The sequence below is a fragment of the Coturnix japonica genome, unplaced genomic scaffold, assembly GCF_054131305.1.
Source record: "Coturnix japonica strain WE unplaced genomic scaffold, WE-NBRP24 Scf039, whole genome shotgun sequence".
Lineage (NCBI taxonomy): Eukaryota > Metazoa > Chordata > Aves > Galliformes > Phasianidae > Coturnix > Coturnix japonica.
The window spans coordinates 1711959-1781697 of NW_028188942.1; the positions used below are offsets into that span (position 1 = coordinate 1711959).

Genomic DNA, 69739 nt, shown 5'->3' on the forward strand with positions numbered 1-69739 from the left:
GCAATACTGCGCGCACATCCCCTATTGGCAAGGGAGAAACTGCACACCAGTCAGTGACATTAATTCTGTTCTATGCCCTAAACCCAATGCAGGTGATGCTCTCATGGCTCTCATTGGTTGAGCATCTCAGGCTCACAGACTCCTCGAGACTGTGGCTAGGATTCATTTCCATAGAAGGTCAATTACCAACCTCTTGTTTTTAGGTCTGCCTTGTACTTTTCTGCGGACAGAGAAGGGCAATGTTTCCAACAGTCAGTACATTCATTCTGTCCTGTGCTGGGCTCTACCCACCCTGTATTTATCTTGTGCTTGTCTCAATTCTCCCCATGTCAGAATGCCCCCAGTCTGAACTTAACTCTGTTCAGCAACTTTCTTGGTGGAAAAACTACTTATACAGCTGTTTTACAAGAGGGTTATACATTCAGTTAGGGCCTACACTATGTACTGAAAATACTGGAAACTTCCACTGCAAAAACACAATCTACCTCTCCCATCTGTGCAGCCTTGCAGACCCAGAGCATGCCAGGTTATTTCTGCTTTCATAGCATTTGCATGCTGTAGGGTGAGCAAAAGGTTCTGCTGCTTGATTCTTCTGCAAGAGCTGCCTACCGGCAAATGGTTGCAGGGATGGAGGATGTGACAGAAAGCATTTGTCTCCCCAAGAGCAGAGTTACATTCAGTGCAGAGTGTGAGAGTCAGGTTGGTGTGGAAAAGCACTGACACGCTGGGGATGATGCAGTGCTCACATGTCTAACACTCACAGACATTACTGTCAGAAGGATGGTGCTGTGTTGTGCTTCTACCTTTGGCAGCCCCTGGAGAAATGCTGTGGCACACAGAACACCTTTGTATTGCACTGACTGCTGCCATGCAGCATGGATTTAACACACCAAATCCAGAGGAGCATGACTGCATCTAACTGCCCTGAGAAAAACTACTGTAGCTGAAGAGATGAGGAGGCAGCTGCTCATCTGCAGAACAAGCAGCACTGCCAGACACTGGGCCAGGTGAGCACCTCCTGCTGCAGCGTGATGATGACAGGGCTGGAGATGATCTGCAAAGCCAGCTTCAAAGTGGGAGACATGAGTCAACATGGCAGGAGGACAGAGGTGTTAGGGAGCAGCCAAGGCATCAAAGAGTATCAGAAGGCTTTGAAAGGTATCACAAAGCAACAGCCAGGAAGACTGGGATTATCATGAGCAGCAACCTGGATGCTAGAGATTATTTGCTCCCATACAAAATGGTAGAGATCTTGCTGCAGACATCCCAAAGCCAGGCAAAATGGGAACCCAGAGCTCTGCCTGCACGAACCCCACAGCCATAGCATTGCAAGCTGAGCTGCCTTGCTGTTTGTTGCATTCATCCCAATCCCTGTGAATGAAGACTCAGAATGCAGTCAAGGCGATGACTGAGCATGAGAGTGACTTTATTCAATAAAAGACAGGAGGGCTTGAGAGGTCAAGGGTGAAGATAGGACTCCTCTTGTGAAGATGAGAGTGGCTCAGAGCTTGTGCTGCTGCCTGGTGCCTGGGACTGGCAGCCTGACTCTAAGTCCCCATCTAAGATGCTCAGCTTCACCTCACTGATGCTGACCTGCTCCTGCATGGTGGTGCTGCTGTTGGGGCACTCGGGCTGTGCTTGGGATGGGCAGCACTGCAAAGGCGCTGGGTCACAATCCTGGCAGGTGACTGCTGTGTCTGGCAGGCTCAGGTCAGGAGCTTCAGCAGAGCCAGGAGATATGAGAGCATGAACGTGGATGAGCCCCTTGTGTCCATCACTGTTACCATGTGGAAGGCTGTCATCCAAATTGCAGCGATTCGTGCTTAATAAGAACTCTCCATTGATGGAAACACACTGCACATCACTACTTGGTTTGGATCTTTGGGGTTGACAAGGGCTCGAATCACCTAGGAAGGCATAGAAACACAAGGGTTAGTGTCAAAAGTTTGCAAGTTGAATCATGAAAGAGGTTGTTGATACTTGGTAATAGAGTGGCAGCAGGAAGAAGCAAATAAGCTTCAAGCAACAGAGCCACTGTCTTGAAAGTGATCCTCATTCAGGTCCAGCTCGTGTGTTGTTTCACTGTAATCTGCTTCTTTGGGTCTACCTAGTGGGCAGCAACACTCGAGCTGTTACTGATATCACTGAAAAGAACTGGAGACAATTGTTCTATTCCTAAGAGCTTCAAGGTGCCTAGAAGCACAAATAGAAACCAGCAGTATTTCATCACTTCACCAAAAAGAAGGTCAAACACCTGAGCTGTGAAGAGCAGTTACAGAACCTATGCATAAGATCACACCAGGCATAGTTTGTTCTAACAACAGTTATGGCACATAGTCCATTTCCTTCAATATTCCCAAAATGAAATGATGTGGAGCATTACAGGGAAAGAAACACTGCACACACACTATGACCCTGATTATACTCAAGCAGCAGACTTAAAACAAGTCAGAGTTTTTGATTCCAGGATATTTCAGGACCTATCATGTGTGAAATTCAGTTACACAACAGTGCCGAGGTGCCTGCGTTTCAAGCAACTTTCAGATCACAGCCATGTAAAATAAAAACAAATTCAGTGCAGAAATAGCAATCCTGTACCTTAATACTCATGAGATTATCCATTTTTTACAGCACTCTGACTAAGTTCTAAAACTTGCTCATCCCAGTTCACTTCAACAAGTTCCACCAGTTCAAGCAATGCAGTTCTGAGATCCTGTGTATGTTAGGCAGATAGAATTGAACAGTGCAGAAATAATCTCTGACAGCTTTAAGAGCTCCGTTCTGCTTACAAACTCTCAGTCCAAAACTATTCTCAGTTTTAAGGAAATGAACACCTGAAGCAGTTGGATCATCTGCCATTTGCCGCATTATGCTTCTTGGCATCATGATTAGTACAAAGGGTTTTCTGCTGTCCTGCAGAGATGGACAAAGTCCTGCTTACAAATGGACCAGGTTTCAGTGTACAGCAGAGTTTGTACCAGACTAACAAGCCACGTCATTCAATTCATGTGCTCAGGTTGTTATGCACTCCGAAAGGAAACAGAACTAACTGTTGGATTCTGAAGGCAATCTGTGGGGTCCTACATTACCTCCTGATTCTGGAAGAGGAAATTCTAATAGCAAATGCAGAACTTTGATCTTTGTAGACATGAGAAGAGCTGGCATTTAGGAACATTCATTTCTGGGAAATCAAATGATGTGTCTGTATTTTTACTACAGATAGTATAGGGAGCAGCCAGTTGAAGAACCAGATACAAAAAATCCAGCCCATTGGCAAGAAAATACTTCTCCTTAAATTCTGTATGCTACCATGGTACAGAATTAGGCTACAGTGCCACATAGGCCAACCAAGTGTAGAACCAAATCCACAAAATACTGGTAGACAAAGCAGCAAAAACAGGGACAATATTCAGCAGACAGGCCTTTCTACCCACAGCTCAGCATGTTCTGCCATCCGAAAAGCAAGGCCTCTTGTCAAGCTCAGCTATTTCCCTTCTCAGTGTATTCTAGCACCACTGATACCCACTGGTATCCTCCTGTAGAGTGCCATCATATTGTCATCATCCAAAGGGAAAACCCACACAGCAGAGCATACAGCAGTACACCCACGCTCCAAATATCCGCCTGAAAAAAAAAAAGACAAGCTTACAAACCTGAAGCACCTCAAATGGCTTCCTGACAGACTGGATTGTCTGCCCTTGCCAAAGCCCACATATAGCCCATGAAAAGCTGGCTCTTTATCTCAAGAAAAAAAAACCTTATCGTCCCAGAGAAAGCATATAACCCTAATTCAATTGTTCTTCCACTCAGCTTAGAGCACTACTAAAACCAGCATCTTCACCTTAGCTCATCACACTGCTGCAGTTCCTTTTACAAGGATTTCACTGGCAAAAATGAAATCAAAGCCGTCGCAAGGGATTTAGCACAGTTACGTGTTACTGGCTATGAGAGCTGTCAGCACAGTCACCTGTCTGGCTTTGCTGCTGTTCTATTTATGTAGAGGCACAACAAGGTTCAGACACCTCACGGTGTAATTCTCACTTTGACTGTAAAGAAAAAGGAGGCTTGAAAAGCAGCGTGTGGAAAACAAAGAAACAAGAATTAGAACAACAGTGGGGCCATAGAACTTGTAGGAATTGCTCCGCCTTTAACAGCGATTCAAGAAGGATGAGGGCATTCCAAACCAAACCAGTTTGGACAGATTAACAACTGCAAGTAGTGGGTTCCAAAATTGCAGACATGAAATCAAAGCTGGAAAAACTCTTTGCATTTACATCTCTCAATTTTTAGTACATTGTGCATTACAGTGCAAACAAGTCTTCACATACAACTTGGAAGCTAAAGACAAGTCTGACAAAACAGACTGCACAGAAATGATGGATAATTAACAGAGCAAATTGCTCTTTCAAAAACTTAGTAATAGAAAGAGATCTCTGAAGTTGCTGTTTTGTAGAGCCCCAAAGCAGTCACTTGAGGCAGTTCAGGATTAGCCAGAGACAAACCAGCCAGCTGTGTGAGCCGAGACCAATTGCACTTTTCTAGTCTGTGGCCACTGACAGCTTCTGAGAGCTACCAAGCGATGCAACCTAGCAGAATTCAGAAGGGAAACCAAGAGAGCCTACCTGAGCTCCACTGCCTTTAAATGCTCTGTGGAGAGGGAAGGGAAAGAGGGGAAAACAAACACCGCTCTACATCCCTCTGAGCCAATAGACGCTTTGCCCTGGATTAGCTCTGGTGCTGCATAAGCTGGGCTTCCACAGCATGTGTTCAGGCGGTAATCAAGGCCTGCCTGGAATAACACAAAAAATAGAGAGAAATGTTTGCTTTAACAGAGTTTATGTCTTCTGGTCATAACACTTGAGAAGCCTCAGAGGCTTCTTCTCCTGTGCATATTTTCATTCATCTTCTATTTTGCTTTCATTCAATGTGACCTTTCTAGGCAAATATTGTCTAACACCATGAGTATCACATAAATGTGCAGATCTCAAGCTGCTCACTTATCTAGTACCCTTGGCATGATGCTTTATTTTCCTCAGCTGATCATCTAGATTGTGCCTGTTGATTGTGCAACAACAGCCTGTTGGTCTCGATTACCTGTGAGAGGGTCTAAATTTGGCCAGGAAAAATCATTTGAGGATAAGTAATTCTCTTGGAATCAGTAAGTCTTCCCATGCTTTCATAACAGCAGATATACACACACACACAAACTCGTGGAACCCCACTGCTTTGCACAATCCTGTGCACACTCACGTGTGTCATGCACTGATTTCCCAGCCAGTCCTCATAGGGTCTCTTACTTAGGACAGGAGTGCAGGGGAGCAGTCAGAAGCTGTTTGCATTCCCTGCTGTCTGCTGGGCAGCTTTGCTGGAGATGCTTGGGTTGCTTTGTTTTTCCTTGGGAGGTGGGAAGGAGCTTTGGGTTGGAGGCACATCCCGTGCCAGAGCATCCCAATGGCACGTGTGGGGCACTGATCTGCAGCAGAGGAAGGGGAGGAGGTCCCAGCACAGCTCTGCACCATGCTCTGCCACACTGGGCAGCTTGCTCCTGGCTCAGCAGCACCATCAGACAAGAAGCAGGGAATGAAATCAAGGATGGGGGGTACTATCAAACGCAGTTAGTGCATGCCTGTGCAGGACAAACAGACCCAGATCTTGTGGGTTGTTCCTGCTTTTGTAGCATTCGTGTGCTGTAGCTTAGCAAAAGGTTCTGCTCCTTGAATCTTCTTCTGCAAGAGCCACCTACCGGTAAATGTCTGCGGGGATGGAGGATGTGACAGAAAGCATTTGTCTCCACGACAGCGTAGTTACACTTGGTCTAGAGAGTGAGAGAGGCAGGCAGCACTGCCTGATGTTGGTCAGGGCGAGCTCCTCCTGCCGCAGCGCGATGATGGCAGGGCTGGAGATGATCTGCAGGGACAGCTCACAGGTGGGAGCCAGGAATGGACACGGCGGGAGGACAGAGGTGTTAGGGAGCAGCTACGGCATCGAAGAGCATCAAAAGGCCCTGAAAAGCATCACAGCCACAGCCAGGAAGCTTGGGGTTTTCATGAGCAGCATCCAGGATGCTAGAGACTATTTGCTGCCATACACAACGGCAGCAGAGCTCTCGCTGCAGGCATCCCAAAGTCAGGCAAAATGGGAACACACCCAGAGCTCGGCCGCGCAAACCCCACAGCCAGAGTGTTGTAAGCTGAGCTGCCTTGATGTTTCTTGCACTCATCCCAATCTCTGCGAATGAAAACTCGGAATTCAGTCAAGGCGTTGATTGAGCACGAGCGTGCCTTTATTCAATAGGAGAAAGGAGGGGGTGTGAGGTCTGGAGGAAAGATGGGACTCATCCTCTCTTGTAATCATGAGAGCTGCTCAGAGACCGTGCTGTTGCCCAGAGCCTGGGACTCGTGTCCTGATTCTGTGCCCCCCTGCGAGATGCTCGGCTTCTCCTCGGTGATGCTGACCTGAGCCTGCATGGTGGTGCTGCTGTCGGGGCACTCGGGCTGTGCTTGGGCTGGGCTGCACTGCAGAGACATTGAGTCCAGGCTGGTGCCTGAGGTGTCTGGTGGGCTCAGGTCAGCAGCTTCAGTAGGGATGGGATGAATGAAGGCTTCAACGATGATGACATTCTTCTCTTGATAGCTGATGTTATATGGAAGGCTTTCATCTGAACTGCAGCATTCTGTGCTTAGTAACAACTCTTCATTGATGGAAGATGCGTCATCGTAACATGCCCTGCGTCTTGGGGATATACAAGGGCTCGGGTCACCTAGGAAGGAGCAGATGTACAGCAGTTAGTGTCGAACGTTCGCAAGATGAACCATGGAGATTCTTGACATTTGGCTATGTAGTGGTGGTGGGCAGAAGCAAATAGGCTTCTAGCAACAGTGTCACTGTCTTGAAAGTGATCCACGTGCAGGTCCAGCTCTTGTGTTGACAAGAGACTCATTTGGGAAAGACAGGGATCAACTGAAGATGTCAGGCACGGGCTTGAACGCCAGAAGGATGTACAAGCCCACTGAAAGCATGAATTCTACCTGTGTTGCTGACAAGCAGTGTTTTGTAAGCTGGATTTGCACCCTTACCTGCCAGGACCAAGACTTCTGCTTCAGAGGGCTCCCTGGCACTGCTCTGCAGTCGGCGTTTGGCCACAGGGGATGGTTTGCCCAGGCAGAAGCAGGAACACCAACTGCCAGCTGCTGACTCTGCCCTCTTACTGGGAGTACTCATTCTGCAGAGAAAACAGAGCATGCTGTCAGACGTGGTGCAGGGTGAGGGAAGAGCTGCACCGAGCCCTGGCCAAAAGTTGCCTGTTCCGGGCATTGCCTGCTTTCTGCTGAAACACAGCTTAGAAACGCCCTCTGTTTCAATCAGCAGAGGATGCTTCCATTCCTACAGCTCAGCCCTCAAGTCCTGAAGGCTAAATACCTCTCAACGATGTCAGGCAGGGACATGGATCCCGAGAATGTCGGAGGCTCAGGCTGCTTCGCTCTCCCGGGGCTGGCCTTCACCAGGGAACAAAGGCTGTTGATGAGCTTGCCCCATTTCTTTGGCTCTGTGCAACAAAACAAAGAAACCAGTTCATTTCAGGCCTGGCTCGGTTGGACGAAGCTGAGCGCAACGCATTCGACAGAGCATGTAACAACGGGAAGAACATTCCCAACAAGGACACGCAAGAATGGATTTTCCCCATCCCTGGAGGTGCCCAAGGAGATTACTGTAGTTCTCTTTCTAAGCTTGCTGAACTTGGGCATAAACAAACCCCCTGAAAGTAACGTTCTGACCCTATTTGACTAACTCGCGTTGTCAAATGTAAATTACGCACCTGGCTTTGGCAATGAATTGAGGAGGGAATAGGGAACTTTTCCGCTGATGAGTTCCATGCACTCACCAGGGAAAAGCCCAACCTGTAACTAGAACAAAAAGACAGGTGAGCAATAGCCTGAGCCCAGAGCCAAAGGGAAGGTCCACTGACAGTGACACAGGGCAACTGTTTGCATCCAGCAGCCATCCTGTGCAGGCAGAGCAGCTCCAAGCTGAGATTCCCAACTCTACTGAAGTTGTGCTCTCTAGTCAAAAACGTGTGCCTACCTCAAAGCCACGCTTGCCTCTCCACCAGGGGCTCAGCCTGTTGATATGTCCTCATATCAACAATGCTCACCAGATCTCCGACCTGCAAGAGATTGAAACATCAATCCCAGATTCAGCAAATCTGGTAGGAAAACAAAGCAGAAAGGACTGCCCTCTTATATGCACAACAACAAGGAACGCCTGGAACTGCTTACCTCCAGAGAGAGCTCATCTGGCCCCTGGGCAACGTGGCTCTTAATAACATGGGCTGCCGCAATCGCTGGTACGTTTAAAGATGACAAAGCACGCACCAGCTGCGGCTTCTGCATGTTATCAGCCTGCAAAACAGAGCACAGGCCGTGGTCAGGAGCTGAGGACAAACCAGGAGGATTTCAAGGTGAGGAGCACATCTGCAGAGAAAGCTGCAGCAAATGCGCTCCGTCCTTCTCAGGAGCACTTCAGAAGGAGCTGCACGTCTCATAGCTCTGGAGCAGCACTTCTTCCCCACCCTTCACTACTCCAAGCAGCTCCAACAAACTTCTCAGAAGAAATCCAGGCCAGCACAGACCTGGCAGACCAGAACCAAGTGCAGCTTGTGTGACGGCAGTGCCCACTCCTTGCTTCCACCCTGCTCCAGCAGGTTAAGGAGTCTGAGCCTCACTGGCCTTTGACAGCTCAAGACTTTCATCATCTCATGCCAACATTTCTCACTAAGATACACCTCAGGCATTGAATTCTCTTCTCACTACCTCCTCCCAGTCCTCCCCTAGGAACAGAAACCATTCAGATTCTACAGCACACTACAGCATCTACCCTGCAAAAGCACACTGAACCACCTGCAACAATGAAACATGGTTTTGGAGAGTGGGTCTGAAAACACACCTTTAGACAGCTGTCTCCCTGTAGCCAAAAGGAAACCAAGCAGCAAAAGAAGAGTCCAGCCTGAAACATGCCCATGCTACTAGCCCAGGTTTTTCACAGTCAATGCAGAATCCATCCTGCTCTTGAGTTAACAAATGACCAGTGGGTCTCCCCTTGCTCCACCCCTTCTCCTTCAAAGCCAGAAAAAGAAAGAAAAAACAAGCAGAAGAAACCCAGACGTACCTTTCCACACACAGAGCAGAAAGTGGAACAGCAGTTGGTCTCCTTCCTGAGACATGGTGGGGAGCATCCCAGAGGAAGCCCAAGTTCTTTGCTTCTCTCCACAGGGACTTCAAGCACTCTTGGCAAGAGCTGCTTTGGTTCTTTCTTCAACTGCTTCCATCACCAGAATCTCCTTTGGAAAAGGAACACTAAAGAAAGAATCAGCAAATGGAAAATTGTGAGGAATAACCACTTTCCCAGCATTCTTCTGACATGCAATTAAGACTATTGACTCGGGCAAGGTCTTAAAATCAGCTGGTTACAAGAACTGTCCGAAAATATATCCAGCTTCTGTACAGCTGCCGTTATTTCTGACAGCATGTGTAATCACAGAATCATAGAATGGCCCGGGTTGGAAGGGACCTCAAGGATCATGAAGATCAATCGCCTCCCTGTCCCTGCTGGCCATCCCCTCTTCTGATGGAGCCCAGGGGACCATTTGCTCTCTGAGCTGCAAGAGCACGCTGATGGCTCACGTTCTGTTTTTCATCCACCAGGACCCCCAGGTCCTTCTCTGCGGGGCTTCTCTTAAGGACTGCTCCTCCCAGGCTGTAGAAATGCCTGGGATTCTTCCAGCCCAAGTGCAAAACCTTGCACTTTGCTGTCTTGAACCTCATTAGATTTACCTAGGCCAACCTCTCGGTTGAGCTCCCTCTGAATGGCATCCCTTCCTTCCACTGCATCAGCCGCACCACTCAGCAAACAGCAGAGGGTGCACTCCATTGCATCATTGGTGTCACTGATAATCATGTAAAAAAGCACTGGTCCCAAGACAGATTCCTGGATGACACCACTTGTTCTCGGCCTCCACCTGGACATCGAACCACGAATCACCACCCTCTGTCTGTGGCCTTTCAACCAATCCCTTATCCACCAGGTGGTCCACCTGTCAAATCCACATCCCTCCAGTTTAGAGATAAGGATGTGGTGGAGGGCCATGTCAAAGATCTTGCTCAAGTCCAGGTCAATGACATCTGTTACCTTCCTTTTGTCCACAAATGCCATCACTCCATCATAGAAGGCCACCAGACTGGTTCGGCATGGCCTTCCCCTGCTAAAGCCACGCTGACTGTCTTGGATCACATGCTCATTCCTTATGTGATCAAGCATGTCTTTGAGGCGGATCTGTTCTTCACCATCTTCATCACAGTTACACATTTGAATCAAATAATTGGTGTTCCTGTCACGAAGAAAACCTCTTTGTCTTCTACTCCTGCTGCACTTCTGTGCTTTCACCAGAAGCAAAGGGAGAGGCCACCTCCTAGATCCAAATTTTAAGAAACCAACACCCAATAGGTGTCATCTGAAGTAAAATAGCAGAGAAATTAAGATGACTCTTCTGCATCCAGCTTGGATCACTCCCTCACTCAGGCACACCACCATCAGATCAAGGAGATGCTGCCTTCAGCTTAGAGACTGTATGGGAAATCACAGCTTGAACCTCTGATTAATCAGCTGAGGCAAGTGTTGGGTCAGCTGCGGGAGCACAGGTGAGAGTAATCTAGCTGTGCTCCCAGAAGGGGTGGACCTTGACTCCACCTCCTCTGAGACCTCATTTAAAGGCTGACCACCACTGAGGCAGCATCTCTTGGAGATTGCTCCCCAGTTGAGACTGCCTCAGCTTTCTGGTCAAAACATCGACATTGGTGAGTTTTCCTTTGCTAACAACCTTTGACTATTTACCACCATCTTGGTTAACATCTTTTTATTAGCCACCATTACAGAGACCATAAGGGTTTGGGCTTCCAAACTCTCAGCAAGCATTTGGATCAGCCAGCTTCCTGCTGGGGAGCCCCCTGCATCACTGCTGCCTCCTTTGGTACCGTACCTGCAGATGCTTCAGAGCTCATTAGCATGGACTTCCTTCCTCCCCTCAGCAGCTGCTCCTGCACTCACCTTCATTCCTACTCAGATACCGGCTGCTTCCAGCACCAGCTGACCTGCAAGACACAGAAAGGAAAGGTGGGAGTCATGCAAACGCACAAGCCCAAGGCTGCGTCACCACCACGTATGGCAGCCTCGGGAAGTCAGCTGCAACTACATCCTTTGTCAGAATGGAAACAGGAATCGTCAGTTAAGTGTGACCTCTGAACTCATTGCCACCATCAGAAACAGGCACTGAAATCGCTCACTTCACTGCAGCTGGTTACCTCCAAATTCTTTTACTTTTGGGAAAATGCGGACACGGAATTGAAGGACACTAGAAAAGTGACATCTACTTCCCCATAGGTGGTTAAACTTGGAAGCAGGACTTGAGCAAGAAAAGCTTCTCAGCTCAGAATCACAGAATTATCAAGGTTGGAAAAGACCTAGAAGATCATCTGGTCCAACCATTGCCAATACTTCCCGGATAAATCATATTCCATACATCACATCCAAACGTTTCTTGAACACTCCCATTGTCGGTGACTCCACCACCTCCCTGGGCAGTTCATTCCAGTGCCTGACTACCCTTTCTGAGAAGTAATATTTCCTAATGTCCAGCCTGAATCTTCCCTGGCGCAGCTTAAAACCATTCCCTCTAGTTCTATCACTGATTACTCGAGAGAAGAGGCCAACCCCCAGCTCACTACAACCTCCCTTCAGGAAGTTATAGAGAGTTATAAGGTTTCACCTGAGCCTTTTCTTCTCCATGCTGAACAATCCTAGTTCCCTCAGCTGCTCCTCGTAAGTTTTGTGCTCCAGACCACTCACTACCTTCGTAGCTGAAGACGTTCCAGAACCGCAAGGTTTTCTTGCATGGAGGGGCTCAAAACTGAATAGGTCAGACCTCCTTCTCTCCATCATTGCTGTCACGTGGAAGGCTGTCCTTGAAACTGCAGTGACTCATGCATCCTAACTGCACTCCATTGATGGAAGCACACCAGGCATCATCGCTACTTGCCGGTGGGTTCCTGTGCTGGCAAGGGATAGATTCACCTGAAAGAGTAGATACACAGCAGTTAGTGTAAACTTTCACTATCCAAGGAGGCAAAGGCTTGGTGCTGCCTGTCAAGCAGGCTTCAAGCAGCTTGCGAGACTCATTTGGGAAAGACAGGAGTCAACCAAAGATTTCAGGCACGGGCTCGAATGCAAGAATACAGAAAGAGGTACAAGCCCACTGAAAGCATGAATTCTACCTGTGTTGCTGACAAGCAGCTTTTTGAAAGCTGGATTTTCACCCTTACCTGTCAGGACCACGACTTCTGCTTCCCTGGCACTGCTCTGCAGTTGGCATTTGGCCACAGGGGATGGTTTGCCCAGGAATAAGCAGGAACGCCAACTGCCAGCTGGTGATTCCTTCCTCTTTCTGGGAGAACATGGTCTGGAGAGAGAAAACAGCATGTTGTCAGTCGTGGTGCAGGGTGAGTGACAAGCTGCACCGAGCCCTTGATGACAGTTGCCTGCTCCTGGCAATGCCTGGTTTCTGCTGAAACACAGCTTAGAAAAGCCCTCTGTTTCAAAGATTCATTCAGAGATGCTTCCATTCCTACAGCTTAGCCCCCAAAAGTCCTGCTGGCTACATTCCTCTCAACCATTTTGAGCAAGATGCAGAGCATGTGAGCAAAGGCTCAGCAGCAGGAAAGGACAGGAGCTGGCAGGCGTAACTGCTTTCTGAGGAACTGGGCAGCCATAAGGGAAGCTCAAAAGCATCTCTGACTCTTACATTAACACCTCCTCGGCCTCAGCTCACTGCCATCTTTAATTTCTAGTGCCAGCAAGTCTGACCAACAGCTCTTCTTACAGGAGAAGTGCAATTGGTTTCAGTTGCGTGGCCCTGAAATCTGGAAAACCCCAGCGTTTCCAGGTACAGGCAGCACAGACCAAGATAGACACTAGCGTGGCTTTCTGCATCTTGTGACTGCCTGCCCAACCAGGAAGGAAATGCACCCTTGTGTGGCTCCTCTGAGCCAGTAGGGCAACTGTTTTTTAGTTGAGTGCTTGGAGATACAATGGTCAAAAAATAAACCAATAGAAATCACCTGAACAATGATGATAGGGGCTGGAAAGGGAATTCCTCTTTCTTTACCTTTCAGATGGAAAATCAATGATTGCGTCGAAGTTCCTCAGTACAGCTGCAGGCCCTTCCTCCACTTGTATCTTGCTGCTCCGTGTTGCAACAGGAGAGCTGCTCTGACCTCTCCTCTCAGCCTGTGCCTCCTGCAGTGTGAGCAGCTTTGTGGATGGAGAGACCCACACAGACTTGGGCCCAAGCAGAGAACTGTGCCCTGCAAGGGAAAAACACAGGTGAGACGGCGGAGGAAGCAACAGCACAGCCATCCCAGTACTGCATATCTCTCAGAATTGCTCATCCGAGCCACTGGAAGTAGAGGAGCTCAAAATAACCGTGTGCTCAGTGGTATGCTCGTGGCAAAGGACACAGCCACAATTAAGAGCAGCTCACTGTATCAAAAACAGGCAAACAAAAATCCTAGAAAAACTAGGGGGCTGGGATTTCAGAAAGCTTTGCTGCCACATTTCAATCAAGCTTCACCTGCTGGCAAAAAATCTTAACAGCAGTGATGGTTTTCTCCAAGTAAGGCTTGTGTTTGGACACACTAAGGATCCAGGAATGGGGCACCATATTCTAACCTAAGCCCAGAAGCCTGCTGTCTCCTCGACAGTAATAGAATTTTCAAAGGTCTTGGAGAAGACCTGGATTGGATCAAGGTGCCAGATCAACATCAAGCTAATGGAGGAAGACACTCACCTGCTCACTCTCCCACGACTGGTGTGGATTCGGAGCAGAAGATGACATCTGTGTGGCTGATGAGGAATTCCACCACAGCTGACTGAGTCTGCAGCTCCATGCAGGCAGCTTCAATGGCGCAGGAAGATTGGCTCTGCTGGGATCTGAAGAAAAGGCAGATCTTACAAGTCATTTCCCCAAGGTCATTTCCCCAAGTATGAATTTCTGTAGCCAAAAACTGTCAGGTTGGGCTCTGGAGACTTCCGCAGTGGGCAAACAGCGATGCCACTGACGAAATTATCCTGGATCATCAGGGACACAGCTGTCCCAGCTAAACAAGTGAGTAGAAACTGTCATCTAGAAATTGTGCCCCTTTGGGTTGGGGGAGAGCAGAACTAAGCATCGTGTTGAAATGGAAAAAGAAGTTTACCTTAAGAGGTTTGGAGCCCACTCTATCGCTAAGTTCTTCACGTGCATGTTTATCACCGAGCAGATCCCAGCCAGAGACACCAAGTGCCTTATTAAGTCCCATGGGGACAATGCACTGGTGGTCAGCACTGAGGCAGACTTGATGACTTCCAAGAGGCATCTGGGGAACACAGAAACACAGAATGACCCGGGTTGGAAGGGACCTCAAGGATCATGAAGCTCCACTCCCTGCCTGGCAGGGCCACCTATCTTCCACATTTACTAGGCTGCCCAGGGCCACATCTAACCTGGCCTTGAACACCTCTACAGATGGGGGATCCACAACGTACCTGGGCAGCCTGTTCCAGGACCTCAGCACTCTCCTAGTAAAGAATCTCCCCCTACCACCCAACGTAAATCTTCCGTCTTTCAAATTAAAACCATTTCCCCTTGTCTTGCTATTATCAGCCCTTTCAAAGAGTTAACACCCCTCCTGATTATACACACAGCCTGTGCCATCAAGGCCAAGCAGTGCAAGCTCTGGGGGGCTTTACAGCCTGATTGCGCAGTGCAGCTCCTCGCAGCAGGCATTTGACTCCAAGTCCCCTTTGCTATTAACCCCATACTATCAATAGCAGGGGAACAGCAAAGGAAAGGGAATTCTCACAACCATTGTGAATAGCTTAAATAAGCACCTCCTGGCACCACCACAAGTGCCATCAAGTGAGAGGCAGGATGTGGCAAAGACATGCCTCATGGGGCTAACAGAAAGAAGACCTCAGAGCTGGGGCAATGCTGCAACCACTAGCCAGGACGCCCAGGGAACAGGTACGTGTCATTTCCAAGACACTGCCCTGAGCTTACCGAGAATTTGGCATAGAGATGCTTAGTCAGCAGAGGGCTCGGGAGCTCCCTGAAATACATCTTGCACAGGGAGCTCACGCTGTGAATGTCTCAGACACTGAGCTCGGGAACCTGCTCTGAATCGAATTCAAGGCTGCAGAGAAGGACACAGAATTGGGCAGAGGGCTTTGGGAAAGATGAAAACAAGTCCAAAGCCACACAAAATACAGTCAAGAAAAGGAAGGACCTCTGCAGAGCCTTCCATATGGTCTCACATCACAGCGAGAAGCAGGAGAGCTCTTGTGGCACAAAGCTTGGGGCAGGAGAAATCAAGGCTGCCTCTAAGATAGTGCTTGCAAAGAGACTTGTGCTCTAGATACCTCATACCTTCAGTGTTCTTCTTTGGACACATCTCAGGATTTCAGTGTCCTTCTTGCAGTGAGGGGCCAAGAACTGAACACAAAACTCAAGGTGAGGACTCACCAGTGCCAAGCATAGGGAGATGATTGATTCCCTGCTCCTGCGGGCTCCAACCTTCTGCATTCCAATTCCAATCTAAACCATTCCTGCTATGGTATTACTTGAATCCTCATTTAAGGCTGGACCTCAACAGGTCAACACATCAGAAATAACACAGTGTGCATCTGGAAGACGTGTCTCAAAGCCCAGAAAATCCAACTCAAAATCAAACTCTACCCTTGGTAGATTTACATCACGCTCTTTTCCTTGTGTGTGAGCAATACTTGCTCTTTTCAGATGGTACTATGAGCATGTGGCATCCCAAACACATAGTTAGCATCCGTCCATATCATTAAGGCTCTTGTCAAGGCAGTTATTTCAGCCTTCTGAGGTGAAGTCCCCACGGCTGATGGTTGTGCTTCCATTCCCTGCTCAGTAGCAGTTACTGCATGTCCTGCCTTACAGCCTCCTTGTCTCACAAAACTGCAGCTGCTGGTAAATCAGGCGTCTTCTGCATCTTCTAAGGGTTCGTTCTTCAGCTCCGACCGACCGGCTGCAATGTGCAGCTTCAGTTGTTTCAAAGCAGTGATGTCATCCTGGTTCTCCACCAGGGGAGTTCTGCTAAGGAAAGATACTGGGCTGGCAATAGTAGTTACAATTATTTCTATATCACCCTGCTCTACCAGGATGGCCTGGTATTTCGGGAATCTTTGGGGTGAGAGCCAATGTCCACCTTTTGCCTCCAATACAGTAAACACTACATGAGATATTAAAACTGGTATTCTTTGGCCCACTGTAGATTTATAGGCTTCCTGAATATTGAGCACCAGTGCACCCTGGCTATCCCTTACTCACTTCAAGCTGTTTGAAGTTTACCATCAGTCCGTAGCTGTGTATCCATGGTCGGCACCCTCCTGTCATTCCTGGCAACGTATGGAGTTCCTTGGCAGTTTGCAGCTCAGGGGTTGAGCAGATGGCTTCTTTCTTGGCAGTCCTTAAGGTTCAAAGTCCAGCTGTCATCTCCTATCCCAAATATGTCACTTGCTGCTGAGTTAGTTGTGCTTTCTGTCAACCAAGAAACTCAGCAAACTCTCAGTCTATTGTACACAGTCCTTTTGTTGCTGTGGCACCCACGTGCTCCAGTAAAGTTCCACCCTAGGATGGAGGATTCCAGGTCTCAGGCTCACGAGTTGACCAGTTCTCAACAATCATTCAGCTGTTCTCACAACCCTGGGTAACACTGTCCAGGTTCACTGAGTCTCTTCTTACTCTGTTAGGGAGAACAGATACACACAAGTACTGGTATGCTATCATGAGGAATTCAGTAGGTTACATTTAATATAGAAGCATGTTGCAATCAAAAGCACGCTTAAATAAAAGCATACCCTTTTCTTTCACTCAAAATAATAGACCAGAAAAAAATAAAAACAGAACCCTCATCATGAATGTTAAAGAAATTATCTACTAGATCTCAATGGGAAGTAGAAGCACATGCTAGATTTAGGAGCACAGCACTTGTCTCATTATCTGAATGCATCTCAAGGCATGATCCTTGTGAAACTGTGAGAACTTCTATCATTAATAGACGAGTACCGTGCCCTGATAGATGGTTAAACTGCTTGCAGTGCACTGTTAGATGTACAGGCTGGTGGCAGCTGTATGTGCTGTGACCAAATAAACCCCACACAGAAATCTTTCAGAATATCAGGACCTACAAGGATTGCATTCATATTTAAAGTAAAAAATTCCTAAGCTACACATGTTCTAGGTTTCCATTTGTTAGATACAACATACCTTTGGAAGTAGGCGCCTGAAAGGGTATGCCTTCTACTTGCTTCTCTGTCTGACTCTTTGAAAAGAGCAGGAGCAGGAAATGCAAAGGGCAGCTCATTTCTTAACGCTGACTCTGCATCAACATTCTCTGTGTTTGCACGCTTCTTAGATGCCACTTTTCTTGTCACTGGAGTTGACAGTGTGAATTCCATATCACCCAGTTGAGTATCACGCCTCGAATGGTGCCAGAGACGGAACAAAAGGTTTTCTGATCACAGCCGGAGAAGTTACTGTCAAAGAAATTCTAACAGCTGAGAAGGTCAGACACAATGCTTATAAAAACATCATACACTACTTGTCTATTGAACAAAAGAGTTAAAACCTCTGATTCTTTCCTAGAATAAGTGCGTTTCTTATAGACTCTCAAATGCCATTTTTTATTTGTTCATGTCAATTCCCCATTTACGATTAACCCTCAGCAGCTTATCTAAACATAACTATGAATTATCACTTGGTTTGGCTGCAAAATTTCAATCACTTCACTGTGGATTTTCTTGTCCAACACAGTAAGACTGAACTTCTTTCGGTACCTTTAAAGGTCTGTGTACCTTTAGCCTAACTCCAGAATCTTATGAACTGTGCCTCATCGCTTCCCATTGTGTTTTAAAATCCTCACTGACTCCTTTACTTGTTCCCTTGCTTGCTGTTTCTGTGCAAACCAAACACTGGAGTTAGGGATCACGTCAAACCAACCATGGCCTACAGCTAGAAGGCAACAAAATTTATGCTTAACATACTTCTTTGCTCTATCTGTATCTCCCTTTGGTCAAGGTCCACTAGATACTTAAATATGGAGTAAGCACTAGATACAATGAGAAGCAGATTTCTAGATTAAGAGCTGTATTTTTTCTGTAAGAAACTAGCACTACATCTTCACACACCTGCTTTGTTTTCTGAGTATTTAGATCGAGCGGAGATTCTTCAAACACTGAAGCTACATCAGAAAATTCCATGGATCCAAACACATCTGGCACATGGCTGCAGTCTGGCACATCTTCATATGTCAGAGCCTTTTCAGACTGAAATGTTCCATTGAGATTCTTTTGCAGAATTAAAAGGAAGATTTCATCAGAAGATTTCATCACTAACATCTAAATAAGATTGCTTTGCAAGTTCCAAACTATGGCTAACAGCTAATGGAAGCCAATAGGCCAGCAGCACCAACTTTTATATTATGTTCTTAATACTGTAATTGTGGGTTTGACATTCATATCAAGAGCAGAAGGGAAATTACTCTTAGAGCTCAAGTCATCTTTCACAGCCTGTGTCAACAAGAGCAGCACCTCATAGCCTTTGGTTTGATGACCCAGACCACAAGGCAGCTAATGATTTTACACAGAAATCCAGAGTTCAAGTCATTGTTTACTTTAGGGCTGCAATTCTACTGAAAGCCTTCAATTTCATCACACTGAATTATCACTGGCACAACACATAACTCCACGTTACATATGTGATCACAAGCAACCTGGCAACTTCAGACAATTCCAAAGCACTCCACGTGTACTTGGCTACTAAAGTACAGAGAAAGGAATTAACATCAGAAATAGCTGCAGTCAAAACCATCTAAGAATCCAAGTCTCCAGGAAACAAGGAAAGCAAATCCTCTCCAGGACTGTGTTCTAAAAGGAAACAGATCAGAAAGGTGAGTTCTTCCCCCCTTTGACCACCCACTCATGTAACGTCCATGTCATTTCTAAGTATGCTGCCCAGACCAAGACTGAGGATGCTTGAGAAGAAGACCTTCCCTGCTAAGCCAAACAGAACAAGTAAGGTACCAAAATATGTAGAGCCAAACGAGGAAAGGTGCTCTAGGAAGGTAAGCATCACAAGAGACCAACAGGAATACTTACACAATCCAAACAATGCACAGTTTCTGTTCCACAAGCTGCCAAGAGGAATGTGTGCAGTACTCACAGCGCACCATGTACACTGCTTACTGCAGTCAAACTACTTCGTAGGACCAGCCCAACTTACTAACACATTTTAATGAGCAGTCCGAACTGTCTGGATCAGCACGGTTCACTTGGAAGGGACCTTCATAGATAAACCTGAAGAGGTGTGGCGACTGCACTATCTAAACCTTAAAGCATATAGGACCTTAAAGCATATGCTTAAAGCATAGAAGCATGACCAGCAGGTCGAGGGAGGTGGTGCTGCCCCTCCACACTCCTCTCATTGAAACCCCATCTGGAGCACTGCATGCAGTTCTGGAGCCCTCAACACAAGAAGGACTTGGAGATGTTCAGGCAGGTCCAGAGGAGGGCCATGAAGGTGATCAGAGAGGGCTGAAAGCACCTCTGCTATGTGCACAGGCTGAGAGAGATGGGGCTCTTCAGCCTGGAGAAGACTCCAAGGAGAACTTAGAGTGGTGTTCCAGTATCTGAAGAGGGCCTACAGGGAAGGCTGGGGAGGGACTTTTTATAAGGGCAGGTAGCAACAGAATGAGGGGAAATGGCTTTACATGGGAAGAAGGTAGATTAGGATTGGATATTAGGAAGAAATGCTTTACTGTGGGTGTGGTGAGACACTGGAGCAGGTTGCCCAGCAAGGCTCCAATATGATTGCTTTGCAAGTTCCAAACTATGGCTAACAGCTAATGGAAGTCACAGAATCACAGAATCGTAGGGGTTGGAAGGGACCTCTAGAGATCATCGAGTCCAACCCCTCTGCCCAAGCAGGCTCCCTACACCATGTCACACAGGTAGGTGTCCAGGCGGGTCTTAAATATCTCCAGAGAAGGAGACTCCACCACCTCCCTGGGCAGCCTGTTCCAGTGCTCCGTCACCCTCACTGTAAAGAAGTTCTTCCGCACATTTGTGCGGAACTTCCTATGCTGTACTTTCATCCCATTACCCCTAGTCCTATCCCCACGCACTACTGAAAAGAGACCAGCCGTGCCACTATGGCCCCCACACCTCAGGTATTTATAAACCTGGATCAAGTCCCCTCTCAGCCTTCTTTTCTCAAGGCTAAACAGACGCAGTTCCCTAAGTCTCTCCTCATTGGGGAGATGCTCCAGGCCCTTCACCATCTTAGTGGCCCTCCGCTGGACTCTTTCCAAGAGATCCCTGTCTTTTTGTACTGGGAAGCCCAGAACTGGAAACAATATTCCAGATGAGGCCTCACCACGGCAGAGTAGAGGGGGAGGATCACCTCCTTCGACCTGCTGGACACGCTCTTTTTAATACACCCCAGGATGCCATTGGCTTTTTTGGCTACAAGGGCACACTGCTGGCTCATGGTTAATCTGTTGTCCACCAGGACGCCCAGGTCCCTCTCAGCAGAGCTCCTCTCCAGCAGCTCTTCCCCCAGCCTGTACTGGTGCATGCAATTATTTCTACCCATGTGCAAGACTCTACACTTGCTTTTGTTAAACCTCATCCGGTTTCTTACTGCCCAGTCCTCAGTCCAGCAGAAAAAACTTTTATATTATGTTCTTAATATTCTAATTGTGGATTTGACGTTCATATCAAGAGCAGAAGGGAAATTACTCTTAGAGCTCAAGTCATCTTTCACAGCCTGTGTCAACAAGAGCAGCACCTCATAGCCTTTGGTTTGAAGAGCCGGACCACAAGCTAGGTAATGATTTTACACAGAATTCCAGAGTTCATGTCATTGTTTATGTTAGGGCTGCAATTCTACTGAAAGCCTTCCAGTTCATCATACTTCATTATCAATGGCACCACAGATACCTCACAAAGAAGCATTATGACATCACAAAGGGGCATTATGATGTCAGAAAGGGCATTATGACATCACAAAGGAGCATTATGACATCACAAAGGGGCATTATGACGTCACAAAGGAGCATTATGACATCGCAAAGAAGCATTATGACATCACAAAGGGACATTATGACGTCAGAAAGGGCATTATGACATCACAAAGGAGCATTATGACATAACAAAGGAGCATTATGACATCACAAAGGAGCATTATGACATCACAAAGGAGCATTGTGACATCACAAAGGGCATTACGACGTCACAAAGGGCATTATGACGTCACAAAGGGCATTACGTCGTCACAAAGGGCATTATGACGTCACAAAGAAGCATTATGACATCACAATTTGGAATTATGACATCAGAAAGGCTCATTATGACATCAGAAAGGGGCATTATGACGTCAGAAAGGGGTGTTATGACGTCAGAAAGGGGTGTTATGACATCACAAAGGGGTGTTATGACGTCACAAAGGGGCATTATCACGTCACCATGGGGCATTATCACGTCACAAAGGGGCATTATGATGTCTCAAATGGCATTATGATGTCACAAAGGGCATTATGACGTCACAAAGGGGCATTAAGACTAAGAGTAAAGGTTGGAACAGCTTGTAGAATAGACCAATCTTCATCACTTCATCCTCCCATAAGAAAAGAGCAGCTGTAAAAAAGGACACAACTTGCAGGCTTCTACCTCCTTACCTTTCACTTCTAGAATTCTAAAACTAACTGAGAAGTATTAATACGCTGAGTATGGCCTAAGTAAGGCATATTTTCTATTCATTCTACTCCCAATCTCTTGGCCTCTTCATCTTGTACAACACTTTGCCACAGAACTGGGCAGTTCTGGGACACACAGCAGCAGAGGGGATTGTCTTAATCACCTTCCTCCCTATCTCTTTCTCTGCTCTTCAGAACATCCCATGCCTGCTTTCAGCTTCTGCTCACTGACACAGATCAGGTGATGAGGTGCGCAAAGATGAACAAAATCTATATAGAAGTTCCTTAGTAAAAATATTCCACAGCCACATTTTCACCTCGCTACCACTACATTAAAAAGGAGAATCCAATTAGTGGTGTGGGTCATTGATGTTGTTCCAGGGGGAACTGTGGCTGTTCCATGCCCACAGGGTAGAAGACAGACAGTCTTCCTCTAAGCCACATAAACAGCTGCTTAGTGCTCCCAAAGCGAATATCAGCTCTTCTGTTGAAACAAAGTGTCAAATCTAGGCAAGAAAGAACTCAGGAACTGAAGGAACCAAGAGGGTCCTTGAACACCAGTCCCATGGTTGCAAGTCACTATGCAAACATATTGAACCCAAAAGAACATCTGTCCTGCAGGCAACCAAAACCTGAGTTCCTTTTACTTAAGACCCACTGTGAAACATCAAAACACATAAACATGTGATAGTCAAACCACTGGCTGCCTTTTCATGACACAGAACAGTACTCCTGGCTTCCTGATGGAAGGTTGGGAACATGCAGCCAAAGGGACAGGATCAAAGGCCTCCCTGAAATCTAGAAAGACTACATCCTTTTCCTTCATACACTGAGTCGGTGGCCTTATCATAGAACAAGATTTGATGACCAAGACCGGTTGCACACATGCTCCCTCACCGATGTTTAGGCCACCAGACTGTTTACCCGGGCAGAGCTTCAGCACACAGAGGCATTTTGACCTGAACCTTGTGCTGAACTCTAAAACTTACCCCCAGGCTTCCTGACTGTGTGGTACTGGCACGTCCTGTTTGGGATGGAATTCTCAAGGGAATGTGCTTGCCACGAGCCTTCTTAGACTGAAGCAAGAGATAGGTTGCCACAACTGGTCGTAATTCTGCTAGAAAACAAGAGGATGTAGATCTCTTCAGAAACATTGTCAGTACAAAGAAAATTTCTGCATGTCTGCCATATTTTCCCCTTGATGTGCAACCTTCACGTCTGATCACATTAGGGTAGTTTCAGGCCTCAGCTGATTCACACAATATGTCTGAGATAAAGAAGCAGACTATTCTCATTTTTGCTTGAAAGTTAGTGTATTGTACAATTGCTGGAAGTGAAAACTAAAGCTGGTGCCAGAATCTCTCTACTGAAGTGAATGGCAAAGCTCCTACTAATTCAGTTTGCACAGCATTTCAGCTGGACTCCCATTTCTGGGGGCAAGTTCCAGCCCAGCTCCAAGGAGCATCGACATTCAGCTGGATTTTCAGCAGCTTTTTGACTACTATGAGAACCGTGGGTACAATGCTTGACAGACTCAGTGTAGTATAATAAGCTTGAATTACTTATCCGGCATTAGAAGTCCTTTGAGTTAAGACTGTGAAAATATCACAGACGTGAACGGAAGAACGTTTTTCCCTTGTAGGTCGATTGTTCTCTTTATTCCCTGTACCTAAAAAAGAAGTAACAGTGACTCCACAAACGATCTCGCCTAGATTAAAACTTATATTTTATATCTAGTCTTACTAAGGTTATATGGAAATCTTAACAATCCTTCAAATTCTACCACTTTCTATTTAATAGAAAGACAACTCAATTGCAAGAGACAACTTTCAGATTCAGTTTAATGCCAGAGTACCCATCATGTTTTAAATCTCTTCTACACCTTGGAATGTCATTATTGACATTTATACAGCATCTCTAGCAGCACTCAGTTCAGCTTTTCCCATTTATTTTCAAAAGTTACTGGAATTAATTCATTTTCTGAAGTATTTGTGAACTGTAATTCCCCAAATTTGCTTGGTTGTCTTACCTGATGTGTTGATATTTTCCACCTATTAGTGAAATATTTCAAAGCAGGGAGTTAAGCCAGCATGTGACATCTGCTGTTCATCCATCAGTTTCTGTTTTGAGTCTGCCTGGACTTCCAGAGATTCATAAGGATTTCAGCATGGTAGAATATAACAGAAAGGCTGAGAAAACACAATTAAAGGAGAAAAAAGGAATAAATGTGAACTTCAGAAATGTAGTTATTAGGTAGACTATGAAGTTCTGCAGTGGTACCTTACCTCTGAAAGGTGTGAAATATTTCATGTTTGAGAATAAGTGAGTGTTAGAGTCTGTTAATACAGTAAGGTTATTTACTGTAGTAGCGGGCTTAAATACAGAGAATTACTGACATACGTTTATTACGTCTGACGTTAATGCTGATCTACTCTCTCTTCTCTTGTTGTGAAACACAGAAAGCTGTTACACAGTCTTCATCAAGGTGTCCCAGCTGCAAGAATAAGACCTATACTGAGGAAACAGCTTTCGAGTCATCTCACAGCCCAATCTCACCGTGGTAGTGTTCTGCTGTGCAGCAGTCAATAATTAGCCATGATTTCAGATTCTTTTTTAAATAGTTAGAGTTATGGCTACTTATTACAAGGAGAAAACACAAAGACTCATCCAAATTCAGCAACTAGTCCCTCTGTGGCAACAGGTCCTGAGTTCTGAATTCAAGTACAAAAGCCTGTCAGCAGATGAGACCTTTTACTAGAGCAGAAGTGACGCTTCTATCTCTTCTTGATTCCTAGTTCCATGGCGTGCACAGCATGCTGTGCTGCATGCACAGCACAGCTGTTCTTCAGAGCAACAGTGGCACCCAGTGACCAACAGCAGCCATTGTCTGCAAATACACAGCAACTTCCCAGGATCTGCAGCAACAATCTCCCCACACACTCCACTGCACACAGACACTATGACCCTGAATAGACTCAAGCAGCAGACTTAAAACAAGTCAGAGTTTTAGATTCCAGGATATTTCAGGACCTATCATGTGTGAATTTCAGTTACACAACAGTGCCTCGGTGCCCGCGTTTCAAGCAACTTTCAGATTACGGCCACATAAAATAAAAACAAATTCAGTGCAGAAATAGCAAGCCTGTACCTTAATACCCATGAGATTATCCATTTTTTACTGCATTCTGATTAAGTTCTAAAACTTGCTCATCCCAGTTCACCAGTTCAAGCAACGCAGTTCTGAGATCCTGTGTATGTTAGGCAGATAGAATTGAGCAGTGCAGAAATAATCTCTGACAGCTTTAAGAGCTCCGTTCTGCTTACAAACTCGCAGTCCAAAACTATTCTCAGTTTTAAGGAAATGAACACCTGAAGCAGTTGGATCATCTGCCATTTGCCGCATTCTGCTTCTTGGCATCATGATTAGCACAAAGGGTTTTCTGCTGTCCTGCAGAGATGGACAAAGTCCTGCTTACAAATGGACCAAGTTTCAGTGTACAGCAGAGTTTGTACCAGGCTAAAAAGCCACGACATTCAGTTCATGTGCTCAGGTTGTTATGCACTCAGAAAGGAAACAGAACTAACTGTTGGATTCTGAAGGCAATCTGTGGGGTCCTACATTACCTCCTGATTCTGGAAGAGGAAATTCTAATAGCAAATGCAGAACTTTGCTCTTCGTAGACATGAGAAGAGCTGGCATTTAAGAACATTCATTTCTGGGAAATCAAATAAGCAGGAAAATACTTCTCCTTAAAGTCTGTATGCTATCATGGTATACAATCAGGCTACAGTGCCACATAGGCCAACCAAGTGCAGAACCAAATCCACGAAATACTGGTAGACAAAGCAGCAAAAACAGGGACAATATTCAGCAGACAGGCCTTTCTACCCACAGCTCAGCATGTTCTGCCATGCAAAAATCAAGCCCCCTTCTCAAGCTCAGCTATTTCCCGTCTCAGTGTATTCTAGCACCACTGATACCCACTGTTATACTTCTGTAGAGTGCCATCATATTGTCATCAACAAAGGAAAAACAGACTGCACAAAAATGATGGATAATTAACAGAGCAAATTGCTCTTTCAAAAACTTAGTAATAGAAAGAGATCTCTGAAGCTGCTGTTCTGTAGAGCCCCAAAGCAGTCGCTTGAGGCAGTTCAGGATTAGCCAGAGACAAACCAGCCAGCTGTGTGAACTGAGACCAATTGCACTTTTCTAGTCTGTGGCCACTGACAGCTTCTGAGAGCTACCAAGCAATGCAACCTAGCAGAATTCAGAAGGGAAACCAAGAGAGCCTACCTGAGCTCCACTGCCTTTAAATGCTCTGTGGAGAGGGAAGGGAAAGAGGGGAAAACAAACACCGCTCTACATCCCTCTGAGCCAATAGACGCTTTGCCCTGGATTAGCTCTGGTGCTGCATAACCTGGGCTTCCACAGCATGTGTTCAGGCGGTAATCAAGGCCTCCCTGGAAGAACACAAAAAAGAGAGAGAAACGTTTGCTTTAACAGAGTTTATGTCTTCTGGTCATAACACTTCAGAAGCCTCAGAGGCTTCTTCTACTGTGTATATTTTCATTCATCTTAGATTTTGCTTTCATTCAATGTGACCTCACTAAACACTAAACAAATATTGTCTAAGACCATGAGTATCACATAAATGTGCAGATCTCAAGCTGCTCACTTATCTAGTACCCTTGGCATGATGCTTTATTTTCCTCAGCTGATCATCTAGATTGTGCCTGTTGATTGTGCAACAACAGCCTGTTGGTCTCGATTACCTGTGAGAGGCTCTAACTTTGGCCAGGAAAAATCATTTGAGGATAAGTAATTCTCTTGGAATCAGTAAGGCAGTCTTCCCATTCTTTCTTACCAGCACCCATCTTACATGTTAATAAAGGCTTCTGGAAATCAGTTTTAAGATCAAGGAACAATTCAGTTCAAGCATATGCAATCACAGGATCCGTACGTCACCTGCAAAAGTCATTTTACTCTATCTCCAATCTCATCCTACATACAGTTCCTTAGAAGGTTCCTTAGGCACACCAACCCCATGCTCCTATTACAGACCCTTGCATAAGACAGGTAATATACCTACAAGATTATCTACAGCTCAGACTATGAAAACAGCTTCAAATTGTCAATCAGCAGATTTTCCCGGTAGATGAGAAAGCAGTCAGGTATGATTTCCACCCATGTGCCCAAGGAAACATCTTTTCTCTTCTCTTATTTCCTGCTGTGGACAGTGGTTCCCAGTCTACTCAAAGCTCGCTCGCTCTCGCTGTCTCAGAGATCTTCACTGACTGCTGGCAAGTTCCCATCTTCCAATATCCCAGGTGGGAAATACTAGCTTGTATCTGTTGGAAAGGACCTGGGGACTAGGAGGACAAGTGGTGAGAGACCACAGGCTGAATGCAAGCCAGCAGTGTGCTCTGACAGAAAAGAAGTACAACAAGATCATCAGCTGCATTAAAAAGCAGCACAACCAGACCAGGACAAGTCATTCCTGCTTCAACACTCACTGGACCACATCTACAATACTGTATCTGGTTTTTGGCCAGGAAGGATAACAACCTGAAACAAACTCTGTGGATGACCTCCAGCCTGTGCAGGGGGCTGAAGCTCCCACTCAGAGAAGAGAAGATGGGGAGAATGATTTTTCTTCAGAGTGCCTTCCAGTAGCCTTAGATAGAGGGATTTCATAAGATGCCTAGGAAAATGCTCGTGCTTTAATGATTTGCTTTACTGAGAGATACCAGCAGCTTACAAAATGCCAAGCTCTAACCTATTGGTGAGGAAATATTCAAGCCTTCCAGTACCTAACCTGTGCTTCAAGACTTCAGTGACAGAAAATCCATTGGATGGGGCCAGAGGAATGCATCTCACCCCATACCCTCTGTACAGCCACCATTTGTTTAAAGGATCACTCTTCCTTGAGGCACAAAACTAGAGCAGGTTACACAACAGACTGACACCACAAGGGCTTCTCTCGAGATACAAACTGCAGCAAAGAGCATCACAAAAATGTGAAACCAACACTCAGATCAGATCTGTGTCTCTGCTCCGCTCATTAGGAGCATCATGTTTTACTCCCATTTCAGAGGAAGACACTTCTTCAAGGATAACATAATCCAGCTCAGCTACAGGACACAGTACCAAGTAGCAGTAATTATCTAACATTTCCTGTAGGGAAACAATCATAAGCACAAGTTATTGTCTGAGTTTCGGCTGGAACTGAATTATTTTCTTCAGTGTCTGATTTAATACTACGTTTTCATTTTAGAGAAACAATGGAGATAGCGCAGTGATGCTTACAGTTGCTGCCAGGCAGCGTTGTACAGAGCCACAGTCAATCTCAGCTGAGAGCCCAAGGAAGTGAGAAGGAACAGAACTAGGACAGCTGACTTAAACTGGCCAAAGGATATTCCATACTATATGACATATTGTGGAAGGAGTTTTGAAGGGGGTAGAACTTCATGTAAATCTCTTCCACTACTAGGAGGCTAACTGGACACTGATTGGTAGGTGGCGAGCAATTGCTTTTGCATTCATCATAACTATTATCCTTTTCTCTATCTCAGTAAATAATTCTATCTCAACACATGAGTTCTACTTTTGTTTTTTTTCCCCCTTCAATTCTCTCCTGCAATCCACTGGAATGGAGTGGAGTACTGTAACTTTCTCTCCCAACAGAAAGTGCGTAATGCTTTAATTAGATGAAGAGGTAATCAGCACCATCAATTTCCAACTGGTTTCAGAAATTCCATTTCAAGTTTATCCAAATGAAACCTGACTTAGAGAACTGACAAGAGCTGTTAATCTATTCTCAGATTAATTCTAGAGTGCTGAGACAGACTGTTAGGCGTGCTGTTTCTGTACAAAGATGACACTTACCCGTTCCAACTGTTTCATGGAATTCCTAGTACTTGAGAATTTCCTCGTAGTCACTGACAGACATCCTGAATGTGCAAGAACTGAAGATCCTCCAAGCACGTGCAATGAGGAAGTGCCAGCAGTGTTCACATCCTACTTAGGACATATTCTTAGAGGCAGAAGGGACACTCGTGGCAGATCCAGCAATGCTCATCTTCTCACCAACGTGCATCCCCCTCTCACCCAGCAACAACAAAACACAGTGCATGAAGCTGGCTTCACTTAGGTTAACAATATGGAACATCCCTCAGGGCTTTGTGCCACAGAGCAGTAGCAGGGCTGGACTACAGCTTGAGGAAGCAGTGGAAGCCTTTCCCTGTATGGTTACAGTGTCCCTGCACGCACCCCACAGCCAGAGCATTGCAAGCTGAGCTGCCTTGATGTTTCTTGCACTCATCCCAATCTCTGCGAATGAAGACTCGGAATGCAGTCAAGGCGTTGATTGAGCACGAGCGTGCCTTTATTCAATAGGAGAAAGGAGGGAATGAAAGGTCTGGGGTAAAGATGGGACTCATCCTCTGATGTTAAGGGGAAAGTGGCTCAGAGCTTGAGCTGCTGCCTGGTGCCTGGGACTGGAGGCCTGACTCCAAGTCCCCCTCCAAGAGGCTCGGCTGCTCTTCAGTAACGCTGTCCTGGTCCTGCTTGGAGGTGTTGCTGTCGAGGCAGTCAGGCTGCGCTTGGGCTGGGCTGTCCTGGAAAGGCACCAGGCCACAGTCCAGGCTTGTAACTGTGGCATCTGGTAGGCTCAGGTCAGGAGCTTCTGGAGGGATAGGATGAATGAGGGCTTCAACAATGATGACATTCTTCTCTGCATAACTGACGTTATATGGAAGGCTTTCATCAGAACTGCAGCATCCTGTGCTTCTCAACAGCTCTTCATTGATGGAATCACTGGATGCATTATCGTAACATGCCCTGCGTCTTGGGGATATACAAGGGCTCGGGTCACCTAGGAAGGAGTAGATGCACAACGGTTAGTGTCGAACGTTCACAAGATGAACCATTAAAGAGGTTCTTGACATTTGGCTATGTAGTGGTGGTGGGCAGAAGCAAATAGGCTTCTAGCAACAGTGTCACTGTCTTGAAAGTGATCCTCGTGCAGGCCCAGCTCTTGTGTTGACAAGAGACTCATTTGGGAAAGACAGGGGTCAACCAAAGATGTCAGGCATGGGCTTGAACGCCAGAAGGAAGTACAAGCCCACTGAAAGCATGAATTCTACCTGTGTTGCTGACAAGCAGTGTTTTGAAAGCTGGATTCACACCCTTACCTGCCAGAACCAAGACTTCTGCTTCGGAGGGCTCCCTGGCACTGCTCTGCAGTTGGTGTTTGGCCACAGGGGATGGTTTGCCCAGGCAGAAGCAGGAACGCCAACTGCCAGCTGCTGACTCTGCCCTCTTACTGGGAGTACTCATTCTGCAGAGAAAACAGAGCATGCTGTCAGTCGTGGTGCAGGGCGAGGGAAGAGCTGCACAGAGCCCTTGCCAATTGCTGCCTGTTCCCGGCATTGCCTGCTTTCTGCTGAAACACAGCTTAGAAACACACTCTGTTTCAAACAGCAGAGGATGCTTCCATTCCTACAGCTCAGCCCTCAAGTCGTGTTGGCTAAATACCTCTCAACGATGTCAAGCAAGGACATGGATCCAGAGAATGTCGTTGGTTCCGGCTGCTTTGCTCTCCTGGGGTGGGCCTTCACCAGGGAACGAAGGCGGGTGATGAGTTTGCCCCGTTTCCTTGCCACTGAGCAACAAAACAAAGAAACCAGTTCATTTCAGGCTTGGCTCAGTTGGACGTGGCTGAGTGCAATGCATTCGACAGAGCACGTAACAACAGGAATTACATTCCCAACAAGGACACACAAGAACGGATTTTCCTCATCCCTGGAGGTGCCCAAGGAGCTTAATGCAGTTCTCTTGCTAAGCTTGCTGAACTTGGGCATTTACAACCCCCCTGAAAGCCACATTCTGTCTACATTTTACTAACCCGCGTTGTCAAATGTAAAATACGTACCTGGAATTGGCAAGGAATTCACCAGTGACTCGGGAAGTTTTCCCCTGATGAGTTCCACGCACTCACCAGGGAAAAAACCAACCTGTAATAAGAACAAAAAGACAGGTGGGCATTAGCGCAAGCCCAGAGCCAAAGGGAAGGTCCTCTGACATCGGCACAGGGCAACTGTTTGTGGCAAGAAGCCATCCTGTGCAGGCAGAGCAGCTCCAACTTGAGATTCCCGATTCTGCTGAAGTTGAAATTATAGTTGGAAGCGTGTGCCTACCTCAAAGCCACGCTTGCCTCTCCACCAGGGGCTCATCTCCTTTGGTGGCATATCAACAATGCACACGATGTCTCCAACCTGCAAAAGATGAAACATCAATCCCAGCTTCAGCACAGCTGGCAGGAAAGAACAGCTCAAATAACTGCCTTCTTGTGTGCTGCAGAATATCCTCAAGCTTGACAGCAAACTCCTCCCAACCCAGAACAAGTCTAAGCTGCAACAGAACCTTCGAATCTTCATCTCGCAAGATATACTAAAGGTGTCTGAGACTATTCCTGCTGTGTTCACAGCTTATGCTACTTTCCCATGCATGACAACAAGGAACGCTTGGAACTGCTTACCTCCAGAGAGAGCTCATCCGGCCCCTGGGCGACGTGGCTCTTGATAACATGGCCTGCCGCAATCGCTGGTACGTTAACAGATGAAATAGCACGCACCAGCTGCGGCTCCCGCATGTTATCAGCCTGCAAAACAGAGCACAGGCCGTGGTCAGGAGATGAGGACAAACCAGGAGGATTTCAAGGTGAGGAGCACATCTGCAGAGAAAGCTGCAGCAAATGCGCTCCGTCCTTATCAGGAGCACTTCAGAAGGAGCTGCACGTCTCAACAATCGTTTCTCTTCCTGGCGTGCATTCCCAGGCCATGCAAAGATGCATCTCTCTCTACCCAGACTAATCAGCAATGGCATTGGCGCAGAAAGTTAGCCAGGCCCTTTTTGGCCCATTCTTTCATGCAGGAGAGTACACCTGCAGCTCCTTCTAATGGCTCAACACGGAAAAAAGAACAGCCAGAGCTTCATACTGTACCTCCGTCGCCACCACCTCGGGCTCACGGCTGATCCCACTGCACGCGACGCCCATAACAGCAAGTGTGAAGAGCTGAACAGAGCAGAAACACACTTCTGTTTTCTCTATTCACACAGCACAGTATGGACAGACTTCCTCAGAGCTACCCGCGCATACCCTGCTGCAAAACCATGCGGGGGGACAAAACATGGCACGTACCTGGCAGTGAGATCACCTCAAGCTATCTGCAGCAGTTCCTTGTCGCTATGCTCAGATCGAATGAGAGCAAAAGCTGCACCGAGGAAGTGGGCGGAGGGCGAGGAGAGGAGAGAGAAAGAGCAGGTCAGTGAGCAGGGCTAAGACAGTCATGGAATAACACACACAGCACAATCGTCCCATCCACTTGCTGCAAGACATGCTTAGTTTCAGGCTACGTGATGCCTGTCCGCCCAGCAACTTTACGATGCTTCCAAAATTGAGCAAAGAAGACAATGGAAGAAGCACGGGACAGGTGCCACCTTTACAGATACCCCCTTTGGAACGTGTGTACTGAGGGAAAATTACATCTGATGGTCAAGAGTAAGCAATACGGTGCTGTGAGCTCTGACAGCCAGCAGTTCTCAACACCTCACTGCCCACCCGTCCATCCCATGCTGGTTCAGCTTACCTACAAGCTGCTGCACACGACGGTGTGAAGAAAAAGGCAATAAAGTCACTAACTAACTAACTAACTAACTAACTAACTAACTAACTAACGGCACTAACTCACTAACGACTCTAACTAACTAACGACACTAACTAACTAACAACACTAACAACACTAACTAACTAACAATACTAACTAACTAACAACACTAACTAACTAACGACACTAACTAATTAACGACCCTAAAGGCACAAGAACAACAAGTCAACAACCACTCCGACCACTAGCTCACCCACAAAGGAACACAGAACGCACCGCTCCTCCCCTCATTCCAGCCGCTTATGACATCACCAACGGCCAACAGCCTGGTCCACCATGACCCCCCGCAAGGTGGGGAGCCAAGACCACGTGGTCACATCTGATTCCAACACGGCACCACAACATTCCAGGACTCAGTGTGGGCTTGGAATTCTATCCTGGTGTGGCAGCGCAATGGGAGGTGTTAGGGCACAGCTGAAGAGCTGACAGACAACGGACGTTTCCAAAGGAGGGTGCCAGATTAACTCTCAGCATTCTCTTGCGGGGCTCTTAGGAATGCTTCAAACCCATTTTCACTGCCTAGCTCATTTCTAGAAAGTCCAGTTGAGAAATGCTCACTTTGTCTAGAGAATGCCTCTATGCATCATGAATTAAAAATAAAATAAAATGGGCACGCGACACTATGAAACTTACCTCTCTGCTCTTGCTGTCAGCCAGACACCTCAGATGAGCATGACGTGTCCCTGCTCCTGAATGAAGATTCACCCAAGTCTGTGTTCCTCTCTGCTCCATCTCTGGGTCTAAAAGAAACACAGACAGAGATGATTACAAGATCCTTTGTGCAGACGAAAGACAAGGGTGCACACGAATTCTGTTTAGCAAGAAATACTACATTCCCAATGGTAGTACTTGAATCCTCCTTTGGGGCTGGAGCTCAACAGGTCAACACATCAGAAATAACACAAAGTGCATCTGGAAGACGTGTCTCAAAGCCCAGAAAATCCAGCATGGGAGGGGGCTGGACAGTGGACCACAAGTGTCCATTTCCATTGCAGCTCCCAGTAGAGAACAGCACCAATCAGCAGGCGTGAATCAATTCATTCACAAGCTGCACAATGACTCTGTTCTTTACATGATAAAGAAACACACAGAGATTCCTGACCAAAAAGTTGGGAGTTAATAACGACCAAAGAGGTTCCTGTTCCTACGCCTCATCCTCTCACCCCAACTCCTGGGTGATGCCCACAGGCTTCAAGTCAGCTCTCAAATCCATTGAACTCCAGTCACAGAACTCCATCAAAAAGGATGTCACACATGTGACACTTACATACATTTTGCATCAGAAACAGTGACGCCAGCAGGAGCAGAGAGGTGACTGTCCCCCTGTACTCAGCACTGGTGAGGCCACAACTCGAATTCTGTGTCCAGTTTGTGGCCCCTCACTGAGAAAAAGACACTGAGGCATTGGAACGTGTTCAAAGAAGGGCAACAAAGCTGGTGAGGGGTCTGGAGCACAATGGGGCCATATGAGGAGAGGCTGCAGGAGATGGGAATGTCCAGCCTGGAGAAGAGGTGGCTCAGGGGAAACCTCATTGCTCTCTATAACTTCCTGAAGGGAGGTTGCAGTGAGCTGGGGGTCGGCCTCTTCTCTCATGTCATTACTGATAGAACTAGAGGGAATGTTTTCAAGCTGCGGCAGGAGAGGTTCAGGCTGGACATTAGGAAATATTACTTCTCAGAAAGGGTGGCCAGGCACTGGAATGGACTGCCCAGGGAGGTGGTGGAGTCACCCACCCTGGGGGTGTTCAAGGAACGTCTGCAGAAATCCCTGCTGAAATCCCGACCTCTGCCACAGGTGGCTGAGTGACACAAAAGCTGTGTCCTTGGTTCCCGGCCTTACCTTCCCATGCCGTTCATCTTGTTCTGCAGCTCCTGCTCTGAATAGTCTTCTTATATTCCCATGTGATGTACCCTGAAATACATCATTTAGTGAGTCTGAACAAAACATAAGACATTAATTGGAACTGTGAAGAAATGTTTTTTGCACTTTACTTGGAGAATGTTCCATGCTATACCTTCTTTTCTCAATTGTAACACATGATTTTTTATAAAAAGAAACTTAGCAAGTCAGCTCTTCAGTGTGCATATTGATGAAACTTGGTGAAATACAACTTTAGAAAAAGGTAATTTGAAAATTTAAATATTCTTATCAGAATCTCTGCTATTAGTTACCGTTCCAATGTTCTGATTTGATGATGATTCTCTCAGAGCTGTTTTGTCACTCCCCCCCTCAAATGCACTTCAAGTGCTTTAGGAGCATCACTGGAATTTTGAATAAACTTGATATATTTTAGCAAAGCTGCTACAGATGCATGACTGAAGTACTTTGGAAAAATATAATCTTGATTGAACGCTGAACAGTGTTATTTAATTATAATCCAGGTAATTAAATTAATTAAACCATGGAAATCACCTCCCATTCAGTCAGCTCCCACCAGGGAAATCGCTTCCCTGCCAAGCAGATGCAACCAACACAAGCTGCTACATCACTCTAGGGCCCCACTGTGTCTTCCCAAGGGGTCTCCAAAGGCTTCCCTGTTAACTTCTGGGAACCTGGGAACACTTACATGGAAGCCAGTGCCCCCTAATGTGCCCCAGAGGTTTCTCAGGGCCCAGCAATTAGCTCTACAGACATCCAGACATGCCCCAGAGCAAGTATGTGTGCTGTAGGGAGCCCAAGAGACATTCCAGAGTATCCTAGTACTCCTCAGTGCGCTCAAGGGTTCTTCGCCTGTCTCTAAATATGCCCTACTGGGCTTCGTTTTCTCTTCTGGAGCCCTCCTTGGTTATCAGCTTTGCTTTCTCATGTCATTTATCTCACTCCACAGCTACTGCTCAGAATATTCTTTCTTGCATTCCCACAATCCAACAGAATCACAGAATTGTAGGGGTTGGAAGGGACCTCTAGAGATCATCGAGTCCAACCCCCCTGCCAATGCAGGCTCCCTACACCACGTTGCACAGGTAGGTGTTCAGGCGGGTCTTGAATATCTCCAGAGAAGGAGACTCCACCACCTCCCTGGGCAGCCTGTTCCAGTGCTCCGTCACCCTCACCATAAAGAAGTTATAGTGCACATTCATGTGGAACTTCCTATGCACAAGTTTCACCCCATTACCCCTAGTCCTGTCCCCACGCACTACTGAAAAGAGACCAGCCGTGCCACTATGGCCCCCACACCTCAGGTATTTATAAACCTGGATCAAATCCCCTCTCAGCACCGCCAACGACAACCCTCTGCACTCTGCCAGTCAGACAGTTCTTGACCCAATTCACTGTACACTCATCTATTCCATGCTTCCTCAGCTTTGTTATAAGGATTTCATGGGGGACAATATCAAAAGCCTTTCTGAAATCAAGGTAGACTACATCTGCCACTCTCTCCCTATCCACCCAGCCAGTGACATCTTCATAAAAGGCCACCAGGTTGGTCAAGCACGACCTCCCCTTGGTGAACCCATGCTGAGTACTCCTGATAACCTGCTTTACTCCCAGTTCTCTGGAGATGGCATCCAGCACAAGCTGTTCCATCACCTTCCCTGGGATAAAGGTGAGGCTGACTGGCCTATAGTTACCTGGGTCCTCCTTCTTGCCATTTTTTAAAGACCGGAGTGACACTGGTCATCCTCCAGTCTTCAGACACCTCCCCAGTTTCCAAGGCCTCTGAATGACTACAGAGAGCGGCTCAGCAATGACCTCCACCAGCTCTCTCAGCACCCGTGGATGCACCCCATCAGGTCCCATGGATTTATGGACCTTAATGTTTCCTAGGCACTCACGGACCACCTCTTCCCTGACTAAAGGGAAATCTCCCATTCCCCAGACTCTCTCATTAACCTCCAGGTTCTGGGATTCCTCAGGGAATGCCTTTTCACTAAAGACAGAAGCAAAGAAAGCATACAGTATTTCCGCCTTCTCAGCATCCTCTGTTACCAGAACCCCTTCCTCTGTTACCGACCCCTCCAACCCCCCCTTGTTTTTTATTATCAAACTATTAACATACTACAAAATAATAGCACTAATTACATAAGAAACATCATCATGTCAGCATCCCGACCACCTGCTTTAGAGATTTATCCTTCATTTTGTGTAACACTTCAAACACTGCAAAGAAACAAAGCAAGTGCAGAAACAGGACGCCACTTCTTTCAGGATTTTACAGTCTCATTCATGTCTCACAGATGGAGGCCCTGACAACAAGAGCTGTGTCTGTCCATAACAAGGACTCACGTCTGCAGGTGCAGGGGCAGCTCTCAGAGAAGCCTTCTTCATTTCTGCTTTCTTCTCTTTTTGTCTTTTGTCTGGGAGCTGGTGTCAATCTGCCTGAGGGAAGGGAGGCCCCTTCAGAGGGATCTAGATAAGCTGGATCAACCTCACTGGGCTGAGGAGAATGGGATGAGGTTCAGTGAGGCCAAATGCCAGGTCCTGCACTTTGGCCACAATAACCCCATGCAGCTCTATAGGCTTGGGGCTGAGTGGCTGCAGGGCTGTGCAGAGGAAATGGACCTGGGGGTGTTGGTCGATGCTCAGCTGAACATGAGCCAACAGTGTGCCCAGGTGGCCAAGAAGGCCCACGGCATCCTGGCCTGTATAAGAAATAGTGTGGCCAGCAGGAGCAGAGAGGTAATCATCCCCTTGGACTCAACACTGGGGAGGCTATGCCTCAAGTCTTATGTTCAGTTTTGGGCTCCTTGCTACAAGAAAGTCATTGAGGCACTGGAACTTGTATGTGGAAGTCTGTCCCTTGAGCAGCTCCCATTCATCATCAGCTCCCATTATGAACCCCACTGTGCAAAACTTCTAACTTCTACTGCAGATGGATGCAGTCACCAAAGCTCAGCCCACTATCCAGGTATCAGCCTTCTCCCTTCTGTTTTCCATCTTAGCCCATAGTTTTGCTCCCAAAAATGGAACTGCACTCCAACAGTCAAAACACAAACTAATACATCACTTTCACTGCTCCTTCCTGCACCCCCAAATTAATGGTTACCTGACATCCCCTACAGCACAGCACCTGCTCACAAGTATCATTCAAACTCTATTCTTTCATACTTCTTGATAGAGGACGGTAAAAACTCCCTTCTGCATGGCGGTAAGGACAGTCTGTCCCCATCACATCCCTCTGTGTGCTGAAAGCTGCCATTGGATCTCTTGCAGCCTGCTGGCTGCTGCTCACAAACACAGGGAACTGCACCACACTGATTCTAAAGAGAGAAAGGAAGAAACTCTGGTGGGAATGGGCACCCAAGGATTGCAGAGATGCTCCAGATTGTGACAGAGATGGAATATCAGAGTGCTGGGACATGATTGATCACTAAGGAAAACACTTGGAAGCACATTCAATCTGCAGAAGCTGTAATTACTTGGCACAGTCAGCTTTCCTATGGCTCAGCTGGAGTAGGAGGGTGCTCTTGTGATAAAATGTTTGCTCATTAAGACCGGGATGTGGTAGCATTGTGGTGGAGTGCTTGTTCATTAGGACCGGGATGTGATGGTGGAATATGGAGGCCACAAGGGTTGCAGAACACTCTAATTTTATGGGTAGATTGTGTACTCTGCATAGTTACAGGCAAAGCGCGCCCCGATGGATACAAAGTTTCACGGAAGGACCAACCAAGGAACGACACACCAAGTGGAACGATCACGACCGACCAATTAAAGGACAATACACTCGGGATGGACCTTACAAAAGAAGTTGCAAGGGGCGGGAAGGCGCGGCAGTTGGAGGAACGAGGATTCCCCTGTCGCCCAGCGCTGAATTGCCTTTTTGTTTTACCCGCTACAATTAATAAAAGTTTCTAATTGGAACATTATCGGCTCATTGCTTGTAAATTGATGACAATTTGGCGCCGTGACTCGGACGGGAATACTGGCGTGGGTACGAGCCTGAGGGGGCGCCCCGCCTAAATAGGTGGCCTCGGCTCCTATCCTCCCGCCCTACTCCTGCCGACGATCCGAAATTTAAAACACAAAGGCAAGGAAAAACCGGTTAACCCTTTAAATTTCGTGCACGAAAGTCCGGACGAAGACGCAGGACAGGTGAGTATAGTCCGGTCTGGGTTGGGAATCCGGCGTGTGGCGAGTGTTGTGTGCTTGTGAAGGGGGGCCGGCAGCCGGCACTAACCCGAGCGAGTGTGGACCCCACAGTAGTGCGGTTCCCATTGCCCGCGAGGGCGTGGGCCACGACCTGGAGGAAGCGAGTGAATGCAACACTGAGTGAGGGCACGCCGAAGGGTGGGTACAGGGTATAAGCGGGACCCTTTCACCACCACAACCCCTAGGGCTATGGGCTCTATGGAGGGTTATTCTTTGGTGTTCCCCTAGAGCTACGAGCACTAGGGATGATTATTATTCAGGTGTTCCCCTAGAGCTACGAGCACTAGGGATGATTATTATTCAGGTGTTCCCCTAGAGCTACGAGCACTAGGGATGATTATTATTCAGGTGTTCCCCTAGAGCTACGAGCACTAGGGATGATTATTATTATTTAGGTGTTCCCCTAGAGCTACGAGCACTAGGGATGATTATTATTTAGGTGTTCCCCTAGAGCTACGAGCACTAGGGATGATTATTATTCAGGTGTTCCCCTAGAGCTACGGACACTAGGGATGATTATTATTTAGGTGTTCCCCTAGAGCTACGGGCACTAGGGGGAGCTACAGACGTTGAATAAAACAAGAGAGCAAGAAGTAAAGAACGAGATGGGGCAGTGTAAAACTAAACCACCCACCCCTTCTAAACGACCATCCATTCCTAAGGACTCACCTTTAGGGTTCATGCTAATTGCCTGGACGCACTATCCAGGAACAAGAAATAAAGATAAAGCAAAGATGATTTATTATTGTATAGAAATTTGGAGCGGACAACAAATTGGCCCGGCAGTATGGTGGCCTAAGTATGGTTCTAATGAAGATTGGGTACAACAGCAATTAAATTTTTGGGTAAACTCCAAAACCCCTTTCAATCAAGAAGAAAGTGACTATGCAGCAGTATGGGTCACTCGCCCAGAGGGTTTAGGAGTCCCCATTTTTAATTTGACACGAAAAGAAAAAGATGTCGAAAAACGTAAACCTCGAAGGGAAGAGGAGGCCTTAGTGGGACCCCCACCATATGCTGTACCACCAGCAATTCCCCTACCTTCTCCTCCTCAGTTGGATCATGGGCAGATGGATTCGAGAGAGGGAGAAGTACAAAAGATAGAAGGGGGAGGGCCTGTGACACGGGCAAAGGCACGACAAAATAACCTCTACCCTTTAAGAGAAATGCCCATGGGAGGTCCACAACCTCAGATGGGGTTTATATCAGTGCCCTTAAATTCAGGGGATGTTAGAGATTTTAAGAAGGAAATGGGTAATATACTAGAAGATCCCCTGGGGGTGGCAGACAGAGTAGATCAGTTCTTAGGGCCAAATGTTTATACCTGGGAGGAACTACAATCTATTCTAAGTATACTGTTCACAGCAGAAGAGAGAGGTATGATTAGGCGTGCAGGGATGCGCATTTGGGATGCTCAACATGCCCACGGGCCTGCTGCGGATATTAAATGGCCCTTACAGAATCCGCAATGGGACCATCAAAATCAACATCATAGGACTCACATGCAGGACCTGCGAACTATCATTATCCAGGGCATTAGGGAGGCAGTCCCAAGAGGTCAGAATATAAATAAAGCTTTTAATGAAAGACAAAAGAAGGAGGAAACACCCACTGAATGGCTAGAAAGGTTACGCAAGAATTTACAACTATATTCAGGATTGGATCCCGATACACCGATAGGCCAGGCTCTGCTCAAAACACAGTTCGTAGCTAAGGCTTGGGAAGATATCCGCAAGAAACTAGAAAAGATAGAAAATTGGCAGGATCGGGGGCTTGATGAACTTTTGAGGGAAGCTCAGAAGGTATATGTAAGAAGGGAGGAAGAAAGACATAATAGGCAGGTTAGGATGATGGTAACAGCGGTCAGAGAAAGTAGGGAATTGGAAAGGAAAATGGGGGGATGGACGCAAAATCGAATTCCAGGACAGCAAAAATTTAGGAAGCCTGAAAACAGGGAGGAGGAGAGAATATAAGATGGACTGTACTCCCCCAAGGCTTCACAGAATCCCCTAATTTGTTTGGGCAAGCCCTAGAACAGATCCTGCAAGAGTATCAGCTAGATCCTGATACCAAATTAATACAGTATGTAGATGATCTATCAATTGCTGGAGAGGATGAGGGAAAGGTTTGGAAAGAAAGTATTAAATTGCTGAACTTTTTGGGACTGAAAGGACTTAAAGTATCAAAAAGGAAATTGCAATTTGTGGAAGAGGAGGTTAGATATCTAGGGCATTACCTGAGTAAAGGAGAAAAGAAGATAGATCCTGAAAGGATACAAGGAATATTGTCCCTGACGTCGCCAAGCAATAAGAGACAAATAAGACAATTGCTGGGATTAGTGGGATATTGTAGACAATGGATCGAAAATTATAGCAGTAAAGTTCCTATATCAAAAGCTCAGTACCGATGGATTAATAAAGTGGGATAGACAAGATGAAGAGAATCTACAAAAGCTGAAGGAGGATCTCATCAATGCCCCTGTCTTGAGCCTGCCTGACTTAAAAAGACCCTTTTATTTATTCGTTAACATAGACAGTGGTACAGCGTATGGGGTTTTAACACAGGATTGGGCAGGGAAGAAGAATTAAGAGAAGGGGAAAAATTATTTGTGGATGGATCCTCTAGAGTAGTGGAGGGAAAGAGAAGATCAGGTTATGCAATAGTAGATGGAAAGACCCTCCGGGTATTGGAATCAGGACCCTTGAGTAACACTTGGTCAGCTCAAGCTTGCGAGCTGTATGCTGTTTTACAGGCACTAAAAAGATTACAGGGAAAAGAGGGCACTATCTATACCGAATTTCCTAAAGTAGGAAGATATAAATATGTATTAGTCATAATAGACCACCTCACACATTATGTAGAGGCATTCCCCACAACTAAAGCAACAGCTCAGGTAGTAACAAAAATATTACTCGAACAAATCATCCCTAGGTATGGGGTAACAGAAGTAATAGATTCAGATCAAGGACCACACTTTACATCAAGAATCACTAGAAATATAGCTGAAGCCTTGGGAATAAAATGGGAAGAACATACTCCCTGGCACCCACAGAGTTCAGGGTGAGTAGAGAGAATGAATGGGGAACTAAAAAAGCAATTGGCCAAATTAACACTAGAAACTAAGCTCTCATGGATAAAATGCATTCCCCTTGCCCTCTTAAACCTTAGGGCCCAGCCCCGGGCTGACATAGGAATATGCCATATGATGCGGGAACCCCTAAAGATCACCCGGGGGTGTTAGATAAGAACATTCAAGCTTATATCACGGAATTAATGAAGTATAAACAGGAATTGTGGAAAAAGGGACAATTGACTCAAAGACCCCCTCTTGACATTACCCTCCATCAGATAAAGCCTGGAGATTGGGTTCTGATAAAGACCTGGAGAGAAACCACACTGCAGCCTCGCTGAGAAGGTCCCTGTCTGGTATTATTGACTACCAATACTGCCATCAGAACTGCTGAAAAAGGATGGACACATGCTAGTCGTGTTAAGGGTCCAGTACAAAATCACGAATGGAGAGTCACTAGTCCAGCGGGTGATTTGAAAGTAAAACTGTCACGAAACCCTCCGTCAAGGAAAATGAGAACATGAATTAACAATGATTGTATAAACGTATCAGTATAGAATTTAATGTAGAAGGGAATATTTTGACTATTGTGAATGCAACTGTTGGGATATGTTTTAGAAAGGTAGTGGACCCACTGCGAAAACAGGAATACACAAATTGGTTATTAGCCTTCAGAGTGGCCGTGGAAATTTTAATAGAAGGGGGTAAACCTGGGGGTGAATTTGGATCCTTACCAGCATCACTTAAGTGTATAACCAGTGGGAAAAAGAATAGGGTGCAGTACCCCAAAGACCCACTTGAAAGGGAAGCAAAACCAGCCCCTCCTGAAGAATACTCTTGCTGCCGAGAAGATTATACACCCCATGGCTCGAGGCAACCGAGTCGATGGGCGAGGCAGAGGAGATAAAACATGTGGAGGAGTCTGCTCCATTATGAATGAATCCAAAGATTTAGGATCCAGAAGATACCCCAAGACTGGAAATAACTCCCCCGAGCAATTAAAGACTCACTACTGCAGTGGGAAAACTGCCTATCTAAAACTAGCTCAATTGATAATAATATTAAGTCTCATTAATGAGGGTTGGGGTACAGAGGTACAGACACATGAGCCATTTAAGTGGTCCCTAATCAGAGGGGAAGATCAGAAGGTGATAAGCACAGACGTGACCCCAGGCGCTCCCATCCTTAAAAGTCAAGTATGTGACTTAGTACCAACACAACCATGCCTGAATCGCAAGGCAATCTATGCTTGCCCAGCATCAAATCCAGGGAAAAGTTATTGTAATTACCCAGGGGAATATTATTGTGCATACTGGGGTTGTGAAACGGTTTCACTGGGATTTCTGCCAGGGGGGGGACAAGATGAATATATAACAATTAGTTGGGGTCCCTCAGGTTGTACACCTCCGACTCATGGGACTCACTCTGGTGAAGTAACATGCCAACATTTAGAGATAAAAATCCTTAAAACAGAAAACACAGTGTGGTGGATAGGAAAGACTTGGGGGGTACGAATGTGGGAGCCTGGAAGAGACCGAGGGGGCCATTTCCTTATTAAAAAAGAAAGAGTTCCGCCAGACCCCCCAATAGGTATAGGACCTAACGTAGTAATAAATAACAATCAGAATAAGACAGAAGCTGTTACTGTAGGCCCGACCGAAGCAAGCCCTTATATTACCAAATATGGCACCCTTTGGAAAATAATTCAGTCTAGTTTCAAGGTGTTAAACAACACCTACCCAGAATTAACTAAGGAGTGTTGGCTATGCTATGATATAAGACCCCCTTTTTATGAAGCAATAGGGTCCGTAGCGAAGATTAGGAGAAGAAATGGGACTAACCCAGCAGAGTGCCTATGGAAAAAGGGAAGGCCTAATGTTCCAGGGATAACTCTAGCACATGTTACTGGAAATGGTGTGTGTGTGGGAACTGTACCTCTAGAAAAACGACATCTATGTAATAAAACTATAGAAGTACAAAGTCAGGAGAAACCCTCAGACTGGCTCCTACCCGCAGACAATGCTAAATGGATATGTGCCAAATTAGGGGTCACTACATGCTTATCGACTAAGATATTTAATCAAACCACCAATTACTGTGTACAAGTAATTATAGTTCCACGAATCATATATCACCCTAAAGATTATGTGATCAGTCAACAAGAAACCTCTGAACATCACCTGATTAAAAGGGAGCCATTCACAGCCCTAACCGTTGCAATGCTATTAACTATAGGAGGGGCCGGGCTGGGGACTGGAGTAGCATCTTTAATAAACCAGCCACAGGGACTGAAAACCCTTAGACAATCTGTGGATGAAGATCTACAGAAAATAGATGAAGCCATCAATGCGCTTACAAAATCGGTACGGTCTTTATCAGAAGTAGTGTTACAAAATCGAAGGGGGTTGGATCTTCTCCTATTGCAGCAAGGGGGACTATGTGTGGCTCTTAAAGAACAATGTTGCACCTACGTTGATCAAACGGGGGTAGCAATAGATACAATGGCTGAACTAAGAAAACAGTTAGAACAAAGAAAAAGAGCCCAGGAGTCTCAAAGAAGTTGGTATGAGAGTTGGTTTAATGGTTCCTCCTGGTTCACTACATTATTATCCACAATAATGGGACCAGTTATTATGATAATATTAGGTTTGACCTTTGGACCCTGTATTTTAAATAGACTAATCGTTATCGTTAAGAACAGGCTAGAGGCAGCCCACCTAATGGTAATTAGAGAAAGATATGAACCCCTTGATGGGGAACGAGAAGAGGATGCTCTAGAATGGAGTCGACAAGAACTAAAATGGTTTAATGAGCAAAACAAAATAGTACAATAAAAGAAAAGGGGGGACTGTGATAAAATGTTTGCTCATTAAGACCGGGATGTGGTAGCATTGTGGTGGAGTGCTTGTTCATTAGGACCGGGATGTGATGGTGGAATATGGAGGCCACAAGGGTTGCAGAACACTCTAATTTTATGGGTAGATTGTGTACTCTGCATAGTTACAGGCAAAGCGCGCCCCGATGGATACAAAGTTTCACGGAAGGACCAACCAAGGAACGACACACCAAGTGGAACGATCACGACCGACCAATTAAAGGACAATACACTCGGGATGGACCTTACAAAAGAAGTTGCAAGGGGCGGGAAGGCGCGGCAGTTGGAGGAACGAGGATTCCCCTGTCGCCCAGCGCTGAATTGCCTTTTTGTTTTACCCGCTACAATTAATAAAAGTTTCTAATTGGAACATTATCGGCTCATTGCTTGTAAATTGATAGAGGACGGTAAAAACTCCCTTCTGCATGGCGGTAAGGACAGTCTGTCCCCATCACATCCCTCTGTGTGCTGAAAGCTGCCATTGGATCTCTTGCAGCCTGCTGGCTGCTGCTCACAAACACAGGGAACTGCACCACACTGATTCTAAAGAGAGAAAGGAAGAAACTCTGGTGGGAATGGGCACCCAAGGATTGCAGAGATGCTCCAGATTGTGACAGAGATGGAATATCAGAGTGCTGGGACATGATTGATCACTAAGGAAAACACTTGGAAGCACATTCAATCTGCAGAAGCTGTAATTACTTGGCACAGTCAGCTTTCCTATGGCTCAGCTGGAGTAGGAGGGTGCTCTCACACATCTGCTCAGGGGCTTCAGCTGAGACACTTGCACAATGCTGGGACCATTCTGATGGAAACTATGTCTTCAGATATCATGGTTAAATCCATCCAAAATGATCAAGCGGAGCCTTAGCTCTTGAGCAGCACTTCTTCCCCACCCTTCACTACTCCAAGCAGCTCCAACAAACTTCTCAGAAGAAATCCAGGCCAGCACAGACCTGGCAGACCAGAACCAAGTGCAGCTGGTGGGATGGCAGTGCCCACTCCTTGCTTCCACCCTGCTCCAGCAGGTTAAGGAGTCTGAGCCTCACTGGCCTTTGACAGCTCAAGACTTTCAGCACCTCATGCCAACATTTCTCACTAAGATACACCTCAGGCATTGAATTCTCTTCTCACTACCTCCTCCCAGTCCTTCCCTAGGAACAGAAACCATTCAGATTCTACAGCAAACTACAGCATCTGCACTGCAAGAGCACACTGAACCACCTGCAACAATGAAACATGGTTTTGGAGAGTGGGTCTGAAAACACACCTTTAGACAGCTGTCTCCCTGTAGCCAAAAGGAAACCAAGCAGCAAAAGAAGAGTCCAGCCTGAAACATGCCCATGCTACTAGCCCAGGTTTTTCACAGTCAATGCAGAATCCATCCTGCTCTTGAGGTAACAAATGACCAGTGGGTCTCCCCTTGCTCCACCCCTTCTCCTTCAAAGCCAGAAAAAGAAAGAAAAAACAAGCAGAAGAAACCCAGACGTACCTTTCCACACACAGAGCAGAAAGTGGAACAGCAGTTGTCTCCTTCCTGAGACATGGTGGGGAGCATCCCAGAGGAAGCCCAAGTTCTTTGCTTCTCTCCACAGGGACTTCAAGCACTCTTGGCAAGAGCTGCTTTGGTTCTTTCTTCAACTGCTTCCATCACCAGAATCTCCTTTGGAAAATGAACACTAAAGAAAGAATCAGCAAATGAAAAAGAATGAGCAATATCCACTTTCCCAGTTTTCTTCTGACATGCAATTTAGACTCTCAACTCTGGCAAGGTCTTAAAATCAGCTGGTTACAAGAACTGTCCCCAAATATATCCAGCTTCTGTATAGCTGCCGTTATTTCTGACAGCGAGTGTAATCACAGAATCATAGAATGGCCCGGGCTGGAAGGGACCTCAAGGATCATGAAGATCAATCACCTCCCTGTCCCTGCTGGCCATCCCCTCTTCTGATGGAGCCCAGGGGACCATTTACTCTCTGAGCTGCAAGAGCACGCTGATGGCTCACATTCTGTTTTTCATCCACCAGGACCCCCAGGTCCTTCTCTGCGGGGCTTCTCTTAAGGACTGCTCCTCCCAGGCTGTAGAAATGCCTGGGATTCCTCCAGCCCAAGTGCAAAACTTGCACTTTGCTGTGTTGAACCTCATTAGATTCACCTAGGCCAACCTCTCAGTTGAGCTCCCTCTGAATGGCATCCCTTCCTTCCACTGCATCAGCCGCACCACTCAGCAAACAGCAGAGGGTGCACTCCATTGCATCATTGGTGTCACTGATAACCATGTTAAAAAGCACTGGTCCCAAGACAGACACCTGGATGACACCATTTGTTATCAGCCTTCACCTGGACACAGAACCATGAATCACCACCCTCTGTCTGTGGCCTTTCAACCAATCCCTTATCCACCAGGTGGTCCACCTGTCAAATCCACATCCCTCCAGTTTAGAGATAAGGATGTGGTGGAGGGCCATGTCAAAGATCTTGCTCAAGTCCAGGTCAATGACATCAGTTTCCTTCCTTTTGTCCACAAATGCTGTCACTCCATCATAGAAGACCACCAGATTAGTTAGGCATGGCCTTCCCCTGCTAAAGCCATGCTGACTGTCTTGGATCACATGCTCATTCCTTATGAGATCAAGCATGTCTTTGAGGCAGATCTGTTCTTCACTATCTTCATCACAGTTCTACATTTGAATCAAATAATTGGTGTTGCTGTCACGAAGAAAACCTCTTTGTCTTCTACTCCTGCTGCACTTCTGTGCTTTCACCAGAAGCAAAGGGAGAGGCCACCTCCTAGATCCAAATTTTAAGAAACCAACACCCAATAGGTGTCATCTGAAGTAAAATAGCAGAGAAATTAAGATGACTCTTCTGCATCCAGCTTGGATCACTCCCTCACTCAGGCACACCACCATCAGATCAAGGAGATGCTGCCTTCAGCTTAGAGACTGTATGGGAAATCACAGCTTGAACCTCTGATTAATCAGCTGAGGCAAGTGTTGGGTCAGCTGCGGGAGCACAGGTGAGAGTAATCTAGCTGTGCTCCAGTAAGGGGTGGACCTCGACTCCACCTCCTCTGAGACCTCATTTAAAGGCTGACCACCACTTTAAATCTCTTGGAGATTGCTCCCCAGTTGAGACTGCCTCAGCTTTCTGGTCAAAACATCGACATTGGTGAGTTTTCCTTTGCTAACAACCTTTGACTATTTACCACCATCTTGGTTAACATCTTTTTATTAGCCACCATTACAGAGACCATAAGGGTTTGGGCTTCCAAACTCTCAGCAAGCATTTGGATCAGCCAGCTTCCTGCTGGGGAGCCCCCTGTATCACTGCTGCCTCCTTTCGTACTGGACCTGCAGATGCTTCAGAGCTCATTAGCATGGACTTCCTTCCTCCCCTCAGCAGCTGCTCCTGCACTCACCTTCATTCCTGCTCAGATACCAGCCGCTTCCAGCACCAGCTGACCTGCAAGACACAGAAAGGAAAGGTGGGAGTCATGCAAATCCCCAAGAAGCCCAAGGCTGCATCACCACCACGTATGGCAGCCTCAGGAAGTCAGCTGCAACTACAGCCTTTGTCAGAATGGAAACAGGAATCGTCAGTTAAGTGTGACCTCTGAACTCATTGCCACCATCAGAAACAGGCACTGAAATCGCTCACTTCACTGCAGCTGGTTACCTCCAAATTCTTTTACTTTTAGGAAAATGCGGACACGGATTTGAAGGACACTAGAAAAGTGACATCTACTTCCCCGTAGGTGGTTAAACTTGGAAGCAGGACTTGAGCAAGAAAAGCTTCTCAGCTCAGAATCACAGAATTATCAAGGTTGGAAAAGACCTAGAAGATCATCTGGTCCAACCATTGCCAATACTTTTCGGATAAATCATATTCCATACATCACATCCAAACGTTTCTTGAACACTCCCATTGTCGGTGACTCCACCACCTCCCTGGGCAGTTCATTCCAGTGCCTGACTACCCTTTCTGAGAAGTAATATTTCCTAATGTCCAGCCTGAATCTTCCCTGGCGCAGCTTAAAACCATTCCCTCTAGTTCTATCACTGATTACTCGAGAGAAGAGGCCAACCCCCAGCTCACTACAACCTACCTTCAGGAAGTTATAGAGAGTTATAAGGTCTCCCCTGAGCCTCCTCTTCTACAGGCTGAACAATCCCAACACCTTCAGCTGTTCCTTGTAAGGCCTGTGCTCCAGACCCCTCACTACCTTCGTAGGTGAAGACATTCCAGAACCGCAAGGTTTTCCTGCATGGAGAGGCTCAAAACTGAATAGGTCAGACCTCCTCCTCTCCATCATTGCTGTCATGTGGAAGGCTGTCCTTGGAACTGCAGTGACTCATGCATCCTAACTGCACTCCATTGATGGAAGCACACCAGGCATCATCGCTACTTGCCGGGGTGTTCCTGCACTGGCAAGGGATGGATTCACCTGGAAAGAGTAGATACACAGCAGTTAGTGTAAACTTTCACTATCCAAGGAGGCAAAGGCTTGGTGCTGCCTGTCAAGCAGGTTTCAAGCAGCTTGCGAGACTCATTTGGGAAAGACAGGAGTCAACCAAAGATGTCAGGCACGGGCTCGAACGCAGGAATACAGAATGAGGTACAAGCCCACTAAAAGCATGAATTCTACCTGTGTTGCTGACAAGCAGTGTTTTGAAAGCTGGATTTGCACCCTTACCTGCCAGGACCACGACTTCTGCTTCAGAGGGCTCCCTGGCACTGCTTTGCAGTTGGTGTTCAGCCACAGGGGATGGTTTGCCCAGGCAGAAGCAGGAACGCCAACTGCCAGCTCCTGACTCTGCCCTCTTACTGGGAGAACTCAGTCTGGAGAGAAAACAGAGCATGCTGTCAGTCATGGTGCAGGGTGTGGGAAGAGCTGCACCGAGCCCTTGCCAATAGTTGCCTGTTCCCAGCACTACCTGGTTTCTGCTGAAACACAGCTTAGAAACGCGCTCTGATTCAAACAGCAGAGGATGCTTCCATTCCTACAGCTCAGCCCTCAAGTCCTGCTGGCTACATTCCTCTCAATAATTTCAAGCAAGATTCGGAGCATGTGAGCAAAGGCTCCACAGCCGGACAGGACAGAAGCTGGCAGGCGTAACTGCTTTCTGAGGAACCGTACAGTTATAAGGGAAGCTCAAAAGCATCTCTGACTCTTATGCTAACACCTCCTTGGCCTCAGCTCACTGTCATCTTTAATTTCTATTGCCAGCAAGTCTGACCAACAGCTCTGCTTACAGGAGAAGCACAATTGGTTTCAGGCACGTGGCCCTGAAATCTGGAAAACCCCAACGTTTCCAGGAACAGCCAGCACAGACCAGGATAGACGCCAGCGTGGCTTTCTGCATCTTGTGACTGCCTGCCCAACCAGGAAGGAAAGGCACCTTGTGTGGCTCCACTGAGCCTGTCGGGCAACTGTGTGTTAGTTGAGTCCTCAGAGATATAATGGACAAAAAATAATCCAGTAAAAATCACCCGACCAATGATGATGGGGCCTGGAAAGGGAAGTCCTCTTTCTTTACATTTCAGACGGAAAATCAATGACTGAGTGGAAGTTCCTCAGTACAGCGGCAGGACCTTACTCCACTTGTACCTCACTGCTCTGTGACAGAGTGGGAGAGCTGCTCTGGCCTCTTCTCTCAGCCTGTGCCTCCTGCAGGGTGAGCAGCTTCGTGGATGGAGGAGACACCCACACAGACTTGGGCCCGGCCAGAGAACTGTGCCCTGCAAGGGAAAACCACAGGTAAGACGGAATTCCACTGAATCCATACTGAATTCCAGACAAGATCCTAGAACTCTTGAGCTATGGAAAACAACTAGCAGGGGATGTTGGAAATGCAACAAGATGGGATTTATGTTATGGAAAATAGGAATGCATTCTGAAGATGAGTGACTTCTAGTTTTAATATTTTTTCTGCTTTCAGTGTTTCCCAGTGAATACAAAAAGAGGTTTTAGGAAACTCTGACCAAGCAAAAGGAAAGACAGCTTACTGCTGTGAACAGTGCTTCCTCGGCTGTTCATCGATTAAGGAATCACAGCTCTAAACCAAAACCACATACAGATAACTGGACACTTACCTCCTCTCAGGAAGCGCCTCAGTTGCTGTCAGTTCATATGTATTTATTGGTGTTTTGGGCTTCTTAACTGGGGTGACTGTTGTGAATTGGCTCTCTGAGAGAAAGTATACAAACCAAAGCAGGTGCATTGTTGAAGTAGAGGATTTATTTTTCTTCAGTCAGGACTTCTCATGATTAGCAATTAACTTTTTTAAGCCAGCCTCCTACCTATCTCTAGTCTGCATCTTCAGAGTGATAAAATAGGTTTTAACTACAATGAGAAGACTAGAAAAGAAACTTAAGACTGATTTCCCCAGAGCTCTGTAAGTCAAGTCTTTGAGGGACCGGTGCAGTTCAGTATTACAGGTTTGGAAGGGATGAGAATTAGACAGAACTGCTTTCTTGCTCTGGCACTGGTCTCAGGACAAACACTGAGGAATTTACTGTGTCAAAAAGTTCCATTCCACATCAAGTACTTTCCTTTAGATGAAAAGTGTGAATTACACACCCACAGTTAATACTACGTGTTAAGTAGCAGCCTAACAAGTTCTGCGGATACATGCTGAAAAAGAGTTACGTGGAACAGTTTTGAGTTTGTGGAGACAACTCAGTCTAAAAGCTCAAAGATTCAGCTTTACATAGCTGCAGTTGTCCCCAGACAATGATGTTCTCAACATTACCAAGCGATACTTCCACCATTCATTATCTCTAAGGAATGCTTCAGCCTGCCCTGAATGTCAGAATTTCCAATTGGACAACAAAAATATTTTGTTTAACTCTCAGGAATATCTAACAAAAAGGAGCAGAAATCACACTACTGCACTTCTCCTTTAAGAAATACCTACTTTTACTTTTTAAACTTACCATAAGAAAAACATCACAAGTTACCACATGCAGTCTTAAGACAAAAATGAAACCTGTGTGAACAACTAGCCCTTGTACCACACTTTGTTGAACACTTAACAAAGGAAAAGTGATCTGTTCAGTAACCCCTAATAACACATTAGCCTTCAAAGATACAGCATTTCTGAACAATACTCCCGAGCAATTGGAAAAGAAGAATCTCCAACACAGTAAGACTGAAGTTCTTTTGGTACCTTTAAAGCTCTGTCTACCTCCAGCCTAACTCCAGAATCTTATTAACTGTGCCTTATCGTTTCCCATTGTGTTTTAAAATCCTCACTGACTCCTTTACTTCTTCCCTTGCTTGCTGTTTCTGTGCAAACCAAACACTGGAGTTAGGGTTCTTGTCAAACCAACCATGGCCTACAGGTAGAAGGCACCGAAATTTATGCTTAACATACTTCTTTGCTCAATCTGTATCTCCCTTTGGTCAAGGTCCACCAGATACTTACATATGGAGTAAGCACTATATACAATGAGATGTAGATTTGTGGATTAAGTGCTGTATTTTTTCTGTAGGAAACTAGCACTACATCTTCACACACCTGCTTTGTTCTCTGAGTATTTAGATCGAGCGGAGATTCTTCAAACACTGAAGCTACATCAGAAAATTCCATGGATCCAAACGCATCTGGCACATGGCTGCAGTCTGGCACATCTTCATATGTCAGAGCCTTTTCAGACTGAAATGTTCCATTGAGATTCTTTTGCAGAATTAAAAGGAAGATTTCATCAGAAGATTTCATCACTAACATCTAAATAAGATTGCTTTGCAAGTTCCAAACTATGGCTAACAGCTAATGGAAGCCCACAGGCCAGCAGCACCAACTTTTATATTATGTTCTTAATACTGTAATTGTGGATTTGACGTTCATATCAAGAGCAGAAGGGAAATTACTCTTAGAGCTCAAGTCATCTTTCACAGCCTGCGTCAACAAGAGCAGCACCTCATAGCCTTTCATTTGAAGACACGGACCACAAGCTAGCTAATGATTTTACACAGAATTCCAGAGTTCAAGTCATTGTTTACATTAGGGCTGCAATTCTACTGAAAGCCTTCAAGTTCATCACACTGAATTATCACTGGCACCACACATAACTCCACGTTACATATGTGATCACAAGCAACCTGGCAACTTCAGACAATTGCAAAGCACTCCACTTGCTCTTGGCTACTAAAGTACAGAAAAAGGAATTAACATCAGAAATAGCTGCAGCCAAAACCATCTAAGAATCCAAGTCTCCAGGAAACAAGGAAAGCAAATCCTCTCCAGGACTGTGTTCTAAAAGGAAACAGATCAGAAAGGTGAGTTCTTCCCCCCTTTGATCACCCACTCATGTAACGTCCATGTCATTTCTAAGTATGCTGCCCAGACCAAGACTGAGGATGCTTCAGAAGAAGACCTTCCCTGCTAAGCCAAACAGAACAAGTAAGGTACCAAAATATGTAGAGCCAAACGTGGAAAGGTGCTCTAAGAAGGTAAGCATCACAAGAGACCAACGGGAATGCTTACACAATCCAAACAATGCACAATTTCTGTTCCACAAGCTGCCAAGAGGAATGTGTGCAGTACTCACAGCGCACCATGTACACTGCTTACTGCAGTCATACTGATTCGTAGGACCAGCCCAACTTACTGAAACATTTTAATGAACAGACCGAACTGTATGGAACAGCACGGTTCACATGAAAGGGACCTTCATAGATAAACCTGAAGAGGTGAGGCGACTGCACTATCTAAACCTTAAAGCATATAGGACCTTAAAGCATAAGCCTTAAAGCATAGAAGCATGACCAGCAGGTCGAGGGAGGTGGTGCTGCCCCTCCACGTGGACTCCTCTCATTGAAACCCCATCTGGAGCACTGCATGCAGTTCTGGAGCCCTCAACACAAGAAGGACTTGGAGTTGTTCAGGCAGGTCCAGAGGAGGGCCATGAAGGTGATCAGAGAGGGCTGAAAGCACCTCTGCTATGTGCACAGGCTGAGAGAGATGGGGCTCTGCAGCCTGGAGAAGACTCCAAGGAGACCTTAGAGTGGTGTTCCAGTATCTGAAGAGGGCCTACAGGGAAGGCTGGGAAGGGACTTTTTATAAGGGCAGGTAGAAACAGAATGAGGGGAAATGGCTTTAAATGGGAAGAAGGTAGATTAGGATTGGATATTAGGAAGAAATTCTTTACTGTGGGTGTGGTGAGACACCGGAGCAGGTTGCCCAGCAAGGTTGTGAATGCCTCCTCCCTGGAAGCATTCAAAGCCAGGCTGGGTAGGACATTCCAGCAACCTGGTCTACAGCGAGGTATCCCTGCCTATAGCTTGGGTGTGGGACCACGTCATCTTCAAGGACCCTTCCAATCCAAACCATTCTATGCTTCTATTTTCATGAGGCTATTTTTGTTCTCTGATTTGTTGTGCTTCCTGAGTAGAATAATCTTGCCCAGAACTTGCCTAGAAGATGCAGTTAAAGTAGCTGAAGCCTAAGGCCACAGACTGCTGGACTTTAGCCCAGCTGCAAGTAAGGAAGGCCACAGAGCTTACTCTAACTGCAAGAGAAGGAAGTCAGAAAAAGGAAATGGACAGACTCTGCAAGCATTGACACATCTTACAGTCCTGAAGACTGGAGAAAACAGCCCACCAAGAGATAACAAAAGGAACCCATCCAGAGCAGAAAGATCTCAAACCTCAATAGTACTATTGGTCTACGTGGCTGAGCGAGAGGTTGGGAACATGCAGCCAAAGGGACAGGATCAAAGGCCTCCCTGAAATCTAGAAAGATTACATCCTTTGCCTTCATACACTGAGTGGGTGGCCTTATCATAGAACAAGATTTGATGACCAAGACTGGTTGCACACATGCTCCCTCACCGATGTTTAGGCCACCAGACTGTTTACCCGGGCAGAGCTTCAGCACACAGAGGCATTTTGACCAGAACCTTGTGCTGAACTCTAAAACTTACCCCCAGGCTTCCTGACTCTGTGGTACTGGCACGTCCTGTTTGGGATGGAATTCTCAAGGGAATGTGCTTGCCACGAGCCTTCTTAGACTGAAGCAAGAGATAGGTTGCCACAACTGGTCGTAATTCTGCTAGAAAACAAGAGGATGTAGATCTCTTCAGAAACATTGTCAGTACAAAGAAAATTTCTGCATGTCTGCCATATTTTCCCCTTGATGTGCAACCTTCACGTCTGATCACATTAGAATAGTTTCAGGCCTCAGCTAATTCACACAATATGTCTGAGATCAAGAAGCAGACTACACTCATTTTTGCTTGAAAGTTAGTGTATTGTACAATTGCTGGAAGTGAAAACTAAAGCTGGTGCCAGAATCTCTCTACTGAAGTGAATGGCAAAGCTCCTACTAATTCAGTTTGTGCAGCATTTCAGCTGGACTCCCATTTCTGTGTGCCAAGTTCCAGCCCAGCTCCAAGGAGCATCGACATTCAGCTGGATTTTCAGCAGCTTTTTGACTAGTATGAGAACCGTGGGTACAATGCTTGACAGACTCAGTGTAGTATAATAAGCTTGAATTACTTATCAGGCATTAGAAGTCCTTTGAATTAAGACTGTGAAAATATCACAGACTTGAACTGAAGAACTTTTTCCCTTGTAGGTCGATTGTCCGCTTTATTCCCTGTACCTAGGATTTCAGCATGGAAAAATATAACAGAAAGGCTGAGAAAATACAATTAAAGGAGAAAAAAATGAATAAATGTGAACTTCAGAAATGTAGTTATTAGGTAGACTATGAAGTTCTGCAGTGGTACCTTACCTCTGAAAGGTGTGAAATATTTCATGTTTGAGAATAAGTGAGTGTTAGAGTCTGTTCATACAGTAAGGTTATTTACTGTAGTAGCGGGCTTAAATACAGAGAATTACTGACATACGTTTATTACGTCTGACGTTAATGCTGATCTACTCTCTCTTCTCTTGTTGTGAAACACAGAAAGCTGTTACACAGTCTTCATCAAGGTGTCCCAGCTGCAAGAATAAGACCTATACTGAGGAAACAGCTTTCGAGTCATCTCACAGCCCAATCTCACCGTGGTAGTGTTCTGCTGTGCAGCAGTCAATAATTAGCCATGATTTCAGATTCTGTTTTAAATAGTTAGTGTTATGGCTACATATTACAAGGAGTAAACAGAAAGAGTCGTCCAACTTCAGCAACTAGTCCCTCTGTGGCAACAGGTCCTGAGTTCTGAATTCAAGTACAAAAGCCTGTCAGCAGATGAGACCTTTTACTAGAGCAGAAGTGACGCTTCTGTCTCTTCTTGATTCCTAGTTCCATGGCGTGCACAGCATGCTGTGCTGCATGCACAGCACAGCTGTTCTTCAGAGCAACAGTGGCACCCAGTGACCAACAGCAGCCATTGTCTGCAAATACACAGCAACTTCCCAGGATCTGCAGCAACAATCTCCCCACACACTCCACTGCACACAGACACTATGACCCTGAATAGACTCAAGCAGCAGACTTAAAACAAGTCAGAGTTTTAGATTCCAGGATATTTGAGGTTCTATAATGTGTGAAATTCAGTTACACAACAGTGCCTAGGTGCCTGCAATTCAAGAGACTTTCAGATCACAACCAGGTAATTAATACAAAATCACTGCAGTAATAGCAAGCCTGTATCTTAATACCCATGAGATTATCCATGTTATACTACATTCTGACTGAGTTCTAAAACTTGCTCATCCCAGTTCACTTCAACAAGTTCCACCAGTTCAAGCAAAGCAGTTCTGAGATCCTGTGTATGTTAGGCAGATAGAACTGAGCAGTGCAGAAATAATCTCTGACAGCTTTAAGAGCTCCGTTCTGCTTACAAACTCGCAGTCCAAAACTATTCTCAGTTTTAAGGAAATGAACACCTGAAGCAGTTGGATCATCTGCCATTTGCCGCATTATGCTTCTTGGCATCATGATTAGCACAAAGGGTTTTCTGCTGTCCTGCAGAGATGGACAAAGTCCTGCTTACAAATGGACCAAGTTTCAGTGTACAGCAGAGTTTGTACCAGGCTAAAAAGCCACGACATTCAGTTCATGTGCTCAGGTTGTTATGCACTCAGAAAGGAAACAGAACTAACTGTTGGATTCTGAAGGCAATCTGTGGGGTCCTACATTACCTCCTGATTCTGGAAGAGGAAATTCTAATAGCAAATGCAGAACTTTGCTCTTCGTAGACATGAGAAGGGCTGGCATTTAGGAACATTCATTTCTGGGAAATCAAATGATGTGTCTCTATTTTTACTACAGGTAGTATAGGGAGCAGCCAGTTGAAGAACCAGATACAAAAAATCCAGCCCATTGGCAGGAAAATACTCCTCCTTAAATTCTGTGTGCTATCATGGTATAGAATCAGGCTACAGTGCCACATAGGCCAACCAAGTGTAGAACCAATTCCACAAAATACTGGTAGACAAAGCAGCAAAAACAGGGACAATATTCAGCAGACAGGCCTTTCTACCCACAGCTCAGCATGTTCTGCCATCCGAAAAGCAAGGCCTCTTGTCAAGCTCAGCTATTTCCCTTCTCAGTGTATTCTAGCACCACTGATACCCACTGGTATCCTCCTGTAGAGTCCCATCATATTGTCATCATCCAAAGGGAAAACCCACACAGCAGAGCATACAGCAGTACACCCATGCTCCAAATATCCACCTGAAAAACAAAAAGACAAGCTTACAAACCTGAAGCACCTCAAATGGCTTCCTGACAGACTGGATTGTCTGCCCTTGCCAAAGCCCACATATAGCCCATGAAAAGCTGGCTCTTTCCCTCAGGAAAAAAAACTTATCGTCCCAGAGAAAGCATATGACCCTCATTCAATTGTTCTTCCACTAAGCTTAGTGTAGTACTAAAACCAGGATTTGCTGCTGTTCTATTTATGTAGAGGCACAACAAGGTTCAGACACCTCACAGTGCAATTCTCACTTGGACTGTAAAGAAAAAGGAGGCTTGAAAAGCAGCGTGTGGAAAACAAAGAAACAAGAATTAGAACTACAGTGGGGCCATGGCATTTGTAGGAATTGTTCTGCCTTTAACAGCAGAGCTTTTCAAGAAGTATGAGGGCATTGCAAACCAGACCAGTTTGGACAGATTAACAACTGCAAGTAGTGGGTTCCAAAATTCCAGACATGAAATCAAAGATAGAAAAACTCTTCACATTTTCATCTCTCAATTTTTCGTACATTGTGCATTACAGTGCAAACAAGTCTTCACATACAACTTGGAAGCTAAAGACAAGTCTGACAAAACAGACTGCACAAAAATGATGGATAATTAACAGAGCAAATTGCTCTTTCAAAAACAGAGTTTATGTCTTCTGGTCATAACACTTCAGAAGCCTCAGAGGCTTCTTCTCCTTTGTATATTTTCATTAATCTTAGATTTTGTTTTCATTCAATGTGACCTCACTAAACAAATATTGTCTAAGACCATGAGTATCACATAAATGTGCAGATCTCAAGCTGCTCACTTATCTAGTACCCTTGGCATGATGCTTTATTTTCCTCAGCTGATCCTCTAGATTGTGCCTGTTGATTGTGCAACAACAGCCTGTTGGTCTCGATTACCTGTGAGAGGCTCTAACTTTGGCCAGGAAAAATCATTTGAGGATAAGTAATTCTCTTGGAATCAGTAAGGCAGTCTTCCCATTCTTTCTTACCAGCACCCATCTTACATGTTAATAAAGGATTCTGGAAATCAGTTTGAAGATCAAGAAACAATTCAGTTCAAGCATATGCAATGATAGGATCCGTACGTCACCTGCAAAAGTCATTTTATTCTATCCACAATCTCATCCTACATGCAGTTCCTTAGAGGGTTCCTTAGGCACACCAACCCCATGCTCCTATTACAGACCCTTGCATAAGACAGGTGATATACCTACAAGATTATCTACAGCTTAGACTATGAAAACAGGGAGTCTAGCTAGAGAAAATAATCTACCTGTGCTTCTGAGCAATCTGTTAACCACTCTCACACAGTTCAGGCCAATCCAAACAAGATGCTATGACATGTCAGCCACAGAAACAGCTTGATTTTAGGGTGTTTGTTTGGACAAGCCCCTGTTGCATACGGTGGTCAAACATGCATTACTTGGGGGCACATTGTATTTGATTTAACACATCCTCTTACCTCTGGCTTTGCACAGAGTCCAAAGTCTATCAGCTTCAAATTGTCAATCAGCAGATTTTCCCGGTGGATGAGAAAGCAGTCAGGAATGATTTCCACCCATGTGCCCAAGGAAACATCTTTTCTCTTCTCTTATTTCCTGCTGTGGACAGTGGTTCCCAGTCTACTCAAAGCTCGCTCGCTCTCGCTGTCTCAGAGATCTTCACTGACTGCTGGCAAGTTCCCATCTTCCAATATCCCAGGTGGGAAATACTAGCTTGTATCTGTTGGAAAGGACCTGGGGACTAGGAGGACAAGTGGTGAGAGACCACAGGCTGAATGCAAGCCAGCAGTGTGCTCTGACAGAAAAGAAGTACAACAAGATCATCAGCTGCATTAAAAAGCAGCACAACCAGACCAGGACAAGTCATTCCTGCTTCAACACTCATTGCACCACATCTACAATACTGTATCTGGTTTTTGGCCAGGAAGGATAACAACCTGAAACAAACTCTGAAGCAAGTTCTATGGATGACCTCCAGCCTGTGCAGGGGGCTGAAGCTCCCACTCAGAGAAGAGAAGCGGGGGAGAATGATCTTTGTGACAGAAAATTCATTGGATGGGGCCAGAGGAATGCATCTCACCCCATACCCTCTGTACAGCCACCATTTGTTTAAAGGATCACTCTTCCTTGAGGCACAAAACTACACAACAGACTGACACCACAAGGGCTTCTCTCGAGATACAAACTGCAGCAAAGAGCATCACAAAAATGTGAAACCAACACTCAGATCAGATCTGTGTCTCTGCTCCGCTCATTAGGAGCATCATGTTTTACTCCCCTTTCAGAGGAAGATACTTCTTCAAGGATAACAAAATCCAGCTCAGCTACACAACACAGTACCACATAGCAATAAATATCTAACATTTCCTGTAGGGAAAGAATCCTAAGCACAAGTTATTCTCTGAGTTTCAGCTGGAACTGAATTATTTTCTTCAGTGTCTGATTTAATACTACGTTTTCATTCTAGAGAAACAATGGAGATAGCGCAGTGATGCTTACAGTTGCTGCCAGGCAGCGTTGTACAGAGCCACAGTCAATCTCAGCTGAGAGCCCAAGGAAGTGAGAAGGAACAGAACTAGGACAGCTGACTTAAACTGGCCAAAGGATATTCCATACTATATGAAATATTGTGGAAGGAGTTTTGAAGGGGGTAGAACTTCATGTAAATCTCTTCCACTACTAGGAGGCTAACTGGACACTGATTGGTAGGTGGTGAGCAATTGCTTTTGCATTCATCATAACTATTATCCTTTTCTCTACCTCAGTACATAATTCTATCTCAACCCATGAGTTCTACTTTGTGTTACTTCTCCCCCCTTCAGTTCTCTCCTGCAATCCACTGGAATGGAGTGGAGTACTGTAACTCTCTCTGCCAACAGAAAAATAAAAACACATTCATTATTATTTATGGAAGACTGACTGCAGTTCAGGCTCACTGGTGTGAGGTCTCTGGGCATAACCCTGACTGTGAACAGAAGCAATTGCTGAAACAGTCTGTCAAAAAAAGACTGGAGCTTCCTCTTCCAAAAGGCGGTCCTTAGAAACAATGCAATCAAACAGCTTCCCTGTAAGATAAGGTTATCTGAAAATGCATTTAGAGAGTATCAGAGAAAGATAAGTAAGAAAGACAGCACAGAAAGCAGAAACTATTTCTTACCTCTATGACTATAAATATTTCTTTGATGTCTCTCTTACGTGATCCAATGGGCAAACATGTTGATGACTTCAGTTCTTCATGGCATCAATTTCTGTTTTAGCATGAGGCAAGTCATCCTTAAGAGACCATAAAAGCAAGCGATGAAATCGCTAACTACTGTGACATACCAGGTACCACATCTGACTGCTGTGGAACAGAACAAGCACATATGGGACAGTACACAATTCAACATCAACTCAGCAATGACTGACATCACTCCCATAGAAATTCTGAAACAGAGCTGTGAAAAATGAAAAGTAAAACATTCAGCATTTTCATTGGCATTTTGGTAAAGTTGCTGTAATAATGTAACAATAATGTAATGTAATGTAATGATGTAATAACTTCCTCCATTTTACAGCCAGAGAATACTGCCCTCTGAACAACGAGGAAGAAGATTTGTGGTGCTCTGTTAAACTTTTTCCAGCTCTACAGCATCTTTCAAAAGGCAATGGGACCAGTAGGCTGCATTCGTATGTACCATCCCACCTGCCCCCGTGTTCTTGAGAACTCCACAACTCCAACAGAAGATATTATCATATTTAAATGCCTTTTGGCTTACCCCTACAGTAACTTTCTCCATGATTTTTAGTGCAACTTTTTCACCAGTAAGAAGATGCCGCCCGAGTTTTACCTTGGCAAAACCACCTACAAATCAAAACACGGATGCTTAAAGTTGAGTGTGAATTCTTCTCTAATATAATATTACAATTTCCAACTGGTTTAAAAAACGAATTTCAAATTTATACAAATGAAACCTGACTTAGAGAACTGACAAGAGCTGTTAATCTATTCTCAGATTAATTCTAGAGTGGTGAGACAGACTGTTAGGCGTGCTGTTTCTGTACAAAGATGACACTTACCCATTCCAACTGTTTCATGGAATTCCTAGTACTTGAGAATTTCCTCGTAGTCACTGACAGACATCCTGAATGTGCAAGAACTGAAGATCCTCCAAGCACGTGCAATGAGGAAGTGCCAGCAGTGTTCACATCCTACTTAGGACATATTCTTAGAGGCAGAAGGGACACTCGTGGCAGATCCAGCAATGCTCATCTTCTCACCAACGTGCATCCCCCTCTCACCCAGCAACAACAAAACACAGTGCATGAAGCTGGCTTCACTTAGGTTAACAATATGGAACATCCCTCAGGGCTTTGTGCCACAGAGCAGTAGCAGGGCTGGACTACAGCTTGAGGAAGCAGTGGAAGCCTTTCCCTGTATGGTTACAGTGTCCCTGCACGCACCCCACAGCCAGAGCGTTGCAAGCTGAGCTGTCTTGCTGTTTCTTGTACTCATCCCAATCTCTGCGAATGAAAACTCAGAATTCAGTCAAGGCGTTGATTGAGCACGAGCGTGCCTTTATTCAATAGGAAAAAGGAGGGGGTGTGAGGTCTGGAGGAAAGATGGGACTCATTCTCTGTTGTCTGACGAGAGTGTCTCAGAAGTCGTGCTGTTGCCCGGAGCCTGGGACTCTTGGCCTGATTCTACCTCCCCCTCCAAGATGTTTGGCTTCTCCTCTGTAATGCTGACCTGAGCCTGCATGGTTGTGCTGCTGTCGGGGCACTCGTGCTGTGCTTGGGCTGGGCTGTCCTCGAAAGGCACTCGGTTCAGGCTGGTGCCTGAGGAGTCTGGCAGGCTCAGGTCAGCAGCTTCAACAGGTATGGGATGAACGAGAGCTTCAACGATGATGGCATTCTTCTCTTTATAACTGATGTTATACGGAAGGCTTTCATCTGAACTGCAGCATCCTGTGCTTAGTAACAGTTCTTCATTGATGGAATCACAGGATGCTGCATCGTAACATGCCTGGCGTCTTGGAGATATACAAGGGCTCGGGTCACCTAGGAAGGAGTAGACGCACAGCAGTTAGTGTCAAAGTTTCACAAGATGAATCATGAAACAGGTTCTTGACATTTGGCTATGCAGTGATGGTGGGCAGAAGCAAATAGGCTTCTAGCAACACTGTCACTGTCTTGAAAGTGATCCTCGTGCAGGTCCAGCTCTTGTGTTGACAAGAGACTCATTTGGGAAAGACAGGGGTCAACTGAAGATGTCAGGCACAGGCTTGAATGCCAGAAGGATGTACAAGCCCACTGAAAGCATGAATTCTACCTGTGTTGCTGACAAGCAGTGTTTTGAAAGCTGGATTTGCATGCTTACCTGCCAGGACCAAGACTTCAGCTTCAGAGGGCTCCCTGGCACTGCTCTGCAGTTGGCGTTTGGCCACAGGGGATGGTTTGCCCAGGCAGAAGCAGGAACGCCAACTGCAAGCTGCTGACTCTGCCCTCTTCCTGGGAGAACTCATTCTGCAGAGAAAACAGAGCATGCTGTCAGTCGTGGTGCAGGGTGAGGGAAGAGCTGCACCGAACCCTTGCCAATAGTTGCCTGTTCCTGGCAATGCCTGGTTTCTGCTGAAACACAGCTTAGAAAAGCGCTCTGTTTCAAACAGCAGAGGATGCTTCCATTCCTACAGCTCAGCCCTCAAGTCCTGTTGGCTAAATACCTCTCAACGATGTCAAGCAGGGACATGGATCCCGAGAATGTTGGAGGCTCAGGCTGCTTCGCTCTCCTGGGGCAGGCCTTCAACAGGGAACGAAGGCAGGAGATGAACTTGCCCCGTTTCTTTGGCTCTGCGCAACAAAACAAAAAAACAAGTTCATTTCAGGCTTGGCTCGGTTGGACGAGGCCGAGTGCAACACATTCAACAGAACACGTAACAACAGAAAGCATGTTCCCAACAAAGACACGCAAGAACGGATTTTCCCCATCCCTGGAGGTGCCCAAGGAGCTTAATGCAGTTCTCTTTCTAAGCTTGCTCAACTCGGGCATTAATGAACCCCCTGAAAACCACGTTCAGACCCCATTTTACTAACCCGCATTGTCAAATGTAAAATACGCACCTGGCTTTGGCAATGAATGTAGGATGGACTCGGGCAGTTTTCCCCTGATGAGTTCCACGCACTCACCAGGGAAAAAACCAACCTGTAATAAGAACAAAAAGACAGGTGGGCATTAGCCCAAGCCCAGAGCCAAAGGGAAGGTCCTCTGACACCGACACAGGGCAACTGTTTGCATCCAGAAGCCATCCTGTGCAGGCAGAGCAGCTCCAACCGGAGATTCCCAACTCTACTGAAGCTGTGCTCTCTAGTCAAAAATGTGTGCCTACCTCAAAGCCACGCTTGCCTCTCCAAAAGGGGCTCATCTCCTTTGGTGGCATATCAACAATGCACACGATGTCTCCAACCTGCAAAAGATTGAAACATCAATCCCAGCTTCAGCACAGCTAAAACAAAAGCCTTCTTCTACGACACAAAATATGAGAGTGTTCCCAAGGCGTTCACACTCTATACTAATTCTGTGCACAACAACAAGGAACGCCTGGAACTGCTTACCTCCAGAGAGAGCTCATCCGGCCCCTGGGTGACGTGGCTCCTAATAACATGGGCTGCCGCAATTGCTGGTACGTTTAAAGATGACATAGCACGCACCAGCTGCGGCTCCCGCATGTTATCAGCCTGCAAAACAGAGAACAGGCCGTGGTCAGGAGATGAGGACAAACCTGGAGGATTTCAAGGTGAGGAGTACATCTGCAAAGAAAGCTGCAGCAAATGCGCTCCGTCCTTATCAGGAGCACTTCAGAAGGAGCTGCACGTCTCATCACAGTTATTTCCCTTTCTGGCGTGCATTGCCAGGCCATGCAAAGATGCACCTCTCTCTACCCAGACTAATCAGCAATGGCACTGGCACAGACAGGTGGCCAGGCCCTTTTTGGCCCATTCTTTCCTGCAGGAGAGTACACCTGCAGCTCCTTCTAATGGCTCAACACAGGGAAAAAAGACCGGCCAGAGCTTCATACTGTACCTCCGTCGCCGCCAACTCAGGCTCACGGCTGATCCCACTGCACGCAGCACCCATCACAGCAAGTGTGAACAGCTGGAACAGAGCAGAAACACACTTCTGTTTTCTCTATTCACACAGCACAGTATGGACAGACTTCTTCAGAGCTACCCGCGCATACCCTGCGGCAAAACCATGCGGGGGGACAAAACATGGCACGTACCTGGCAGTGAGATCACCTCAAGCTATCTGCAGCAGTTCCTTGTCGCTTTGCTCGGATGAAATGAGAGCAAAAGCTGCACCGAGGCAGTGGGCGGAGGGTGAGGAGAGGAGAGAGAAAGAGCAGGTCAGTGAGCAGGGCTAAGACAGTCATGGAATAACACACACAGCACAACCGTCCCATCCACTTGCTTCAAGACATGCTGAGTCTCAGGCTACGTGATGCCTGTCCGCCCAGCAACTTTACAATGCTTCCACTACTGAGCAAAGACAATGGAAGAAGCACGGGACAGGTGCCAACTTTACTGATACCCCCTTTGGAACGTGTGTACCGGGGAAAATTACGTCTGATGGTCAAGAGTAAGCAATACGGTGCTGTGAGCTCAAACAGCCAGCAGTTCTCAACACCTCACTGCCCACCCATCCATCCCACGTCAGCTCAGCTTACCTACAAGCTGCTGCACACGACGGTGAGAAGAAAAAGCACTAAAGATACTAACTAAAGCCACTAAAGGCACTAACTAACTAACGGCACTAACTAACTAAAGGCACTAACTAACTAACGGAACTAACTAACTAACGGCACTAACTAACAACAGTAACTAACAACAGTAACTAACAACACTAACTAACTAACAAAACTAACTAACTAACAAAACTAACTAACTAACGGCACAAAAGGCACAAGACCAACAAGACAACCAACCACTCCGACCACTAGCTCACCCACAAAGGAACACAGAACGCACCGCTCCTCCCCTCATTCCAGCCGCTTATGACATCACCAACGGCCAACAGCCTGGTCCACCATGACCCCCCACAAGGCGGGGAGCCAAGACCACGTGGTCACATCTGATTCCAACACGGCACCACAACATTCCAGGACTCAGTGTGGGCTTGGAATTCTATCCTGGTGTGGCAGCGCAATGGGAGGTGTTAGGGCACAGCTGAAGAGCTGACAGACAACGGACGTTTCCAAAGGAGGGTGCCAGATTAACTCTCAGCATTCTCTTGCGGGGCCCTTAGGAATGCTTCAAACCCATTTTCACTGCCTAGCTCATTTCTAGAAAGTCCAGTTGAGAAATGCTCACTTTGTCTGGGGAACGCCTCTATGCATCATGAATGAAAAATAAAATAAAATGGGCACGCGACCCTATGAAACTTACCTCTCTGCTCTTGTTGTCAGTCAGACACCTCAGATGAGCATGACGTGTCCCTGCTCCTGAATGAAGATTCACCCAAGTCTGTGTTCCTCTCTGCTCCATCTCTGGCTCTAAAAGAAACACAGACAGAGATGATTACAAGATCCTTTGTGCAGACGAAAGACAAGGGTGCACACGAATTCTGTTTAGCAAGAAATACTACATTCCCAATGGTAGTACTTGAATCCTCCTTTGGGGCTGGAGCTCAACAGGTCAACACATCAGAAATAACACAAAGTGCATCTGGAAGACGTGTCTCAAAGCCCAGAAAATCCAACACGGGAGGGGGCTGGACAGTGGACTACAAGTGTCCATTTCCATTGCAGCTCCCTGTAGAGAACAGCACCAATCAGCAGGCGTGAATCAATTCATTCACAAGCTGCACAATGACTCTGTTCTTTACATGATAAAGAAACACACAGAGATTCCTGACCAAAAAGTTGGGAGTTAAGAACGACCAAAGAGGTTCCTGTTCCTACGCCTCATCCTCTCACCCCAACTCCTGGGTGATGCCCACAGGCTTCAAGTCAGCTCTCAAATCCGTTGAACTCCAGTCACAGAAATCCATCAAAAAGGATGTCACACATGTGACACTTACATACATTTTGCATCAGAAACAGTGACGCCAGCAGGAGCAGAGAGGTGACTGTCCCCCTGTACTCAGCACTGGTGAGGCCACAACTCTAATTCTGTGTCCAGTTTGTGGCCCCTCACTGAGAAAAAGACACTGAGGCATTGGAACGTGTTCAAAGAAGGGCAACAAAGCTGGTGAGGGGTCTGGAGCACAATGGGGCCATATGAGGAGAGGCTGCAGGAGATGGGAATGTCCAGCCTGGAGAAGAGGTGGCTCAGGGGAAACCTCATTGCTCTCTATAACTTCCTGAAGGGAGGTTGCAGTGAGCTGGGGGTCGGCCTCTTCTCTCGTGTCATTACTGATAGAACTAGAGGGAATGTTTTCAAGCTGCGGCAGGAGAGGTTCAGGCTGGACATTAGGAAATATTACTTCTCAGAAAGGGTGGCCAGGCACTGGAATGGACTGCCCAGGGAGGTGGTGGAGTCACCCACCCTGGGGGTGTTCAAGGAACGTCTGCAGAAATCCCTGCTGAAATCCTGACCTCTGCCACAGGTGGCTGAGTGACACAAAAGTTGTGTCCTTGGTTCCCGGCCTTACCTTCACATGCTGTTCATCTTGCTCTGCAGCTCCTGTTCTGAATAGTCTTCTTATATTCCCATGTGATGTACCCTGAAATACATCATTTAGTGAGTCTGAACAAAATATAAGACATTAATTGGAACTGTGAAGAAATGTTTTTTGCACTTTACTTGGAGGATGTTACATGCTATACCTTCTTTTCTCAATTGTAACACATGATTTTTTATAAAAAGAAACATAGCAAGTCAGCTCTTCAGTGTGCATATTGATGAAACTTGGTGAAATACAACTTTAGAAAAAGGTAATTTGAAAATTTAAATATTCTTATCAGAATCTCTGCTATTAGTTACCGTTCCAATGTTCTGATTTGATGATGATTCTCTCAGAGCTGTTTTGTCACTCGCCACCTCAAATGCACTTCAAGTGCTTTAGGAGCATCACTGGAATTTTGAATAAACTCGATATATTTTAGGAAAGCTGCTACAGATGCACGACTGCAGTACTTTGGAAAAATATAATCTTGATTGAACGCTGAACAGTGTTATTTAATTATAATCCAGGTAATTAAATTAATTAAACCAAGGGAATCACCTCCCAGTCAGTCAGCTCCCACCAGGGAAATCGCTTCCCTGCCAAGCAGATGTAACCAACACAAGCTGCTACATCACTCTAGGGCCCCACTGAGTCTTCCCAAGGGGTCTCCAAAGGCTTCCCTGTTGACTTCTGGGAACCTGGAAACACTCACATGGAAACCAGTGCCCCCTAATGTGCCCCAGAGGTTTCTCAGGGCCCTGCAATTAGCTCTACAGACATCCAGACATGCCCCAGAGCAAGTATGTGTGCTGTAGGGAGCCCAAGAGATATTCCAGAGTATGCTAGTACTCCTCAGTGCGCTCAAGGGTTCTTCACCTGTCTCTAAATATGCCATACTTGACTTTGTTTTCTCTTCTGGAGCTTAGTTCTCAGCTTTGCTTTCTCATGCCATTTATCATTCAGTTTAGAGATTATTTTAACTAAAATATTTTAATCCACCATATTTTCTGAAAACTAAGAATTGATCCCGCTCAAGGAAACAGAAGAGAAAAACATCACCCACAGGCTGCAGATATTTACCTCGACTTCTCTACATGCCTTCCCCAGTGTGCTTTTCAACTCACCTTGCACAGTGACCCTGGCTTTTGTTTCAGAGTCCTCTGTCTCACAGGTGTACTCCCCGCTGTCCTTGGCGGTAGAGTCATGGATGATCAGAATGGCCCCAGTTCCCTCCTGCTGCAAGTCGTACTTCTGGCTTTTTCTGATTGCTTTGCCATCCTTGTACCACCTGATGTTCACATCTGGTTTCGACAGCTCACGGCTCAGGCTGATGTCCTGCCCTGCTGCTGCTGTCTTATCCTCCAGCTGTTTTGTTACCTCAGTAGGTTTTTCTGAAAGAAAACATGCTTTTTGAGTAACATACACTTAGGGTAGGATGCCTCTCTCAAAATACACGCATCTACATGCTGGAGATAAGTTAGAGAGGCACTTGCAACAGAGGCCATCCTACAGCCAGAAGTAATCTGTAAAGTATAGACAATAGAATTCCAGGCACCATTAATTCTCTCTTAAATCTACCCCATTGAGGATGATGAACCATGTCTGAAAACTGCCTCTTCCTTCTCTCCACTGAACACACTGGGAGCTTCAGATGATGCTCTCAGATGCACATGTTCTAGATAGGAATTTGTTGTACAGCTAGATGATGTGAAGGCCATCCCTTCAGCTTATACTTAGAGGATATTTGCTCCCACAGTTCCCTCAACAGATCATTCCTGATTTACTGTTAATGGAACAAGCTGTAGTGAGATGCCCATTTCCAACACTACCTCAGCGTTTTGGGTAGTTCTCACATTTGTGTCAAATGGTTCCTCCTTTTACTTATTTTTAAGAGAAATTCTCAGTGCTTCAAGGTTCAAGTAGAAGGTTGCTATTCACTTTAACCATATTATGAGTTAGCTCTCATGACAGTTGAAGGAATCAGACCCCAGAATCTCTCCCATCTCATTACCTTTCACAGACAGAGAGGCTTTGGAGGTTAGACCACGGGCAATAAAAACGACTTCCCCAGAGTCAGTAGGAGTCACACTTTTGATAAGGAGAGTCTCTTACCAACCCACGTTAGAAGCTTTAATTCGCCCACCACTTTCCACTCTGCTTCCAGTCAGTGTCCAGTTGAACTCATCAATGCTTTCATGGGACAGAATGCATTCAAAAGTGCAATCTTCTACCTCCTGGATTTCAGTGTTTTTCAGCCGTTTGCTAATGCCAATATTCAGCTCTGGAAGATAAGTGATAGGTTAGTATGAGGTTTAGATGGAGAAAAGGCATTCGTGACCAATGTGAGTAGCAGTACTGGTGTTTGAACTCAGGATTTGCAGATCATGGCTGCGTTCCTCACTGATGTATTCTCTAAGACATTCTCCTCTCAGAATTACCAGAAAGCTATAAAAAAAAAGAGACGTGAATCTCTTGTCTTTGCTCTGGAAGAACTACAAGGAGAGCAGCTCAGTCCATGGAGCACAATGAAGATTCAATGAGCTACAGAGGGAAAAACCTAACAGAGAGGACAACTCTAGGATGCTGCGTGAGAAAAAGGGTTTTGCCTACGACAAGACATTAAATGTTTCTATTAGCTAATTTGTTACCATCCTACCCCTACTGGTGTTCAAACCATTTCTCCATTTTAGGGATGTTTAGAAAGGAAACATTTCCAGGACATTCTTGACGTGTTTTGTGATTTTCATGGCAAAAGGAGATACATTTACTTCAAAAGCAATGGGAATTTTCCAGACATCACTGCGCTAAATTGCAG

The 69739-nt window shown here is 46.0% G+C and overlaps 1 protein-coding gene and 4 long non-coding RNA genes across 7 annotated transcripts; 1 reads left to right on the top strand and 4 right to left on the bottom strand.

Moving 5' to 3' along the window:
* Nucleotides 1–11822: 11822 nt before the first annotated feature.
* On the bottom strand, nucleotides 11823–17814 carry LOC146753173 (uncharacterized). Its single transcript, XR_014940148.1, has 7 exons — nucleotides 17378–17814; nucleotides 15608–16853; nucleotides 14304–14462; nucleotides 13895–14037; nucleotides 13214–13412; nucleotides 12372–12508; nucleotides 11823–12123 (listed from the first exon to the last, which is right to left on the bottom strand). It is a non-coding gene; the product is annotated as an uncharacterized LOC146753173 (long non-coding RNA).
* An 11415-nt stretch (nucleotides 17815–29229) lies between these two features.
* Nucleotides 29230–34647, bottom strand: LOC146753174 (uncharacterized). Of its 2 annotated transcripts, none has more exons than XM_085530779.1 (9): nucleotides 34435–34647; nucleotides 33228–33334; nucleotides 32069–32141; nucleotides 31871–31942; nucleotides 31065–31528; nucleotides 30800–30881; nucleotides 30403–30529; nucleotides 30060–30205; nucleotides 29230–29740 (listed from the first exon to the last, which is right to left on the bottom strand). In XM_085530779.1, the coding sequence occupies exons 5-9, from the start codon at nucleotides 31302–31304 to the stop codon at nucleotides 29316–29318; spliced, it is 1020 nt and encodes a 339-aa protein (XP_085386905.1). In that variant the 5' UTR covers nucleotides 31305–31528; nucleotides 31871–31942; nucleotides 32069–32141; nucleotides 33228–33334; nucleotides 34435–34647; the 3' UTR covers nucleotides 29230–29315. The 2 variants fall into 2 exon arrangements, with proteins under 2 accessions (XP_085386905.1, XP_085386904.1); XM_085530778.1 differs by lacking the exon at nucleotides 34435–34647 and adding an exon at nucleotides 33444–33531.
* Nucleotides 34648–38008: 3361 nt separating this feature from the next.
* Nucleotides 38009–45003, top strand: LOC146753175 (uncharacterized). Its single transcript, XR_014940239.1, has 2 exons — nucleotides 38009–38631; nucleotides 42037–45003. It is a non-coding gene; the product is annotated as an uncharacterized LOC146753175 (long non-coding RNA).
* Nucleotides 45004–49957: 4954 nt separating this feature from the next.
* Nucleotides 49958–55615, bottom strand: LOC146753176 (uncharacterized). 2 transcript variants are annotated; one of them, XR_014940145.1, is made up of 3 exons: nucleotides 55138–55615; nucleotides 54564–54688; nucleotides 49958–52315 (listed from the first exon to the last, which is right to left on the bottom strand). It is a non-coding gene; the product is annotated as an uncharacterized LOC146753176 (long non-coding RNA). The 2 variants fall into 2 exon arrangements; XR_014940146.1 differs by having other exon boundaries at nucleotides 54564–54691.
* An 8931-nt stretch (nucleotides 55616–64546) lies between these two features.
* Nucleotides 64547–66284, bottom strand: LOC146753177 (uncharacterized). The gene is made up of 3 exons (XR_014940147.1): nucleotides 65919–66284; nucleotides 65703–65809; nucleotides 64547–64613 (listed from the first exon to the last, which is right to left on the bottom strand). It is a non-coding gene; the product is annotated as an uncharacterized LOC146753177 (long non-coding RNA).
* Nucleotides 66285–69739: the final 3455 nt, after the last annotated feature.

What these genes read in the sequence shown, in the direction of transcription:
- LOC146753174 (XM_085530779.1), bottom strand. Translation starts at nt 31,304, where the DNA reads ATGAAGATTCGAAGGTTCTGTTGCAGCTTAGACTTGTTCTGGGTTGGG. An exon ending in GAATTCCTTGCCAATTCCAG is followed by an intron (nt 30,530 to 30,799) that starts GTACGTATTTTA and finishes TTTGTTGCTCAG; the next exon opens with TGGCAAGGAAACGGGGCAAA. An exon ending in TTGCTTGACATCGTTGAGAG is followed by an intron (nt 30,206 to 30,402) that starts GTATTTAGCCAA and finishes TTTTCTCTGCAG; the next exon opens with AATGAGTACTCCCAGTAAGA.